This window comes from Notamacropus eugenii, chromosome 1 (assembly GCF_028372415.1).
Source record: "Notamacropus eugenii isolate mMacEug1 chromosome 1, mMacEug1.pri_v2, whole genome shotgun sequence".
NCBI lineage: Eukaryota > Metazoa > Chordata > Mammalia > Diprotodontia > Macropodidae > Notamacropus > Notamacropus eugenii.
Window position 1 is genome coordinate 223,306,318 of NC_092872.1, and position 72,089 is coordinate 223,378,406.

The 72,089-nt window shown below is 35.9% G+C and overlaps 1 pseudogene; it reads right to left on the minus strand.

Moving 5' to 3' along the window:
• Positions 1-25,923: 25,923 nt before the first annotated feature.
• Positions 25,924-38,600, minus strand: LOC140512823 (uncharacterized protein C3orf38 homolog; annotated as a pseudogene).
• Between the last annotated feature and the right edge of the window lie 33,489 nt (positions 38,601-72,089).

Here is a 72,089-nt window from a genome sequence, read left to right on the forward strand (position 1 = left end):
GTTGAATTCTTGTTTGTAATCCAAACTGCAATTCACTTCTGTTTTGTGGATATATGTTTATGTATATAGACATGTACCCAGGAAGCCCACCTGACCCTCCACAGCCTTCAAGCACTACTGTATCTTTCCTCCCTGGAACTGTGACCCAGAACAGTGAAGAACTAATGAAATTGCCAAATAATGCCAGATCATACACCCAGTGCCAGCAAAAGTTCACCCTGTAATCTCTTTATGACCAGTTTTCTAACCCCCTTGACATTTTCTTTTTGACTGAGGGCTCTGGAAGCTGCTGCTGCTGCCTCCAAGAACCACTGCTGATGGTGCTGCCATGTGAGCTCCAGGACAGGACCCATCCTCATGTAACAGACCCCTTTCTTTTTAACCTCCTAAGTTGTCTTAGACTGTAAAACATCTCATCTTTACATTGGTTTTGCCACTTGAGAATTTGATTTGAAGTGTTATTTTAAAGATGTTTAGTAGAGATTGATGGGAGAGTTCAACTGGTTGCTGTCTCTACTATCTTGACTCCAAATAGTACTTATCTTCAAGAACTTTGCATTCTACTTGGGGAGATTGTGGGAAATAAAACACATATAAACATTAGAGTTGATCTTTTTCATTATGATCTGTCTGAGTCTTCAGTATTAAAGCAATTCTATAGAACTTTTATGTGTTTTGTTACTGAATTTAGAAATAATTCTTAATCTAAAAAAGTGAGACACCAAGTGGTACCATGGAGTGTTGAAACTGGAACCAGGGAGATCTGAGTTCAAATGTGGCTTTTGACGTTTACTGGGTCTGTTACTCTGGACAAGTCACTTAACATTTGTTTATCTTTTTTTTTTTTTTTTTATAATTTGATTTGATTTGATTTGATTTTTTTTATTTTATTTTTTTATTTTTATTTTTTAATGTTTAACAATCACTGCCATACAATTGCGATTTTATCCCCCCCCACCTACTCCCCACTACCCCCCTCCCTCCCCACGACTGCATACAATTCTGTATAGATTCTACATATACTTTCCTATTGAGTATATTTTCACTATAGTCATGCTATGTAGTCAGACTAAGATAAATGAAAGAAATCGTATAACAAATCAGAACATGATACACAAACACATACACATACACAAACATGATCTGCTACATTATGTGAGTGACTTCCATATTTCTCTCTCTGAGTGTGGAAGGCATTTTGCCTTGAGATCCACCATTGGGATTTTTTTTTTTTGTAAGAAGTTCTTGTGTTATTACAAAAATCTAAGTCTACCAGAAAAAACTCTCACACACTGTGGTCGTTGCTGTGCACAAAGTTCTCCTGGTTCTGCTCCTTTCGCTCAGCATCAGATCATATAAATCCTTCCAGGCCTCTCTGAAGTCTTCTTGTTCATCATTTCTTATGGCACAATAGTACTCCATTACATTCATATACCATAATTTATTCAGCCATTCCCCAATTGATGGACATCCCCAACATTTGTTTATCTTAATTTCCTCACATGTAAAATGAAAATAAAAATAGCACTTATTGGGTTGTTGTGAGGATCAAATAAGATAATATGTGTAGGGTGCTTAGCACATCAGAATAAATACTTATCTCCTCCACTCCACTTATATTCTAAAGAAGAAAAGGAAAGATAATTAAAAAACAGTTATTGTTCTCTAGGATCTTACTTTCTACTAAGGGTAAACATTTACACACACATATATGTATATATATATATATGTATATGTATGTACACATATATATGCACACACACACACACACACACACACACACACATATATATATATATATATATATATATATATATATATATATATGTATTTCTTAGTGAGTGATGATAACAATCAGAGAAAGTTCTTTGGAAACATTTGATCCTCCTGTAGCTAAGATGGTTAGAAAAAGGCTCATGGAGGAGATGGTACTTCCTCTGAGCCTAGGAAATGGGGAACAAGAAAAGTTGAGGAAGGAGTATGTTCCAGAAAAGGCATGGGGGAGATAAGGGAAGATAGTATGACTTGTACAAATGTGCTTCTTTCATCTAAGAAGTAGGTACTGATTTTGATTCCCTCTAGAATCAAATAAAAACTCCTCTCTTTAGACTTTAAAAACTTTTTATAACCCTGACCCCAACCTATATTTCCAGCTTCATTCGATATAACTCCCCTTTTACTTTTGAAGAATCAGTCAATTTTGCCTTCTCTTTTTTGCTCAAATAAATGCTTCCATCTTCCTTCTCTTTAGCTTTATACTAGCTGTCTCACATGCTTAGAATGCACAATTGTTTCTTTGAGATGCAGCTTGTGCACCCCTTTATACAGAAAACCTTTCTTGATCCCTTCAATTTTTAAAGGATTACATCTCAAAAAAAGTTATACTTAGCAAATTCATATTTACTTATATTTATTTTCTTTATGTTCTAAAACTCCTTGTTAAAACATAATCTCTTTACAAAAAGTGTTTTTTCATTCAATGTACCTGTTTCCCCAATATATAGCATAGAAGCTGACATAGTACATAGTGAGTACTTTATAAATACACATTGGTTATTTTGTTGATTTCCTATAGATGATATGTACTAAAATTTAAGAAATTTTGTGGTGCAGTAAAAATTCAGTGTTTAATTTTTGGAATAACTAAAGTTTAATTTCAGTATCCTTCACTGAGTATCATATCTGTTGAAAAATTACTCTTCAATCTCTTACCACTTTTTATTTTAGCAATTACCTCCCACGGGAGAAGAAAAAAGAAGTGCAGGCACTCTTAGAAGTGACTTTCAAAGAAGATGGGTAGAAGTTGTATTTTCTCTGGAAATTATTTAATGTCAAGTTTAGAAAATACAGTACAGTTGAAATTTGATATTAGTTATCAGACAACTGACAATTTTCTTCCTTATCTGTCAGTCAAATGTTCCAAAAGGTTTGAACTACATTGTATTCCTGAGCATATTGGCAAATTTTGGTCCTGGTTGATGGAAACAAAAAGAAGAGAGATTATTTATTTCTGTTTGACTTCTTTCGACTTTTAAGATGAAAAATCTCTAAAGCAGTTTCCTATTTTGTTGTGAAATAAACATCAAGGCAGGCTCATAAATTCCATTTCAGTCTGTGCTGCTTTTAGGAAGAAAAGGCAAAGGTAAAAACTTAGAATTTTCATTCCACACCAGCTCGCATGAAAAGGAAATTTGCCTTCATCAGAAGAGCATCTTCTACATTGTGGGTAGAATGTCTCCAAATATAGCGTATGGGAGGGTCAGCCTTCATGCTGCTGACATAGCAATTGGAGATACTTTTATTAGCATTTTGCCTTTTGTATTTCTTCTTTTGCCAGCTCACCTCTGTAGTGGAACTTCAAGGATGTGAATAGTGTTATTTTTGGACATATTGTGTTTTTGGTATATTTTAGCATTTATACTTTGATTCTGAATTATTCAAAGGGAACATAGCATACTGAAATGAAAATAGTGGATTTAGGATCAAGAAGAGCTGTGTTATAGTTGTGGTTTGGACACTCTCTATGAACACAGGGAAGTAATTTAGTTTCTCTGTATCTTGGTTTCATCCTATGAAAAATGGGAATGATAATAACATTGGGCAAGTAACAAACCCTCGAAGTTTTAGCTTCTCCATGTAAAACAAGAATCATCATCATCATCATCAACTGTATCACAAAGTTATTGAGGGTCAAATAAGATAATGCATATAAAGCATTTTGCAAACTTGAATGCCCTTTATAAATATTAGTTATCATCAACATTTAACTCCATTCAAGAAAGGATTCTGGGAAGATGGTGAAGTAGATCAGAAAATTACCAGCTTTCAAGATTCTTCTCTCAAAAAGAAAGAGATGAAACAGTGCCTCAGAATGAATATGGCATGCTAAAAATAATTAAGAGTAGGGAAAGGGCAGTAGTTCTTCTGGGACAATGGGAGTTCTGAAGAAAAGTTCCAGGATGAAGTTGGGTCTTTGAGAAGAGTAAACATCTCCAGGCTAGGTCTTAGGTCCTCTTAAACAACAAGTCACAAGCCTTGGGGCTAACTGGGTTGGAAGGCTGCCTCAGCTCTAGCCACAGGGACTTTAAATGCCAGACCTAGCTGTACTGAAGAGAAATGAGAAGCTGCAGGGATGAGGAGGAACCAGCACATGTCCAGTGAGTGATGAAGCAGTGAGGCAAAAATACCCCTGACTGTGGTCACTTACAGTAGGCTAGAGGCCTTGGTTCCAGTTCCAGGCCAGAGGAAAGAACTGAAGGAGTATCTGAGGCCATCCCCTATACCCCAGAAATAGAGGTGATTATAAAAACTAAACTACTGTAAATAAAAAATAAAAGCAGAGGCAAAGTAGAAAGAATCCAACCAGAGAGTTACTATGGGAATACAGAAGACCAGAGTTCATCTTCAGAGGAAGATACTAAAGTAAAGTAACCCTCTTCTACCCTAAAGAGTAATGCCAATGGTCTTCTTCTCAAAAAGAACTCATAGAAGAACTTTAAAAAAGTTTAAAAAGCAAATGATAGAGATTTCCCCCTTTTAAAAATTTATTTAGTTATTTTTAGTTTTCAACATTCATTTTCACAAGATTTTGAGTTCCAAATTTTCTCCCTATCTCTCCCCTTCCCCCCCCCAAATAGCATGCATTCTGATTATTTCTTCCCCCAGTCTGCCCTCCCTTTTATCATCTCCCTTCTTATCCCATTCCACTTTATTTTCTTGGAGGATAAAATAGCACATGAGAGAGAGATTGAGGAAAAACTAAAAAAAAAAAAGAATAATCCAAGAAAAGCAAGATTATGAAAAGAAAACTAACCAATCAGAAAAGGAGATCCAGAAGCTTAAAGAAGAAAATGACTCCTTGAAAATTAAGAGTTGAGTAAGGGGAAGCCAGCAAAGTTATAAGAGATCAATAATATTAAAATAAAATACAAAGAATGAAAAAAAGAAGAGAATGTGAAACATTTCACAAGGAAAACAATTGATCTAGAGAACAGATCAAGAAGAGAAATATATAAGCATAATCAGACTACCTGAAACTTATGTTTAAAAAAAATCTTGATGCAATAAGACAAGAAATAATTAAAGAAAATTGTCCTGAAGCATTAGAACAAAAGAGGAAAGCAGAAATGGAAAAAAAAAATTACTCATCACCACCTGAAAGAGATTCTAAGAGGAAAACCCATAGAGATTTTATAGTCAAATTCTGAAACCCCCAGCACAAGGATATAATGTTATGAGCCACAATGGAAAAAAACAATTTACATATGGCAGTGCCACAATTATAATTACACAAGACATGAATGACACTAAAAGGCTGCAGGTCTGGGAACACCATATATTGAACAGTAAAAGAACTGAGGTTCTCATACCCAGAAAAGCTAAGCATAATCCTGAATGAAAAAATACAGAAATGGACATGTAATGAACTGTTAGACTTTGAGTATGAACTTACTAGAAGATTTGACATATAAGAGCCAAGAGAAATATTAGGTATATACCAAAGAATTCCCAGGGACTCAGTAAGGATAGATTGTTTACGTTTTATGTATGTCAAATGTAAAACTTATATCTAAGATTGTTATTAGTAATTGGATAGTTCATAAGAAAGACTAGGGTAGAACTGATTATGATATGATTTTGAAGAGTAAAACTATTTAGGAACAGCTAAAAAAACTATTATTTTATACAAATGAAGTGTGGGATGAAGAATCAATACAAGAGACAATAGATTGGGAAGGAGGGCTATTAGTTCTGGAAACCTGCTTTCACTATAAATGAACTCAAGAGGGAAAAAATACATATATATTTAGAAAAATATGTCTTCAAAATTCAAAAAGAAATAAAATCCTAAAGGGATAGGGAGGGGGGAAAGGATAAGGAAGAGATCTCTAGGGGGATGAGGAGGGAATAGATTAAAGGGAGGGAGTAGAAGTGTGTTTAGATTTATGGGAATGGGAGAATATCCTAAGGGATCCTTAGGAGGGCCAGGGAGAGGGTAGAAGTAAAGCAGAGGAGTTAGGAGGGATAGGAAATAAGAGATATGCACAAACAAAAAACAAAGATCAGAAGTATAATTTGTTAGGGAAAGTATGTTTCTATATATGTCTGTATGTATATATTTATACGTGTATCTATATATAAATATATCCATACTTAATTGTAGCCTGGGGCGAGTGGGGAGGAAGAGGAAAAAATGAACAAAGTAAAAAGAATACAGCAGAGAACAAAAGAAAACTACCAAGGAAGAAAAGAAAAGATGCACAGCTCTCAGCACATGTAGTATTTATTATATAGACTTTCTTGAAATGGAAATTTATTGCTATGTACTTTGAATCCTCTCTTAAATTCTACTCTAAATATAACATGCCTTCTTTTCTTTTTCTATTTTGTATTTAAGTTTATATTTCTTTTTATTGTGTATTAGTTTCAGTTGTTAAAATGATAAAAATATTTTTTGAGAAAAGAAGATCATTTAATAAGCATTTTCTCTTCAGTGACACATATTGCAACACAAGCATGCCTTTCCATCCTGGATGACTAGTATCCATATTCTCAGAGGGATCATTCACAAGGGGTTCACCTTTTGGGAAATTTCTCTAGTTCTTTTGGTCTTTTGGGATATGAATGAAACAAATTGCCTGTCCATCAATTATCTTTGACTCTAACTACATTATTCACTTACCTTCTTTTCTATTTATCTACATCACTAGTGATGTCCAATATATCGTGTTTCCTGTGTAGTTCTTGGATGGTGATGCATTGCAATCCACATACCATGTTCCTCTTTACTGCCGTTTGTATTGCCCTCAACTTCAGTTCTTTGGTGACTTTAATATTCTATTACTCACTACCATATTGTGTCACTGGAAGATTATTGGTATTGCAAAGGTGGCCCCATTTGTTTTAGGGAGAATCTGGCATCTTCAAGTATCAGAGGAAAATTCTGAATAAACAAGTCCAATTCTAAAAACCAAACAAAAAGCAACAGCAGTAACAAGAAAAGCCTTTCAATAGAATATTATAAAGTACACACTCCATGCCTGATTCTGTGCTTGGCATTGGGAATGCAAGGACAGGGACAAATAGCTCCTGCCCTTAAGGAGTGTACTTCTTACCAGATAGAAACAGTTTGTTCACAAGGAAATAAGCACAGAATAAGCAACAAATAATGACAGGCAATGCAAATGGGAGGAGGAAGTTATATAAACACCTTGGAGTATCAAAAAAGTCTTCCTGTATGATGTAGTAGTTCACTGACTATTAAAGAAAACAAGGGATTACTAGAGCTAGAAATAAAGAGGGAGAGTATTCCAAGGATGGGGGTGGGACAGGGAAAGTCATCAGTTTATACAAAGACACAGAGGCAGGAGATGGTTGTGTTCATCCTTCCTTTTCGAAGCAGACCATGACATCAGGGAAATGATGACATGACTTGCACTTGACTTTGTTTTGAGTGAGGGAAGGCTGTGGAAGGTCACCAGCCTCACTTCCTCCTCTCAAGCCATCTGGGTCCAGTGACTAGATCTGCAGGACCTGGAATAGTGGGTACAAAGACTGGCTGGAATATAAAGTATGAATCATAAACTGCTACCATACCAAGTTATTAGATAGTTCTGACTAATTCTGAGAAACTTTTAGGACTTCTTTACACAAGAATTTTAATGTCTTTTATTACTTTGTAAGATAGAAGAACTTAAATCATTATGCGTGACTTCCCATGCATGAAACATCTCCTTAATAAAAACCTACATGAAAAATTTTGTTATAAGTATAGCAATGGTCTTGGACATTTTTGTCACTACTACCTGAAGAATTTGACCTCCTGTCTAGGAAAAGGGTAAAATGTACTTTGTAAGTCAATTATTCTGTGTACGGACCACCATATATTTTACAGTAAATTAATAATAAAATTAACAGTGTCTGGTTAAATTTTAGTCCTTTTGGCATCTAATGTGTCATTACAATAATTGTATTCATGTGTTACAAGAATAAGAAAATTTCTCACTAACTGACAGTAAGACAAATGATCTGAGATTTAAGATATCTGTTCTAATTCCTTCATTTTACAAAGAAGAAATTTAGGCCCAGGAAGCTGTGACTTAAGTTTGACGAGGAAACAATATTTGAACCCAAGGCTTCTCACTGTAAAGTTAGTGTTTTCCCCTGCACCACTGTTGCTTTTCAAGGTAGAAATATAGAATTGGTTCATTTCAATCTATTTAGGGTCTATATGTTTGTTCTTAAGAGTACTCCTGCAGGCTTGAAAACTTCAGTATGATGAAGTAGGCCTTTTTTGAGAGCTACCATTACCAGAAAATTCATCCATTGTAACAAACTAAGTGAAGAGCCTCTCTGAAAATAGCTAGAGTAGTCCTTAGATAAGAAAGAGACATGCAATCCATTAGTGGCCCTTCTAGTATTTGGAAGACATGTTTCTGGGGATGGAAAAGAAATAAGATCCATAAACTGTTTATATATTTTAATTGCATTACGTTAATGAGCTACTTCATAGAATATTCTAGTGAATGATTTTGACAAGATAAATAATAGCTCTTTCCTGGATTTTTATATATTGAGTTTCCCATGGATGGGACCTACTAGAAATATTTCAAGTTTTCTACATGACAGATCCAGACTTAATTTTCAGAAACATGAAATATCAGGATTTAGTGCCAATATGGAGCATGCAGCAAACTGAAGTTGACATCTTTAGAATAGAAAAAATTAATCTTCATAATCTATTAAAATCAATGTGAAAAGGGAAATGAATAAGTTATTTATTACACAAAGGAAATGAAGAGAATGTGAAGTAAAAATATGAGCATTTAAAATCTCCCTTGGGTAATAATGAATCATAAGAAAATATTTTATTTGCTCTCTTTCCTTATTCTCTTATGGTTTCAATTTATTAATCCATGGAATAGTATTAGAGATATAATAAGTGCTCTAGCTTCTTGATAATTTATAACTAGCACTAACAAAGCAGGAAAAGACTCCAAAGAGGTATCTTCTACCTCTAAATTTTCTACTTTGATTAAAGAAAATATTTGAATACTGAGTACCATTTGACATTTTTTAATGCAAAGTTTTAACGAAATTTTAAAAATTAGGTAATTGAATTACAAATAGTTTAAATCCTCTCAGAAATGGAAAACACACAACTCACCTGAGACTGCCACATATTACAAATGAAATTCCCTGCCTAGTTCTACAAACATTAACAACAGTAACAAAAGTACAGAGTAGAAAGGACCAAGGGAATAATCACTCAAGAGCGTGTATTTGCTAGTTTTCTAAAAAGATGTTTAATTAAAGGAAAATAATAAATATTGCCCTCAAATCTGAGTTTAACATGCAAATCAGAGAAAGTAAACTACTGACAAAAGGAAAGGAAAATAAATGAAGAATTAGCCAAAAGGGGAGAAAATTAGATTTTTATCACAGTATCTCACATAACCAGATGTAGAACTACACATAAACCTTGAAAATGACAATGTCTTCTATGTCCTTCATGATGCTCTCTATGTCCTCACAATCTCATTCGTTATTACTAACTAATCTACAGATGTACACCTATATACCTATATAAGTAAAGGGCATAAAGGCATTATTCACTGGAGAACCAGAATTGTACACATAGTTTGAATATTCATATTCTGCCTGATATTTGGAAATGATATGTCTTTATTTTTTCCCTACATAATAAAAAAGAATTCCTTACATCACAAAATTATCCCTATAATTGATACACAACTATATTATTGTTTATCAGAACATTTTCAGCACCTACTTAATGCAGTGGATAGAGCTCTGGGTCTGGAGCCAGGACCCAGAGTTCAAGTTTGGAGTTCAAGTTTGATCTAAGATACTTACTAGGTGTGTGACTCAGAAAAAGTCAATTGACTTCTGTCTGTCTCAGTTTCCTCAACTATAAAAACAGAGATAATGAAGCCTACATTGCAGGATTGTTTTGAGGCTCAAATGAAATTTTTTTTTACTATTTCAATTTTATTTTTTTCAAATTTTAACATTTATTCTTTAAAAATTCAAATTCCAAAAAATATTAAAAAGTTCAAATTCAAGATTCTCTCTATCCCTCCTTCCCCTTCACCCTCCCAGAGAAGTCAAACAATTTGGCATGGATTACACGTGTGCAGTCATGCAAAACATATGTCTACATTAGCCTTGTCGCAAAAGAAAGCACAGACCTCAAGAAAAATAAAGCCAAAGAGAAAGCACACTGGATCTGCATTCAGACACTGTTAGTTTCTGCTCTAAAGGTGTCTGTCATTTTTTATCATAAATTCTTCAAAACTGGATCATTGTTTTGCTAAGAATAGCGAAGTCATTCACAATTGGTCATCACACAATATTGCTGTTACCACATACAGTGTTCTCTTCTGGTTCTAGTCACTTGACTTTGTATCAGTTCATATAAATCTTTTCAGGTTTTTCTGAAATCCTCTTTCTCAAAATGAGACCATATTTGTAAAGCACTTAGCACAGTGCTTGGTACATACTAGGCAGCTTTTAAATGCTTATTCTCTCCTCCTTATCTTCCTTCTTGAAGATATTCCCACAAATAGCTGCCACTTTCTCTTTTTTAGTAATACTTATGAAATAAGGACTTTGAAAAGTTGTCACAAGGAAAAGCCTGTAATTGTCATCTCCTGAGCTTATTTTGAATTGTAGGAAATTTATTCTGTTTGGCCCCAGAAGATGAACCAGGAGCAGGGAGCACAAATTTCAGAGGACAGCTTTGTCATAATGTCAAGAAAGAAGACAAGACCATAACAACAAAAAAAATCTTGCTAATACCTAGAGCTTTCCAAAAATGGAATTAGATGCCTGGGGATCTGATGGGTGCTCCTTCCTTCCCTTTTAAGCAGAAAGAAGATCAGTTCTTGGAAATGATTTAGTCAGAAATCTTTTCTATATAGATTGAACTAGATGCTCACTGAGTCTATTCCCATTCTTAAATTCTGTGATTCTTGTGAAATAAGATCTTTAAAAAGTAATCTTGAAAGTTCCTGATTATAAATTTCACAAAAGTAGAGAAAGTGTAAGAATTAGAGTCAAGATCACCTGAGTTTACACCTTACTAGCTTGGGACCCTCAACAAATCATTTAACATCTGTTTACTGAGTTTTCTCACCTGAAAAATGGATATGATAACATTTACATTACAAGGTTTATTTTTTTTTTATGGTGCCAATTTTAAATAATTTTTATTCTCCAGGAAAAGAATTGCATTTCCACTTGTTTACAGTACTGATAAAGTGCAGTGTTGTTCACTTTTCTCCCTCTGCACACATTCAAGTATTCAGAATGCCCAGATTTACACAATAACTTAAATTTTACTTTTAGACTGCTACTGCCGTGGCTACAAATTTTGAGTCCTTCAATTTTTGGAAAAGCTGGAATGCTCTTTCTTCTGTTGTTTAGGCCACCTCTTCACTGGTGGGTCCAGAAGAAGCACTTCCAGATGGGGCTGCTCCACCCCCTGGGAATCCACCAGGCATGCCTCCTGGCATGCCCCCTGCACTCTGGTACAGCTTGGTAATGATGGGGTTACAGAGTTTCTCCAGCTCTTTCTGCTGATGCTCAAATTCTTCCTTCTCATCAGTCTGGTTCTTATCCAGCCAGCTGATTATTTCATTACATTTGTCAAGGATCTTCTGTTTGTCTTCATCACCAATTTTGCCTTGCAGTTTTTCATCCTCCACTGTAGCCTTCATGTTGAAAGCATAAGATTCAAGAGAATTCTTGGAAGACACCTTGTCTCTCTGCTTCTCATCCTCAGCCTCCTGGACCATACACTCAGTGTCTTCCTTGCTCAGATGTCATTTGTCATTGGTGATGTTGATCTTGTTCTCCTTTCCTGTGCTCTTATCCACAGCAGAAACATTGAGAATGCCTTTTCCATCAATGTCAAATGTTGCTTCAATCTGAGGAACACCTCTGGGTGCTGGGGGGATTCCTGTGAGCTCAAATTTGCCAAGCAGGTTGTTATCCTTTGTCATTGCCCTCACACCTTCATTAACCTGAATAAGCACACCAGGTTGGTTGTCCGAATAGGTGGTAAATGTCTGTGTCTGCTTGGTGGGGATGGTGGCATTACGTTTGATCAGAACAGTCATAACTCCACCAGCAGTTTCAATTCCAAGGGAAAGAGGAGTGACATCCAACAACAACAAGTCCTGCACATTCTGAGATTTATCTCCAGACAAAATGGCAGCCTGGACAGCTGCACCATAAGCAACAGCTTCATCAGGATTGATACTCTTGTTGAGCTCCTTGCCACTGAAGAAGTCTTGCAGAAGTTTCTGAATTTTGGGAATTCAAGTGGAGCCACCCACTAGAATGATGTCATGAATCTGTGGTTTATCTAGCTTGGCATCTCTTAAGGCCTTTTCCACAGGGTCCAGTGTGCCATGGAAGAGGTCAGCATTCAGCTCTTCAAAATGGACTCGAGTGATTGATGTATAGAAGTCGATACCTTCATAGAGGGGAGTCAATCTCAATACTGGCCTGGGTACTAGAAGAGAAGGTGCATTTTGCACATTCACAAGTGGTGTGAAGGCGGTGAACAGCCCTCTTGTTCTCACTGATGTCCTTCTTGTGCTTTCACTTGAACTCCACAATGAAATGGTTGGCCATTCAGTTGTCAAAGTCCTCCCCACCCAAGTGGGTGTCCCTAGCTGTGGACTTGACTTCAAAGATGCCATCTTCAATGATAAGAATGGAGACATCAAAAGTACCACCTCCAAGATCAAAGATCAACACATATCTCTTGGTACCAACCTTTATGTCCATAAGCAATAGCAGCAGCAGTTGGCTCACTGATAATTCAGAGCACATTGAGACCAGTGATGGTTCCAGTATCTTTAGTGGCCTGACATTGGGAATTGTTGAAATAGGCTGGTACTGTAACCGCAGCATTTGTGACGGTCTTTCCAAGGTAAGCTTCAGCAATTTCTTTCATCTTGTTCAAGACCATAGAAGAGACTTCTTCTGGATAGAAACCTTTGGTCTCTCTCCCCTTTGTACTCCACTTGGACCTTAGGCATGCCTGCATCATTCAGCACCATAAAAGGCCAGTGCTCCATGTCTGACTGTACAACTGCATCATCAAATCTGCAACCAATCAGGTGTTTGGCATCAAAAACAGTGTTGGTGGGGTTCATGGCAACTTGATTCTTTGCAACATCACCAATTAAACATTCTATGTTGGTGAAGTCGACGCAGTTGGTGGTGGTCCTGTTTCCTTGGTCATTAGCAATGATCTCCCCTTTCTCATGTTGGAAGACTCCCACACAGGAGTAAGTGGTGCAGAGATCAATGCCAACCGTGGGTCCCTTCGACATGCTTGCTGGGGAGCTGGGGGTCATAGCTGACTGCTGTGGAGAAAGCAGGGCTGTTGTTGCGCTGAGTAGACCCCATTACAAGGTTTTTAAGACAATAAAGTGAGTTTGCATATCAAAAGTGTTTTGAAAACTTTAAAGTAGTATGTGTAAAGCTAGCTATTTTTATTTTTAATTAACATTATATTATTATTAATATTAGCACTTCTAAGTGTGTTATAATGTGTTATTAACAAACATTTATAGTGGCCTAAATATATATCATTTTGGCAGTTATATTTGCTTTAATACAGTTTTGTATAGAAGAGTGATGGTTTAGAAGGGAAGAAAATTCCAATACTTTGTGGTGTACTTTGTGAATGAGGGAGAGTTAGGGTCAACAGAATGTATACATACATAACATCCATTGTTGTGAATTCATTGCTATGAAGTTATGAAATTTTACTCCTTCAGTTCCCAGAACTGAGCACAAGCCTAAAGATGTGGTCTGACCAAGCAAGGCAGAGAACAGTAGGATCCTTTTTGTTGTTGATTCTGCACCTTCTACTTCTAGTGTTCTAATAATGTAGCCCAAAGTCACATTAGCTCTTAGGTCCACTTGTTCACACCTTTGAGTCTTGCTGAACTTTTTTTCTACTAAAACTGCAATTTTTATTTCTTATATTATTTATTGTCTTCTTCATCCTTTACTTTCAGTTGATTTTTTTAAAACAAAACACATGTATTGTTTTCTATTTAAACCCTAGTATGTTAAATCTTAATGGTAATAATAATAAAATAATAATAATATTCTATTATTCTGACTTGAAAAAGGTAATTTCAGAAACTAACTTGGGATCCAGCCCAGTATGTATCCCTCCCAGCTTCATGTTAACTAAAATTTTGGTGTTTGTTTTCTATGCCTTTATTAATAAAAATGCGGAATATCATGGGGTGAGGGCAGACAAAAGCTCAAAGTTGTCTACTAGACCCCTTCCTACAGGTTGACATTGATCCATTAAACAGGAGTCTTTGAGACCAGTCATTCAGCCAGTTCTGAAACCACCAAAGAGTTCTTTCCTTCAACCCATATCTCCATCTCTGCCTCTCTGTCCCTCTGTGACCTTTCACAATTGTTTTTCCTCCAATTAAATTGCTGTCATCCAGAATGCTAATGGTTTTACACAGACTAAACCAACTTTCCAATATTGTTTTCACACTTTTCCTTTTTGTCAAGTGTGGCCAAATAATGCTTAGCAGCACCATACAATTAACTCAACAAATGCTAGTGCCTTGCTTCCCTCAGCAAGGTCCATGAGATGCTGTTGAAGTGTCAAAGCATATGCCTTCTCGGAATCTATTACTATAACACCAAGGAGTTCAGAAAAACAGGTCACCTCAGCCCCTTCCCAGCTAGCTCCCAGCTTGCCTCTTTGAAAATTTCAAGCCATCTGCCAGCTTTCCTGGTCACATAAATATCAACCCAATCATATTGGTTAATGTGCACATAAGCCATGTAAGCATCTCTATTTTAGATGTTGGCCATTGAACCAAGCAGATGGTGTGGGGTACAGCTGGAGCTAAAGGCAGCAATGGCACAGTTGGAGGATAACAGTTTCCAAAATAATCCTAACAATGCAGAAATGACATGTGTATGTGTGTATATGTAGAGACAGAGAAACAAAGAAAGAAACAGAGAGACACACAGAAACAGAGACAGATAGAGATAGAGAATAAGAAAGAGAAAAATTGGACTTCTCACCAAAGAATTAAATAATAATAATAACAATATAAATAAAAAATGATTAGTAAAGAATAAAATATTCTTAGTTGTCCTCAGATTCAAGAAGATCTAGTTTCAAATCCTGCCTCTGATGCACAGTGGCTGCTTCACCCTAGAGGAATCTGAACTTTACATCTTAGCACCTCAAGCAACTCATAACACTCATGTAGTTTGTCCCCTCATTTCAGTAATGTCCAACCCTTCATCACCCCATTTTGGGTTTTCTTAGCAAAGACACTGGAATGGTTTATCATTTCCTTCTCTTGCTCATTTTACAGATGGGGAACTGAGGCAAGCAAAATTAAGTGACTTGTCTGGGTTTACACAGCTGGTAAGTATCTAGAGACAGATTTGAACTTTAGAAGATGTCTTCTTGACTCCAGGCCCAGCACTCTATTCACTGAGCCTCCTAACTGCCTTTCTAACTCAGAGAATTAGAACATACCTTGAAGTCCCTTTGTCTAAATCCGAGCTTCTTGTTTACAAAGAAACTAAAACTCAGAGAGATTGGTTCTCGAAACTAATTAGGTGTTAAGAGAGAGGATTTTAATCCAGCTCTCTGACTCTGAGGCTAACAGTCAGTTATAGCATGTTACCTCTCACATCTCTAAGAGTATAAGCGGCAGAGCAGGTGTTGACCTACATTAACTAAAGAATTTTGGTTCCAATAAATCAATAAAATCACAGGTCTGGTCTGTAAGAGTAATGATAACTCATTTTTCTACTCGATCTCTTTAGAGTTTACAAAGTGATTTTATTGCAATACTTATGTGAGGTAGACAAGACAGATATTATTATCCCCATCATATTATCTTTTTGGCAGAAAAAGCTCCTTTAAAAATTTCTCAGAATTGAAGATAGAGAACCTAGCAATGGCCCACAGGGGAAAACTTTGTGAGAAGATCCATATTATGGGAAGAAAAAACAACTTTAATTCCATTTCTGTAGCCACTGGTTCCTGTGAGATGCACTTTCAAGAGTATATTCTAATAATGCATACACAAACATAAACTTTCATGCACATGTACACATACATACAAACATATTATTTTTATATTATCAAGTCACACAGAGTGCATGAATTATGTTCCCTCTTCAGTGTGGAGCAAGTTTGGTTTACAAAAAAAAAAAAAGGAAACAAGTTCATTATTCCTACACAAAAAATTCACACTTAGATTGAGAATTATATAAACCCAGCCAGCCTTCCTGTTAAAATGTGCCATGGTTGAATTCATTAGGCAGTTTTAAAGTTGATCACCTACCTTTCAACTTCTAATTATGAAAAAGAGGCATCATGTAGGAGTAAAGAGAGACTACAGAATTTAGATTTATATTGTGCATTTTATTTCAACAGTTCATAGGATTCACAAAGCAAAACCTTAAGTCCACTGCACAGCTTAGAAGTGCAAGTTGAAACGTAATTTTTTCTCTGAGAGCAGTAGTCCAAGGTTTCCCTCGAGCAAGTAATGAAAAGCAATTTAATTTTCCAGGAAAAACAAATTTATTGCCCACTTCCTTTTGCTTAAAATTTTTAATTCTTCCAAAATACAGTTGCCAATCTCAGCTTCTCATTGCCTTAGCAGCTATCACAGGATCATAGAAATAGAATTGGAAAGGACCTGTAATCAAACCCTTTCATGTTACAGATGAGGAAACTGAGGCATGGGCATTGAATCATGTGTACATCACAGAAAAGCAAATTAAAACAACCTTGAGAGATCGTTTTATGCCTAACAGATTGGCTTAAATGATTGAAAGGGGAAGCAGCAAAGTTTGGAGGGGATGCAGAAAAAATGGGACACTGATTCATTATTGGTGGAATTGTGAATTTATCCAACCATTTTAGAGAACAATCAGGAATTATATCCAAACAGTTATTAAACTGCCTATCTCCTTTGACCCCGCAATAATATTACTAGGTCTATTTCCAAAGAGTGTTAGGGAAAAAAGAAAAGAATCTCCATCTTCTAAAATATTTATAGTAGCTGTCTTTGTGGTGGCAAAGAACTGGAGATTGTGGGGATGTGTGCCATCTGCAGAATGGTGGAACAAGTTGCAGTACATGATTGTGATGGAATACTACTGTGTTATAAGAAATAGTGAGCTCAATGATCTTCGAAAAAAACATGAATTGTCTTATGTGAAATAACGAAGAGCAAAATGGACAAAACCAAGATAACACTGTATACGGTAACAACAGAAATATTGTTTTAAGAACAACTTTGAGTGACTAAGCCATTTCAGCTATTATAAATACTTAAATTAACTACAAAGGACATATGAAGGAAGAAACAATCTGTACCCAGAGAAAAAACTGATAAGTAGAAATGTGTATAGAATAATTTTACACACACAGACACACATGGATTTGTGTCTAATGGTATCCATATCTAGAATGGAGGGAAGAAGAAAAAAGAAAAGAAAAGAAAAGAAATTTACAAGATAACTTCATTATATATTTAAAAGGAATAGCAAGTTGTATATAATAGATTTGCAGTTTCATGTGGAATCATCTTTTTTTTTTTCCTACTATGTTATGGAAATGCTTGCTTTATTCCACAAATTAAAAATATAACAAGTATTTTTTAAAAGATGTGTCCAGTCACAAGGAAATTAGGTGTCAGGTCTAGTACTCCAAACTCAGAACTCTTTACATTCTGACATACTCCCTCTTAGTATTGTACCAGCTGACTTCAGAAACATGTTCAAGAGACTGAAAATATTGGAACTTTTAATACTCTCTCTCTCTAGATGTCCTTGTTTTGTGAGTCTGTGAAAGTTCATCCTCCTGATATCTTTCACTGAGGACTGTTAATGGGAAAGAGGAAATGACTACAGCTGTCAAAGGGGATACTAACCTACCGGCTGCACCTGTGGTTATTTTAATCAATCAGATGGAGAATAGAGGAGTGTCAAGTGTTAGAATTCCCCCTCCTTCTCTCAAAGAGTGGGAATCATTAGCAGTAGGTAGACTCTGGTGCCATGTGGTAGAGATGAATTGCTCCATTGGAAAGGATAGCCCTGGACATGCTTTATCTTGGGAACATTTTGGGAATCTTGATTTCTTCTGACTATGGCTTGCTCTTGGACGGAGAGTGGTAGAAAGATGCTTTCCATGACATTCTAGACCCATAGTCCTTGGTCCAGGATTTACTCACCCACTATTTGGTTCCCATCTCTGTTTCCAGTCTTATTTTACATATATTACCTTTCTGCACTCAAATCAAACTGGACTACAAAATCCCCTGATTTCAGCCTATGCCTTGCTTCCTCTTGCATGTATACAGCTAAAACATGCCCAATTTTCATGGGAATATGTTGAAATATTTCTTTTCTTTTGAGGTCAAGTTCATGTGGCCTTTCCATAGCGATGCCTTTCCTTTTTCCCACCACCATGACCATTCTTTACTATCAGATGAACTTGATCTTTCCCTCTCCATAATTTCCTAGAAAGCTTTGTTTCTTGTTTCTTACCACATGTGAATGTGTATTATTCATCGGTTATATTTCTGTTATATCTCTCCACTAGTTTGTGAGCTCCTGGAGGACACAAACTGCCTCATGATTTTCTTTGCATCCCAACAATGTAACATTTTGACCTGGAGTTGGATAGTTAGATAGAGATTGGTCCTGAGATTTCACTGGTATGAAAACTCTTTGGTGAGGAACCTCCACACCAATGCACATTATCTGTAGCTTATAATCTCAGAGAGTTGCCTAAGAACTGAGAAGTTAAGTGACCTGTCCAGAATCATACAACCAAGTATATGTCAGAGGTGAGACTGGAACTCAGGATTTTCTGGCTTCAAGACCAGTTCTATTTAATGTACCATGCTGCTTGGAGCATAGTGTACATTTAAGAAATAACCAGGGATTTGGATGGAATGGAAACCAAAGAGCCCCTAGACCCAGGGCTGCTTTATGGAGGGACCGGCACTTGTCATTATCAACATTATTGCTACAATTGTTTAGTGTATTTTGCTACCCTTTGCTTTGGAGTGCTTGTTAAATTGTTTTCTAAAAAAAAAATGAAGGCATTGCCTATGCTCCACAGGGGAATGTGTGCACATTCTCTCAGCCTAATTTATATTGTGTGCGTGTGTGTGTGTGTGTGTGTGTGTATGTGTGTGTGTGTGTATGTGTACATGTGTACTCAGGCATATGGGAGGTAGAGAATTGTGTCAACTTAGAATAGCTCAGCAAACCATCCTTTCTCTGTGCCAGCATAAAGCCAGGATGTGTTTTTGCATTGAGGGTAAGTTTGTTATGACATTCCAAGTAAGAGAAAGAGGAACAGGGAGAAGGAGGGAGAGGGAGAGGGAGAGGAAATGATTTCCTCCTACATGTATTTGGCCAGTTTTTATAATAAGAACATCTCTGAAGCAAAGGTTGTTACATTTAAGTGTGGGGGACCGGGCTTATCAGAAATTGCTAATTTAAGCATATATCTTAATATCTTAAATAACCACATTTAGTTAACACACCACCGCAAAGGTCAAAGCAGACTATAGGTCACATTACCCTGGCCCAGATAAGTGTGAGAGTGAGGTAAGGACCTGGCTTCTGTCATCATAAGACTGGTTCACTGGAATAAACATAGACACATGCAAAAGGCTTGATGGTATTTAAGGGGTACCATTAAACTTTGAATATCACAAAGTCTCTAAAAGTTCACATGGGATATTTCTAATGTCCTTCCTCTTGAAGGTAGTAGCCAGTATTCTAAGCTGTCCAGAGCCTCCAAAGCAGGATTCAGGAAACTTTCACCAAAGTAGCAACATAAACTTGACCACTCTGCATTATTTAATCCCTAAAATGAGGAGCATCTTCTAGCCTTCAAACTTTCAGTTAAGTGCCATACTTTAGAATTACTAGTGACTTTTGATTATCCAAATAAGCCTTTATTCTGAAAAAAAAATGTTAGCCTGGATATCTTAGGAGAAATTTTGTGCCTACCAGAAAACTGACAGTTATTGATACCTATGGATTCACTCAATACGGACTCAATGGAAGTATAGTCCATTAGCTTATTCATAGGGAAACTTTGGGGCTTAAACTTAACTGTCAATGATAAATTTTAAGAGTAAATATATGCATCTTAGTTCCAGGTAACAACCCAATGATATATACCCCATTGAATGCCAAATGTTATAGTACTAGTGGATGAGTTAAACATCCTGGTTAATTAATGGCATCTATGTACAAAGTACGAGGAGGAAGGACTTTGAATTCAGATCTTTTATCCTGTAGAACTCATGGTTCAGGGACCATTTTAGTTCCTGTGGAGATAGTAAAGCCAACCTCTGATTCAGAGGAAATGAGACTTTTGACATAGGAAAGTGTAGTAGACATAGTCTGTGCTTCCTCCAGAAAACACACTATTTTTTCCCCAGAAAATATACTATTAATGGAAGTCAACATGGCCCTGAGTCAATTCTCTACATTGAGATGAAACAGTAATAGCAATCAGTGGGTCAGTTGTGAATTGCTGGCAAGAGTCCTATAACTGGCCAAAATGAAATGATACGTATTATCAACAAACAACAGGGACTCATTCCCAAATTAAACTACTATGATATGACTTATAGAAATCAGAATTTATTAATAGCATGCTATGTTGAATAGTACTAGTCTGTGTATTGCAAAGGAATTCAAATGAACATTTATTAAGCACCTACCACGTATACAGTAGATAGAGTTTGGGGCTTAGAGTTGGGAAGATCTTGTCAAAAAAAATCTTCCTTGCTTATATGATGATAAGCAAGTTACTTAATTTCTATGTTTCTCAGTGCTTAATAGATGATGACTGACTGATGAATGGATTTAGAGAGTAAACAGGACCAATAGGGAAGACCTTCTACCAGGGCAGCCTTCATAATGAGCAATGTAAGTGACTCTCAGAATTTATATTCCTCTTTAGAACTTGTAACTATTCATTAAAAAGCATGTATAAGATCCATGTAGTCACAGAATGAGCCTGTGAACTTTACGCTCAAAGATTTGGAGGCAGGGTGATGACAAATATTGCAGAGGTCATTTTAAAAACAGCAGCAGATAAAAACATAAAATGTGAGACTTGGGAAAATGATACTTAGCTATTGGGAAATGTGCAGAATTCTCCTCCATCCGTTCAGCAGTGATTTCTTCTGGGTATTCTTTTCTGGTATGGAGTGGACTAGCTGATCTCTGAGTGCCTTGCTAATTCTGAAAATTGGTGATTCTGTAACTGACAGAATTAGGACATTTACACTCTGTAGAAAGAAACTTCCTCCCCTTATAATTTGTGAAAGGGAGCAGTGGTATAACTATACTAGTGCAGGAGAGAACAGCTGGGGTCAAGAGGAGAGAATCAACATTCAGTCCACTCTCACAGAGCCTCCTCAAAAGAAAGTGTGAGAAACAAGAAAGTTCTGTTTCTACAGTTGTGAGCTAGCAAGGTCAGAGTAAAGGTCAGAAACTTGTGTGCAGACTTGATGGGCTATTTGAGGGAGAGCCTATCAGAGAGGAGAATATGAAGTCACATGGCTAGTGGATGGTGTGGAACAGAGTCCAAAGTTCAGAACCATATAAATGGCTAACATTGGTTTGAATAAATTGTAGTCTTCTGTAGCTTTACTTGGAAGGAGAAGGCATTCTCTCCTCCTGAACAGGGGTGGAGTCAGCTTTGGCCAAAGTGTTCAATTCCTCTGAGCTCTAATAAATTTCCTTGATACCTTTTTGTGTATCAAGTGTGTCTCTACCAAAGAGACCAGCAGATTCACTGAGTTCTTTCCCATTAACTGGATGCTGATGATCCTTTGGAAGGTTTTACTATGTAGGAGAGGGAAAAATCCCATGATGAATTCCTTACTAGCTCCACATGGGAGATTCTAGGTCTAGGAGGATGAACTGAGTTTTTGGGTTTGGGAATTATTTGCCACAAGTAGGTGAGGGGTTGGGCTTGGGCTTGGTCTGAAGACAGTTCATGGGTTTAGAATTCTGAGTACAAAAAAAATATCTAATTTAAGAGCTGTGTGCAGTAATGTCTTTGTAATGATCTACTTGGAAGTTCTGTAGAGTTTGGACAAGGGGAGGAGTATAAGTGGGATGGAACCTGAATGGTAATGAGAATGAGCAAATCTAGTCTGAAGCCTTAAATGAAACAGATGAGTGTTGCCACCCACAAGGAAAGAAGAGGTAAGAAGAGAGGCTTTCAGCTCTCTAAGCAAGAAAAAGCTTAGCATTTTAATGAATCTTTTCTCCTTAACTTTGTAACTGTTTGCAATTGTGCAGTGTATTGAATGGTAAATGTTTTTTTCTTTGGGCTTCTGAAGTGGGAACTTGAGCCAAGAAAGCAAGAAAAGCGCTCAAATTTCACCTGGGTTCTTTATCTCTTTGGGGAACCTCTGATATAGAAATTACAATAGATCTGGAGTGTTGGAAGGGACATCAGAAATCATCTAAGCCAACTTCTATTAGAAACATTAATCAGCTCTACAACATTTTGAACAAATAGTCATCCAACACAGTTATAGACCACTAATGATGGAAAGCATCGCTATTAACAAGGCAGCTTATTCCCTTTCAGGATCGAATTCAAATGGATTTCAATTCTAATTTAATGCATCTTACTAGTTTGGCACTTCTTCTCTACACTGAGTCTCCCTAAAATAGACCTTTCATCAGCTTCCACCCATTGGGTAGGTAGGTGGTGAGCGTAGAGTGAGAGGTCTGGAGTCAGGAAGATCTATCTTTATGACTTCAAATTTGACCCTGTCAGACACTTAGTAGCTATGTGACCCTAGGCAAGTCACTTAACCCTGTTTGTCACAGTAAAATAATATGGAGCAAACTACTCCAGTATTCTTGTCAAGAAAGTCCCAAAAGGGGTCATGAAGAGTCAGACATTACTGAAAAATGACTGAACAGATCATCAGCTTCTGTTTATTTTTCCTAATTCTAAGATCTCTAGGGCCAAGATAAAGAAGTCAAATCCATCATTCATATGGTAATATGTTACATCATTTATATAATTTATCCTCTTTTGGTAGAAACCAAGATCATAGCAGCACAAATTGGACTTTGTAGAGGAAATTATTTTAACAATTCCACAGGCACCTAAATGCAACTAGGTAATACGGAGAGCTGGGTCTAAATTAAGAAGACTTTGATTCAAACTCAATTTCAGACTTACTATCTGTGTAACACTGGGCAAGTTAGCTAGCATGTTGGCTTCAATTTCCCCTACTGTAAAATAGGGGATCTCTACTGTGAAGATCTAATGAGATAATTGTAAATGCTTAGTGAAATGCCCGATATATTTGCAGCTGAGATATGAATGCTTATTTCTTCCCATCCCCACCACGTCCACAGCAGGGATCACTATCAACCTAAAAGTTAATACAGATCAAGCAATGAAATAAGTCAAATGAACATTTTCCTATACAGTGGATTCTAACTGTTGGTTCTAGTCTAAGGACAATGATCAACACACTCCAGCTCGTCTCATGCTGGTATCAAAGGGAAAACAAAATGCTTCAGTGAAATGAACCAGACACTGTGTCCCACAAAGCCTTCCTCATTGCTGATGCTGATTAGGTATGACCCTGAGCGATTGCAAGACATGCACCACTGCAAACAGTGACATAAACAGCAGGAGGTTTTAATACCTATTTTAACAAAAAAAAGGAAAAACAGAAACAGTCCCATTAAAATGGGAAAATGGCTGTAATCCCTGGAGACAAAATTGATGTTGCAGAAACTGAATGCACACCAGGTGAGAGGAAGCTTCTCTGTCAACAGCAGAACAATAAAAGAACCATTGTACAGCCCATACCTCATTAGCAAGCATCCAGGATATATTAAAAAAAAAAAAAAAAAAGCTAAACAAGGAAGGAAATAAATACTGCAGCTCCCATTGATAAAAAGAAAATAAAAGAAACCAACTTCTTTGCCTAATTCTACCTCCAGAAAAACACATCTCCCCAATACATTTGGAAATAAGGGGCATTGAATATCTTCTGGTAGAGGTAAAGATCAGCTCACCTAATTGTTTGCCAAAAAAAAAATTAAGTTCATTTACTTTCTGATGTTGATCTTATTACCTTTGAGCAAGTGCACAAGAGAACATGACATTTTTTCATTAAGTGGAGTTTCATTGTGCTTAGTCGAAAATACCTTCTGGCAGGAAATGAAATCGCAGCCTCTATATTTACATACAAAATGTCATTTATATAAATCAAATTGTGTATACAAATATCTAGAGATATTGTTTTCTCCCCCAAAGTTCAAAATGATATTTTGCATGTCTCATATTTCCTTCTGCAAAGCAAAAATTAATTAGAGAAAGAAAGCTTTCTTGGTAATGGCAGTTACTGAAGGAGTAGTCAGAAAAAGCAAAAGGAACACAGTGCACCTGTTGGTGTAGTCAGGTTTGTGTGATCTACCTCTTATATTCCAATTTCCTGAAAGGGGGAATCCTCAGAATTAGAAAAAAAAGAAACATCTTAAAGTCTTTTTTAAAAAATTTTTCCCTTTGTTCTTTATGGGAGCTTGAGTATTAAGGATAGTTCCCAAGAGTCTATTGTTTCATAATTTTACTTCCACATAACTGCCAAAGTAAAGTTCCAATTATTTTGGCAGATTTATAACTATGACTTTTTGCCCCATAGCAAGGGCCATAAAGTCTGGACAAGGAATACTAAAGGCTTCCTCATTTAGGGGCAGGGATCTGGATATCATCCCCTGGAGAGAGACAGAGAGGATGTCAGGATGCCATGAGACTGTTTTTAAGAAATCTATTGACACATCCATATGAAGAGGAATCAGGTCATTTGGGATCTTCATGCTGAAACTAATTATTGATAAGCATTGCTAAGCTCAGTTATTTCTTCATTAAAACATAAACTCCTCGAGGGCAAAGAATAGTTTTGCTTTTCCTTTTGGATCCCTAACACTTTTCACAGTGACTAGATTATGCTAGTTGCTAAATGATTGCCAATTGATATGTTCTTCACACTTGTCATTTAAGAAGACTGATTTTTTTGTGGTGGGGAAAGAGAGGAAGATAGTAACCCTTAGTAAGAACTAGTAAGGTAGAGATAGGAGAGATGATGGTGGTTCAGTGTCTGGTTTCTGAAGGTATATTGGAGCAGGGAACATAACTGAAGATGAAGGTTCTAATTCCCTCTTTAAGGATTGAGGAACGATCTGAAAAGTCTACTCTTTCTCTAACTTCTTGTTTGTCTTCAAGATGCTGTTTTACCCCCTTCCTTCTTTGCCCCCCTCTCCTCTCCTCTCTTTTCTCATTCTCTTTCTTTTCTCATTCTCTCACTCTCTCTCTCCTCTCCTTTCTCTCTCTCTCCCTCCCACCCTCTTCTAGCCAAGCTGTTTCCTTTATCTTGATTTTGCTTCACATAAAAACTTCATTGGTCATGAAGGCTTGTATTGAGTGTATGTATATGTCTATGACAAAAACTGAGGGATTAGCTAGAACCTAACAAAATTTTAATTATGACACTGGGATAAACCTCTGTCCAGATGTTACCAATTTTCCTAACTGGAATCAATAAACTTTTTAAAATTATGAAATCTAAAGAGAAATTTATTTGATGAACAGGATCAAGATCTCACAATATTTGCCCAAACCGAAGTGGAAAGAGATAAGCACTGGCATAAAACTTTAGTTTGTAGTCAACAAAAGTATCTCAACTGAAACATGCCAATCCTGCAAGTCTGAAATCATCTAAGCAATACTGGTATAGCATAAAGTGAAGAGGTTCTGAATAAAATGTTTTTCTTTTATTTGACATACAGTGTTCAATGTTTTGGAGGGTTAGGTAATTCCAGTTCATACTTGTTAAGTGACATCTCATTTACATGACAGTGTCTGGTTTCCACTTCCACCATACAAACAGGATTTTCAATAACAATGCTTCACTTCTTCTACATCTTGTTCCATTTCCATTATATAATGATTCTAATTCATTGGATTTTATTGTACCTGAAGGTTTCTCCTATGTCAATGGCTCAGGTTCAATGGAATTCTGTCCAACAATTCTTAGATTAACAAATTTTATTTTCCAAGTGTTTGTTAGAAAAGGGCTGTGGATGAGTCCAAATATTTGTTCAAAGATACCTACACACATACTGCCTTGATAAGCAGTGCCAGCAACTGCAGCTACAACTAATCCATGTGGAGAGGATACATACTTCAGTCCAGTGCAATCTTGGTTGGGATTAAGACATAGAAACTCTTCTTTCACTAGAGGTAGTAAACAAAGGCTCGATAGTTCTAAATCACGATAGTCTATTACATTTTGCTCTGATGTTATTTCATAAAATTTTAGCATGACATTCCAGAAATGCTGTGGTCTCCATTTTTCTTGCAGTGTTCCAAAGAAAGAATTCTGTGAGTTGGGAAGCCAAAAGAACCACTGGCAGAATTCTCCTCCTGGGGGCACTGAACTATTACAATTTTATTATAACTTCCCATCAGTTCTATTTCCGTCTAGGTCTTTACTGGCTTGGAAGACAGAAATTATATAACCATCTGCCCAGTAGCTGGTACAAGATTTTTACAGGGCATATTCCTCTTCACGTTTCCATCCAAGAGGTTTTTCACCCTTTTTCTCATCATATAATGATGAAGTACCAAAAAGATTCTAAAAGACTCCAGAAACTCCACTTTTTAACCATATCACATATACCTTGAAACCAAACCTTGGTATCCAAAACTGGAGAAAGTTTCATCAAACTCACCACTTGCTTGGAGATGATAGCTAGCACTAAGACCAGTGCTCTCTAGATATTTCAGATGGACATTTCCTTCCTCCAGGAAATTTCTACCAACAATTGAATTGACTTAAATTTTCTCTTTACCTTTAAGGACAATGTCTGCACCCTGGTCAACAGTGCTTTCTGTACTTTTACAAACCTGTCAGGAATCATAAAAAAACAACTTTTGCATTATCTGGAAACTTCTACCTTATTTACATGAACAGAAGATATAAATTAAAACCCTAAAACTTCTCCAGATTTCTCAACTCAGGGATCTCATCAAGGGTTCCTATAGCCTCATTTAAGTGCAAATTTTACAAACTTAATCCATCAACTGACAACTCATTTATTAATCATCTGCTATGTGTCAGACACCATGTTAAGCCCTGAGGATATAGAAAAAAGAAAAAAAAAGTCTGTTTCCAAGAACTTCACAGTCTAATGGGTGAGACAACATGAAAACAGCTATGGGCAGTCAAGATGTACACAGAATAAAAATAGGATATAATCTTATTAGGAAGGCACTGGAATTAAGGGCACTGGCATTCAATTCTCTGTAATCATGACCCTTTAGTCTTTTTTTCTTATCCTACAGGTGGACAAGTACATGATAAAGGCCCTCTGATATACTAGGACTAAAAAATAAAACATCAACCAGTTACTCCTATTAATTTCTATTCCAAAGAGCTCTTTATTTGAGCAGCTATTGTGAATGGTTATTACTGAGTAAAGCTAGTATAGCATCGGATGATGGATTCTTGAGTTAAAGCAAAAGGGGTCTTTTCTTCTTCCTTGTCTGTTTGGCATGAGTGACGTTACTTAGACATACAGCTCCATTTTATTTAAGGAGGGATTCATGGATTTCTCTTTGCCCTGTTTTCAAAAACATCTTTCCCCTGTCCTTGTCACTAGGCTCAAAAACAGTGAAGTTGTAGAAGAAACAAAGTAAAAGTTCTAAGGTAAGGCTGAAATGCAGATCAAGCTACCTATAAGGCTAATACAGATGAACCCATTCCTGCTTTTTCTAAGCCTATAAAAGCTTCCTTCAACCTCTGTTGAGGAGGATTATTTTTCTAAGAGAATCCTCTCACAGTTATGTGTGAACAAATGTATATGTTCATCCACAAAGGCTATGATTTTTACCCCAATAGGCTCCTGTTCCTTGAACTCAAATGGTCTTTAAGTTTTGGTATCAAAATTCTTAAATTGTTCCAGTATAGTAACTTAGCAAGATAAGCAGGGGATCTTAGAAATGGAAATGATTTATTCTTCCATATCTTACATCACAAAATCATAATAAATATATTAGGAAAATGGAATCCATGAAGAATAAGTGACTTCTTCACTTTTCCACTACACGAGAGCAAAGAGCAAAACTAAAGTTCTCTATCTGCAAATTCCATGTTCTTGCTATTAAATATTGTTGAGATCAAGACCTTTATTGTATATGTCACCAGTACTTAGAATAGTTCTTTGGACATGATATGACCTTAATAAATCTTTGCCAAATTAAAAATAAGAGGATCTCATTTCCATAGTACTTTATGGCTAGCAAAAAGCTTTCTTTAGAACAACTCTGTAAGTCAGGTAGTGTGAGCATTTTTATCCTCATTTTATAGATGAGAAACATGAAACAGAGAGAGTTTATGACTCACTCAAGTTCATACAATTATGAATAAACTCTACTTTGCCCAGCTTCTAGCTTCCTTTACATCTCAGGTTATGTGTTGCCTGCTACACTGTCATTTCTTAATCCATTTGTTAAGTTCATTTTCTCTTTTACAAGTATTTTATATTCCTTTATAATTAATTGTAGCATGGTATAGAAGAATAAACATAATATTTGTGGTCCAACCCTGAGTTCAAATATCATATCTGTCAAGTACTTGCTATATGATCACAAATAAGTCACTTTATGTGAGTCTCATTTTTGTTATCTATAAAACAGAAATAAAGATGTTGTTTAGTTATTTTTTCAGTCATGTCTGACTCTCTGTGATTGCTTTTTGAAGTTTTCTTGGCAAAGATAATGGAGTGGTTTTCTATTTCCTTCCCCAGCTCATTTTACGAATGAGGAAAATGAGACAAACAGGGTAAAATCACTTGCACAGGGTCACACAGCTAGTAAGTGTCTGAAGTTGGATTTTAATTCAGATCTCACTAACTCCAGGCCCAGTGCTCTATCCGCTGAACTGTCTATCTGTTTTGCGAATAAAAATACTCATATTTACTTAACAGGTTTATTGTGCAAATAAAATAAAATATCTAATACTTTACACTTTCAAAATATTAATGAGATCTTTGCACATTATTATTTCACTTCTTTTTTCTTTCTCACTTTGAGCAAATGTGAGGAGAGGAGGAGCAGAAGGGAGTCAGATTTCTCTTATTCCCCTCTCCCTTCCCATTAAAATCAATAATGACTTGTACTACAAGCACATAACAATAGAAATATGTATGTCTTGTCTGTTTGGATCTTACACTACATCATGAGTCCCTGGCTGCTGCCTTCTGTCTTTCTGTTTCGTTTTATGAGCACAGGTCAAAGACTGGTGAACCTGAGAAAGAGATAGTTCCAAGTCTGGCACTTGCTTGTAGGTCAAGAACTCTTGAGTCTGACATTGTTGGAATTCAAGCAGTAGGGGAGGTTAGGCTTAGGAAGGGAAAATTTCCATACAGCATATTTATTGGAAGAGGATATCCTATAATTTATGGTGTAAAGAACTCCATTCCCTGATTGTTCTGGAAATCTATAACTTGTGAGTTGCTTGGACAGTGCATATCCAAGGCAAATGTGAAATATCTCTTTAGCAATAAAAAAAAGGGTATTTTCCTTTCAGTATAAGTATAATGAATGTAATAGTTTTTTGAAATGTTTTATGTTTTATGTATTTATGCATGTCTTTGTGTCTTATGCGAATTCTTTGAAGGAAGAAATACATGTCTGTCCTAGACTTGAGAAGAAAAAAACTTCAAGAACTATATAAACGTCAGTTACAAATGAAATGTTTGGGAGTTGAGAAACGGGCAAAAAATAAATATAACAAGAGTTATAGTAATGCAAGTATTTATGTACAAGTGTATTTTCTAATGCTGTTGTATGTGACGAAATAGTGTAGGTGATGGGATCAGAAGCCCAGCTTAGCCACTTAGTAGCTGTATGAACATTGCTGTATCTTAACGACTTTCAGTTTCAATTTTCTTGTCTACATGTGAGGCAGAGTGCTGAGTCCCTAATACCCTATAATCAGAGGTGATGAAATATTACATGTGCTGATGAAGTATAATTCATCAATGAGTATTTATTCAACAACCAGACTCTGTGCTGAGTGTTACAAAACTATGTTGCACTATGTTATACTCTTACAAAGAGTAAACACCTTTTTCTAATGAAATTTGAGAGGGAGTGCATTCTTTCTTTCTTTCTTTATTTAATAAATTAAATAGAGCCTTTAATAACTACAACTTATAAGAGACCACTGCAGTTTTCAGTTTGAGAGTTCAAGTAAGTAGAGTGAGGAACCCGCAACAGAGGAAGAATCTGGATCTCAAGAGGCAATTTCTTGAGGGGCATTCAAGTGATGCTACTCAAAACCCTGAGACATGACATCCCCCAAAGAGTGCAGGTCTTCATTTTCCAAACAAGGAACAAAAAAGAGACAGAATTCAAGCAGTTCAATGTTTGGGACTTCTTGCACCAAAGAGAGCCATTTAGTAGCTGAAGAGAGAACCATCCCTGGCAATCCAAAATACAACTAGAAATAGTAGTCTCCCAAGCAGCTCATACAGTAGAGATGCCATGCATGGCAATGAACTTCGTGAAGATTCCACAAGAAAAGAAAAACACTAAGATTCCCTTTTCCCAGAGCTGTAGATTATCATAGTCACATGTGCTTCCCTACCTCTCTGTTCCAAGTTTGTGTCCAAATGCCATAGATCCCATAAATGTACGTATGCATGTATCTATACATGCACGTATATATGTATATATGTATATATATGTGTATTGGTTTGTATGTGTGTTTATGCATATATGTGTTTATATACATGTATAAATGGATATGTGTAGATCTATATCTATATATAGATGAAAGAGTGTGCTGCAGGTTTATGAGGGGAGATATTTTGTAGTTACACTTCATACTGGGTAATCTTAATAAATGCCTTTGATTTGAGCTAATTGTATCTACTATTTGACTAATAAAATGTGTAGATGAAGGATAAGCTATAATTTTAGGAGTGGGTTCCCACAAAAAAGTAGCATTTGCTTTCTAGGGACCCAGCCTTATATGAATATAAGTATGAGCAAATATAAGTATATGTTATCACGATTATATGAACATAGTCATGAGTATAATTATAAGAATATAAATGGTAAGAATAGTCTAGATGGGGAGTCTTACATGAAGGATCACCAAATAAATAAAGATGATGAAGTTTTAATATGTTAATGAAGTGTAATTATGTGTTAGCATCTTTATTATTACATGCTGGCAGGTGAAATCAGTTGGTTACTAATTAACTGTGTCCCCATGTAAAATGGGGTAGTTATTTTTATGTCACCTGCTTCTTATAAAGTACATACTAAAAGCTAGAGTAAATGTGGGTTTTAATTATTATTAATTATTATAAACAGCTTTTAAGTCCCAGTGTCATGGATCATGCATCCTTTTCTGAATATGAGGTTTGCCCAGAAGAGATACTTTTAAATCAATGGAGAAATCTTTCAAGTAGCATTGTTCATGTACTATTTTTCCAGCTCCCTTTTCTTCAGATAACAAATCTGCCTAAACCAATCACTAGTTTTAGCATGAGAGAGATAAAATCACAGAATTAGCAATGCATGAAATGAGAATTCTTGGTCTTTTGCAGAGCAGTGACTGACCACATTGGACTATTCACTATAGGCTGAAACTGTCAGATTTGATATAAATAACAAGTAACCTTTGAAATAGAAAAGAACACATTGAGACATAGTGTATACCTTTGTCTCTTTAATCAGAAGTCTTATAATGATCCTAAGCCAATATTAAGAAAAATAAAGAAAATAACACCTCATGTGTTTTTCTTTTACTGAAATCTAATGAAGATTATCCCCTCAGTTATTTTTGTTTTATCATGGAAAAGGAATCATTGTGGTATGTAATGGTTCCATTTCACTGACTTTAATTCTCATCTTCAGAGTTATTTTTTATTTCCATCTACATATTATCTTCTGTGAGAAAATATTAGATAACAATGTACATCACATGGCAATAAACACAGTAAATCCAGTGAAATGAATATGGTCCAATAAAAAATAGTTGACACTTGCTAGGACAGTTTTCTTAACTGAAAGGAATAATGAAAAAAAGAAGATATGCTTTATTTGAAATAAATACAGCTGACATAAGAGGTAGGGGAAGATCATTATTGTTCACAAAAATACATTTACATAAAATTTTATGAATCTGTGGAGTGGGTACCCAAAGAGGAAAATGTGGATTAGGATAAAAGTAGAAAGGATTAGAAGTGATACATTTTGGGGGGGAGGGGGGTCGGTATACTAAACACGACTCAACTAGATGAAGAAAGCAGATAGTGAGATTTTTGTGCTCAAGGCATCACATTGACTTGGGTAATCTTTTCAGTTATGCAGATTGCCACTCATCTATGCCTGGACAACTTATGTTTATGTCCTCTCAGAAGTTTGGTAGGGTCAGTCTACCTTCAAATTATTATAAATGGTGTTGATGTTTTATTATCATCCCTATTCCTTTTTTGTACATCAAATAGATTTTAAATTGATCGTATTATAATTATTTTAATCTCAAACCACATCTTTCTCATTTTATTATTGCATATAGCTTTGAAATTTTTTATCTTTGCCTTAAGTCAATGATCTGAATTTTCACAGACAACTGTAACAACAAACAAAGGAGGATCTTTTGCTGTTTGAGTTTTAGCCAATCAAGTGCCTTTGATTGAATCTTGCCTTTGATTAACTGGACTGGACTGGAGATGGCCCAGGATACAATGGGAGACCTTGGCCTTTGCTTAATGACTGCCTTAGAGTGATTATCAATAGTAACAGTTTCTGTTCCCTCCCAGGTTGATTTAGTTACTTTTTTTTCTTTTGTTCATTAAAAGGGCCTTTCTGTGACAACTTCTTAAAGAGTCTTTTTCACTCAATGGATGTTACCTCCTTCTAAGTGAGTACCTGAAAAAGCCAGCCCAAGAAGGCCCAGGTCTCCTTTTGCATCCTGGGTCATCTCCAGTCATCCTGATGAATATCTGGTCACTGGATTCAGATGGTTTTGGAGAAAAAGTGAGGCTGGTGACATACACAGCCCACTCTCACTCAAAACAAAGTCAAGTGCAAGTCATGTCATTATTTCTCTGAAGATATGGCCTTCTTCGGCAATGAGGGACAAACACATATACTTGTCTTGGATCATTGTGTTGCTAAGAAGAACTGAGTCATGGGATTAACTTTTTTTAACTGAAATTCTTAAATTGTGTGATTACTTCTCCATTTTCTTTTGTATCTCTTTGGATGGTATAGATATTTATCACCTAATAGCTATTTTGACTATATCTCATGAATTTTGGTATATTTAATCATTGTTATTGTCTTTTATAAAATGTTATGGCATTTAATATTTCTGTGATTTGTTCTTCAGCTAATTCTTTCTTTAGGACTTTATTATTTACTCTACATTTTAGTTTTAATTTTTCTGATTTATCTATGGGTTATACTTTTTTATCACATTGTAGTCTTTAAAGAATTAATAATTTTATGCATTTTGTTTATGATTTATGTATTTCCTAGCTTAAGGTCAATTATTGTAAAAATGCCACATGAACCTGAATAGCATGTGTAATCCTTCCCATTGCGATTAAACAGTTGCTAAAGGTGTATCACATTTAACTGTATCCATTTTTTGTTATAATGCTTAATTTCTTTGTGGTTAATTTTTATGTTTGTTACATCTAAGTCTAAATAGGACCAAAGTAACCAACAATTTTCATTTCCTATGTAATTCTCCTTGTTGTTACGTTAGCATTTTCTTTAGGAACTTAGAAACTGTTATTTAGATAGATAGATAGAAAGACAGACAGATGGATAGATATGATGTGTGACACATATAAGCATAAGTAATCTCCTTCCTTTGTTCTCTCAGTTTTTACTGTTTTACTTTTCTTTCATGATTGCTATCACTGGTTTTTATACTTAGTTTTATCATTATGTATTCTGTTTTAATACATTATTTTAACTATGAATAAATCATTATGTTTTAAATGCACTCCTTATTGAGTTTTGTTTTCTGATGCATTCTGTGATTTTCTTCCATTTTATTGGTAATTCTATTCTACTTTTATTCATGATTATGGTTGTTAAGTTGGTTTTTTCTTTATCATATTGTGTTATAAGGTCACTCTGCCACCATTTTTCTCTTTAAGAAGAAAAATAATATGGAAAGAGGGAAAAAGACTAAATCCAGTACTAGTGAACTTCTGTGCCCTTCCTCATTCAAGTGAAATTCCTTGTTTACTTTATTTTTAGATTTGACTTTCCCCCTTCCCATATAAATGATAAACTTTTGGGTCCCTTGTTGTCCCCTCAAGGGGAACAAGTGTGTCTTCGGAGGACTAGGGGAACCTAGAACTCAGAGCACTGGTAAGACAAACATGAATGCCCTTATGAGGTCTTTTTCACATTGCAGGTCAAAATTCTATGTTCCAAAGGTAAAGTAGTCTTTCCTAATAGAATCAGCATACAAAACAAAGAAAATAAGTTTTGAACTGCACTCTGTCATAACTAGGTCATATTGAGAATATTATAGTCAGTGATAAAAATGTTAAATGTCTGGAAAGCATGATACTGAGGGACCTTGAAATTCCTATAGGATTAATTGAGAGAGTTAATCATATGTAACTGGAGTATAGGGGAAACAGTATAAAGATTATTGCATTCTTCAAATATCCAAAGGGTTTTTACTTAGGAAAGGGGTCATACTTGTCCTGACCATATTAAAAAAAAAAGGCAGCACTAAGATTAATAGGAACAAGTTATATGGATATAGATTTCAACTCAAAATAAATATATTTCTGTCAATTAGAGGTACCCCAAATGATTTAATCAAGCTGAGTCTGGAGAAGCACTTCTTAGGTTTATTACACAAATGATTCACATATGAATAAAGAGATTGAACCAGATCATGTCTAAGATCCATCTTAATGTTAAGATTCTATGATTCTGATACAGACCACTTGAATATTGATACTTTTCTCAGTCTGGTTTCTATTTCCTTCTAAGTTAGCTGATATGGGAGGAGGAGAAGAGAGCTTGGAGGATGGAGAGGGGAAAAAAAAAGAGAATGGAACGGTGAGATGGAGGGAGACAGAACCTGTGTTTCTTCCACTCCAAATATATGTCTTTGCAAGGCATGCTCAGTACAAAAATTGCCTTGCCATACCTGCAACACAGAGGGAATATTCTTATTAAAAATAAATTATCATTATGAAGGTATATTCTATTGCTTTAGGCTAGAACCTTACTCTTTAGATTTTATTAAGTGTCTCTAATAGTCAATCTAATACAGAGTCTTGGAGAATTCATATATTAAGCTAGTAAGACTGGGATATTTTCTCTTGCTCGAAAGAGATGTGATAATGTGTTTTAATTACAACACAATAAGGGACTCATATATCAAATTAATTTTCTGCTATAATATTGGCCCTGTAAAACCTTGACAAATTTATGGAATTTGAGCCTCAGTGAACAAGGTTTGTGAATTGTTTTTCTTTTTTTTTCCTGTTGCTGGCATAAAAAAATTTGGACAGTAACTTAAAAAAAATTCTAATGTATTTTATTTGATAAAAACATTTACCAGCCAGCAAATTTAGCAAATTCCATAAGCCTTAAAATGCTATCATAACAGATTTCTGGGATTTTGATCTAGAAGACTTAGGAAGTAAGTATTTCACAGCATATTCATAAAATTTTTATGTCTACATCATACCCTAAGCTTAATGGACTATTAGTTAAAGGCTTTTTTCAGTCAACAGAATAATATTATACTTACTATGTCAATATTAGTAAATGGTGTCTAAATAAAACACTTATTTCAGGAAAAACTATGTAGTCTTGTTTTAGGAATTGGCATGTTTATTTAGTATTTATATTGGTCAAAATATTTCTAAACAAAAAAGAAAGCTTCTATAGTCATTTAGAAATGTGTTCTTTGAAGGAGTTATTAAGGTAAATATTGTTTCTAACACTGTCATAATTTTTCTTTGTTACTTATAGACAGTAAGCTTTAGGTTTTGGTAGAAGCTTTTAGAAGTTTTAATGGAATTGTCAATTTGCTAAATGACGGGAGGATTGTTTTTAATTAATGTACATGCTTAAAAAAAGTATTGGTTGACTTATGATGTGTTCAGTACATTGCAGCCTGACTCTACAAGAAATGGTATCTGCTATCTTGTGCAAATCACTGTAACCTGAACCACACTTTTCTCCTCAGCAAAATGGCAATGTTGGCATAAATAAGTTCTGATTTCTATTTCAGTATTAAGATTTTTACTCTAGTCTAATTCCTTCCATGGATTAATATTTAAAACATAAAAGAAAGCATCAACCACCATACTACGTTTCGTCCTCTGCTCTGTAGCCACGTTTTCTATATCCTTGCCAACTGCCTTCCCACCATGGTGCAACACCTTCCTTCCTGTTCTAGGACCATGAGCCATGATCAAATCAATCCTATCATTGTTCCTGGATGGGGCATGCAAATCTAGTTTCCTAAGGACCTTTTCACTATCATAGTGATCCTTCCTATCACTTCCCTATTAGAATGTAAGATCTTAAATTGTGGGAGCTGTCTTTGCTATTTGTATTCGTATCGCCAATGCAATATTTTGGCACATAATAAACACTTCAGAAATGTGTTTTCATTCATTTATTTTTTAACTATATGTCACTTTGCCAAGAAATTTAATTCAAATCAACAAACATTTTAAGTGTTTATTTTGTGTCAGGTGAGATTCAAAGTTGAGGGGAAAAAAGGATATGGTTCCTTACGTCAAAGAACTTACAGCATATTAGGAGAGAAATGACACATACACAAACATTTGTGATGTAAAATCATATGTTAGTGAATAAGGGAAGTGCAAGCAAAGCAGTAAGTGAAGTCTTAGTGGGTTTTAGAAAATGTTTCCTGGTGGGGGGATATATTCTTTAGCTATCTCACCTCCTGGAAAAATGCTCTCTAAATGGTTACCTGACCTCTTAAAAAGGCACAACAACTGAGATTTACCCCTTCCCTCCCTCTCAACCCAAAACTAAGAAGGGTCCCAAAGTCCAACTGGACATCTTGCCATCCTCTCTCTAGAGAAGTCAAAAGTCCTCTACCCATTAACATCTTAGCTTAAGGCTAAGGCACAGCTCCCTTGTGTGAAGGCTATGACTATGTGCTATCCATCAGACTCTCTTGCTATTTTATAAATCCCTGATGTCAAAGGAAGCCTAGGTGATGAAGCACTTCCTGTACAGCAGGCCCTCTTGTGTATACTAGGTGCTTGCTGCTACATTATCACTCCTACTTCCTTAGCCCTATTTACCTCATCCCTGCCCATTCTCTCCAGACCTCTCCTTCATCTGTGTCTCTGGAACCCCCATTCTACTATTAACAAATTGTTATTCATGCTATACCTCTTTCACTCATTCATCTTTGATACTTTTTTGTAATTATGTAACTTGAGCTCCGCCAAGGAGACATTGCATCTTTGGTCACCTTCCATACCAGATGAATTTTACCTATGTTCCAGACACATTCAGGTCTTCCTGATTCAATTCTGGCTCTTTATTCATGATATCATTCTATCTTTCAAGATGACTTACAACATGTGAGAGGAAGTATGGTTTCGCACCTAGAGAACTGGCTCCAGATAAAGGAAAGTGGGTTGATTTTCTGCTTCTAATATATACTAGATGTAAGTGTATAAAAATTACAAAGAATATGCTCATCTTTATTGATAGAAGGACTTTTTTCATTTGGGAATTATCTATAGCAACAGAATCAAAGGTATGGTCTCTATCCTCTTTCCTTAAGAGTAGAGTTAGCAGGGTTAATTCTATCAAGAAATAAAGTTAGATATTTCAGGGAAATGAGAGGGAAGGATAAAAGACTAGGTAATGATTTCAAGAAATATTGTGAAGTAATAAAATGAGGGGAGTCATGGGAGCTATTGTCACTTTCTCCAAATTTCCCAAATTTGAAAAATTTAACTCTTCCCTCATCCCTTACATGCAATCAGTTGCCAAGTGATGCCAATTTTAACAATGGGATATTTCTCGAACATGTACTCCTTTTTTCTGTTTCCAATGCCAACCTGGTCCAAAGTATAATTATATCTTTCTTGGATGACTCCAATTGCCTCCTAATTAATCTCCAGATTTCTAAATTCTACCCATTGCAATTTCTCCTCCAATTTCTCCCCCATGCCAAAGTAATCTCAGTAATGCAGAGGACCAAGTGTGTCAGATCCCTTGAACAAAGAATTCCATTAAGGATCTAACATTACCATCCTGTTACCTAGCTAACAAAGTCCTGATGTATCAATGTAAAATTCATTATCTTTGACAATCTAACTGTAACCTGCAATTCAGGCCTTACCTCATAATATTGCTCTTGATATACTCTATGATCCTGGTAAGCTGGACTCTTCACCATTCCACTCTTTCCCAAATCTGCGAAATTACAGACTCTTATTTATTGATTCATATGATAAATGTCACATATTAAATACACACTACTATACATTCAAAATAACTAGAGAGTAAATCTCTAAGTATGATTATCAAAATCAAATTATTTGTATTTTAGTTTACTTCTTCAAAAAAATACTATATGCTTCAACGCATCCCTGCTCAGATCATTGTGGCAACTTTCTCCAATAGTGCAGATCAAGACTTACCTATGATTTTTTATACATTGTGATTCACATCTCTGTCCTCTTTTAAATCACTTTCCCCTAGGTCTTTTTAATATTCCATGTATACCAGTGGTATAATGGAAATATTCATCTATTATCCTTTGTTCTCACTATATGATCAGCCCACCTCATTTCCAGGCTGCACATTTTCCAAATCATGCATTCTTGCATGCAAGTAATCGTTGGTAATATGTCTCTTCATTACCCATTGAGTCACTCTCAATTTTCATTTTTTCAGAGGTCATGTTATTCTATCATCATCATATAGCATACTTACAAGAATACTGGTGTTAAAACAATATTTGGGATTTATGAAGCATCCAAGATTTCTAAAAATACAGTGCAATTTCTAAAATGCAATTCACTTCATACTCAATGTGATTTTATTTTGCACCAGCTCACTATTGGTCCATAGTTTCTCTCCAAGGTATATTCTCTGATGGACTAAACTAAAGAATTGTGTTTCCATTTGCATGTCACATTCTGTACTGTTAGCCAACAAGCATTGTTAAGTATTTGCTATTTGCCAAGCATCATGCTAAGTTCTGAAAACCCAAAGAACAATAATAAATATTCTTCATTCATTTGTTTGTTCTCATGTTTATTGTTAGGATGACCTATTTTGGTTAGTCGCAAATTTCATTAAAGGTTCTCTGTAGTATTTTGGAGTTTGATACAAACTGTGCAATGCCATATTCAAATAAGAGTATTTGGATGATTGTTCTTTCTATAAGTGATGCCTTTTCTTTTTCCCTTTTGTGTGGGACATCTTGTATAACAGTGGCAAACAACTCTGGCCAGCTTGCATGTCCTTTTTAATATGTAACAGTTGATGCTAATGATTAGAAAATGGTTAAACAAAGTTATCTCTGGGTTTGTATCTATCTAGGAAACCTTTAATTTTGTTTCCTCTTCACCTAGGAGGGTGTTGAAAGAGCCTTTAATGGTCATTTTGATGCAATAAGTACTTTTTAATGAACAAACACGCCTTCCCTCCAGTTGAGTGACCAGAGCTTCAGTAAGCCTGCACATTCTGTGTAAGAGCTGGAAGTTAGGAGAGGGATGGCTATGCATATCACCAGTAGCAGACATACCTTCATAGATACCTTACCCACAAACACTGAACTTGATGAAAGAGTAATAAAAAGACATACTTTTTGCTCCTCTCTGCCCACTTCCACTCACATTGTTATTACCATGTTTGTTCATTAAAAAGTACTTATTGGATCAAAAGAACCCTTAAATGCTCTCTTCCAACACCCTCCTAGGTGAAGAGAAAACAAAATGGAAAGTTTCCTAGGTAGATATAAACCCAGAGATAACTTTATTCAACCATTTTCTAATCATTAGCATTATTTGTTACATAACAAATAAAAATAAAAACAAATAAAGCTAACAATTATTGAGTTTCCTATCTGCTGTACACTCTGCTAGATTCTGGAGACACAAAGCCAAAAACAAATCGATTCCTGGTATAAATATTTTTACATCTTTTACAATATGACAGGGATGACATGAGCATTTTGAGGTATATGTAATGTAGATACAATAAAACAGTATTGGGGAAGGAACTAGTAGCAGGAGAATAAAGGAAAGGCTCACACAGAAGGTTGCATTTGAAATGGTCCTCTAGGGAAGCTAGGCAGTCTATGGAGAGGTGAAGAAAGTCAGCATTTCAGGCATGGAGGAGGGGGACAGCCAGTATAGAGGCACAGAGATGGGAGATAAAGTGTTGTCAGTAAAGATCAGTAAATAGTAAATAGCCTTGTATGATTGGACTGTTGAATTTATGGAGAGGAGTATATCAAAAAAGAATGGAGTGATAGAATGGGACCAGTTTATTAAGTTCCTTAAATGCTAAAAGGAGCTAATAGAAAGCTAATGGAGTTTGTTGAATGAAGAATAGGGAGGAATGATATGATCAGATGTATATTTCAGGAAAATAATTTTGTTGACTTTGTGGAAGATGGCTCAATATAGAGAGATCTTGAAAGCTGCAAGGTAAGTTAGGTGTAATTTTCTGTCCATGCATTGTACTATCCACATATCCAATTTGCTACCAAATCTGCTGTTTCTAATTTTGCTATATCTCTGGAATAAATTCCTTTCTCTCCTCTCACATAGCCAACATTTTGGTTGTTATTTAGTTGTTTTTCACTCATGTTTGACTCTTTGTGACCCCCTTTTTTAGAGGGAGGGTCTTGGCAAGGATGGTAGAGTTGTTGACTGTTTCCATCTCTGGAGTCACACAGCTAGTAACTGTCTGAGGCCAAATTTGAACTCAGATCTTCCTGACTCCAAGCCTAGCAGTCTATACATTGCACCATCTAGTTGCTATTCTGGTGCAGGCCTATATTACCTCCCTGCTGAAATATTAAAATAACCTTCTGATTGATTTGTGTTCCTAAAGTCTCTCCCCAGTCCAGCACAGCTGCCAAAATCATCATCCTAAATCTGAGGTCTAGCCATGTGAACTCCCCTATTCCATAAACTCAAGTACTTTATTATCTCTGAATGCTACACAATCTGATTTCAGTCTATTTTCCTAACCATATCTGCTACTATTTCTCTTGGTTACTGTTACTTTCTATCTAAACAGAACAACTTCCTCTTCATTAAAAATAACCTGTGCTTTTCCAATTCCATATAGTTTATTGGATTTTATTCATTTCAAGATGCTAGAAATTTCATGCTTCCTATCACTGTTTTCCAAATCTAGCCACCTATCAAATGTTATCCTGTGTTCTATAAGCCTCTAATAAGTAATTTCTTCATCCTATATTCTTTCAGAGCATGCGGTTCTACGTTTTTGTAGACCTAGGAGGATCATTTTAGAGCTGAGAGATATCATAGAGCTAGGAGGACTAGGAGAAACCGAATTTCTTATAGGACAGATGGATAAAGCAAGTCCCAGAGAAAAGAAGTGATTTGTTCCAAACCATAGTTAGTTAGTGGCAAATTTTGTTTTTTTCCTATAGAATGTGTCATATACTGACATGATTTATCCATAAATGTATACACACATATAACTATATAAAGTAAGTGTGTCATCTTTTTTATCTTTTCATTTTTTGAGAGGATATAGGCACATTTCATATCAATGTTGATTAGAGGAAGTGAGGGTATCTGACCCGTAGAAGCCTCAGGGTAACATGGTGACTATCTTCAAATAGGTGAAGTATTATATTATAGGAGACTAGATCTACTTGACTGAAAAAAGTTATAAACAAAAGGTAGAAGCTGTAGACAGGTAGATTGCACAGGATCACAGCTTCTTAGCATTAGAAAGGATGTCTCAAGACATTTACTGCAGCTTGTTTCTGAAACTCAAAACACTCATCAGTATCTCTGATAAGTTACCATTTTGCCTTTATCTTAAGATATAAGGTAAAGGGAACCCAACTAGGTTCCAATGCAGACTGATCTACAGGTCCATTTTGGAACCAGGTATATTATTTAATTGATGTAGGAAATTTCTAGAAATTTACTTACTTTACCAATTCAGATCAGTTCCTTCACTGCAACTTTGGAGCATTGTTTTTGGGAGCAATAATCAACTAAGTGATATACCCATAGTTACACAACTGGTCAGAGCCTATATTCAGCCAGACCCAAGGTTTGTTATTTGGTTTTTTTTTTAACTCCAAGGCCAGATCTCTCTCCTCCACTCTGCCACTCTGTCTCTTCTACTTGTACATCACTTTAAACACTAGGAAGTTTCTTTACATTAAGGTTAAACTTTCCTCTATATCTATTATTTCTAGTTCTTCCTCTTACATGGAATCCTTTCAAAGACTTGAGGAGAACTATCATGTCCTCTCTTCCATCTCCCTGTAAGATCAATTATCTGCCATCCCTTCAGTAGATCACATAAACTCAGTGCCCTTTATTTTTCTAGTTCTGATCAAGATACTCTCCAGATTCTGCGTCCTCATTAAAATGCGATGCCCAACACAATATCCCAGATTCATCTACTCAGTGTTGGAGAGAGTACTTAACACAACCTAATATCATCTTAGCCTTCTTGCTTTCCATATCTCTTCTTATGTTTTCTGATTTTCAGGTCCATAAAGCATTCCTCTCCCCTTTACTTTGCCTGAGTGGTAGACAGCATAGTAACTTTCATTTCAAGAGCCTAAAAAGTTCCTGAAGTCAAACAAAATCATACCTCTTCTATCTGGCTCAGTTACACTAAGGACAATTTATTACACACATTTTAAATGAATGAATTAAATGACATTTATTGAGCATTCTTTATGTATTGAGTCAAGTGTTAGGTATATAAATACAAGTTGGTAAGGCATTCCTTACCCTCAAGAATCTGGCCTTCTAATAAAGGAATATAACATACACTGAGGAGCTTGGCTTGTAACAAGGGAAAGGGAGTCACAGAGATGGCAAATAACTGGTATGGTGACCCAGTTACAGACAAGATGAAAGCTCTAATGTCTGAGCATAAGATGCCAGGAGTTGAAGTCTGAAACCCAGTGGATATATGTGGAAGACTAAGGCATGGTTTGGAGATGGAGATGGTTAACATAAGCAGAGTATTTCACATAATAAATATTTGTTGTATTGAACTGAGTTATTCTATCTATGGAAATATGTCATAACACACATTTCCAAAGCACGTCATTGCCAACTACAACATTATTGCCAGACATTATTAGTAGGATGAACTTTTCTTTTGATTGACTCATGAATTTTCCTAACAGTTGCTAATGTGATGATCCCTCATTAATTTTTTTTCAAATTGATTTTTTGAGTAAAACAGAAAAGATGTGACATTGGAATTTGAAGATATCTCCCAAAAGGCCTATTTTGCTTACCTTTTCCACACTGAGAGATTTCTTTTAGATTTGTCAGCTTACATCTTTTCTTACTGTCGGGTTGCCTTTATACCAGCTTGCCATTTGTATTACCTATCTCCTTTTTCTAAGACATACTTTTTCCTTATCTTCAACCAGATTTCTTCAAGGCTAAAATCAAGGATTGCCTTCTATGTAAAGAATTTCCTGATCTGCCACCTAACTCCTACACCTACCTGCTAGTACCCTGTTACCTACCAGATTATTGGTATGTGCCTATATACCTACACATACCCACAGACACACAGATACAGACATAGACACACACACACATACACACACACACACACACACACACACACACACGCACTCACATTGTTTCCCAGCTTACCAACAAGTTTCTTAAGGGCAGAGACTTATTTTCTTTTGTCTTTGTACCTTCAATGTTAACCACAGTGTCTTCAGTATAGTAGGCATTTAATAAATGCTAATTGATAGATTGTTGGTGTTGCACAGAGCAGAACTGAGGAAACATTTCAAAAAGAATTAGAAAATGATTGATGAAAGTAGAGTTTTATTAATATTTTGAATTAGTATTAGTATTTTGAGAATTTGGGGTTTATATGGATTCTCAGGTAACATTACTCAGCATGTACTGCCTGACATCCTCTTCAAGATTCAAAATTTTTTTTTATGTGGAGAAAGTATAAATTTTGGAGGATTGGAATGGCTTTTTCTCCTTACTATATTTTTTAAATTAAAAAGCATTTTTCCTTTTTGTTATTATTTCTCAGATACAAATATAATCTTGGTTTCTGACTAAAAAGAAATTGTTACTTACAGTATTGCTCAAAATGTGTAGAGTCATATTTCCAGTTGATGTTTTCAAGTAGTTAGTGATAAAATTGTACTTGGAGGGAATTGGACAAAAGTAATTCCAATTTCAGTAGACGATGTGCCTTTTTAAAGTCAGTCCTAAGGCACTTAGAAAGCATGAGATGAATTCACTCCTTCAAAGATCTATTGATTCGATGAAAACAAAATACATATAGATTACCCTGAAACCTGTCCTGGGGTTTCATAATCATGTTAACTGCTGAGAGTTTAAGAGATATGGCTTAATACATACAAATTGTGTATCCTCCTCCCCCATCACCAACTCTCACACACACACACACATACACACACACACACACACACACACACACACATCTTGGAGGAAAATCTTTACTAGTTGGCTGAATGCTTTCTTTAGGTAATAAAAGGACAATATCCTCGAGCAAAGGCAGATCTTAACTATGACCCTGTACCCACAAGACGGAGCTCATGTATTCAGTGTCAGTAGAATTTGGAACAAACAGGTAAGGAATTGTTATTTCAGAATCACAGAGTCCTTTCAAGTGGGAAAAAAAGGCCTAAAATTCTGGAAGATTACAATTCTTGGTTCCCATTCAGAGTTTCTGATCATAAGCCCTTATTTTTAATTCATTTTTCTTGACCCAAGTCCCATTGAAATGCAGGAATAGTTTAAATGACATTTCATTTACACATTTATATAACATATCTTATATTAGTGTAACACTCTAGTTGATGTAGCAGACATAGCAACAATAGGGAAATGAAATAGGATTCCCCCAAATATTGTAGGCCAAAGGTATGTGGCAGAAAGGCCAAAGCAAGAGTGGCTGGGAGAAAAAAAGACCCATGAAGCAGGAGGGAAGAAAGATTTCTAGGAGAATAGTGGATGCAAGTATTAGAAGTGTCCAGAGCAAATGATATGGACTTTTAAACTTAGCCAGTATCTTTAAGAGACAGAAAATATAGGGCCATGACCTTGTGTTAATGTGGAAATCATATAACAGTATATTCAGTCTATAGCTTCTCCAAATTGTAGTGCAAGCATTTTGAAGTGACTGAAAGGGAAACATTCTGAAAAGGAAATGATGAAAACTGTGCTCACAAGGGAGGAAAATTATAATTATTTCTTCACTGCTTTCATTAAGGAGGCTGACGTATTAGCCTCTTCTCTTTTCATTACTGTCCTGAAAAAATATTCTACTTTTTGTTTATTATTAGAAGTCTCATTGCCTATAGGTGAGCTAACTTAGATGCCATAGAAATGAGACTGTCAGATGCCCCCATGTTTATCTGGATGGAGCAAACATGAGTCATGTAGAGATGTTATTATTAGTCTTTGAGACAGAACAAGATTCATTTGATTTAAATTGGAATACAACTTACATAGTCATTTGTTAGGAATGAAGTCTTTCAGTAATTTAAACTTTTAAATCACCTACTATATTCAAGAAATTATATTTATAGGGACTAGAGATATAGCAACAATTAATAAGCCACTCTTGCCCTCAAAGTATTTAAATTCTTTCTAAAAGAGGGTTAAATACAAAGTAACTTGAAAAGATAATGAGTGTTAATAGCTGAGGGTGGGGAACAGAGAGATGAGGGAAGGCTACATAGAAGTAATGGCACTTGGACTAATACTTGAAATTCTTTGTGTGTATAGATAGGTCACAGAGGTCCTCTGTCACTTTTAAATTCTGTGATTCTGTGAAGATAAGAGTACTACAGGTTGCAATTGAAAAGGAAAATTGGTCCAGACATGGGGAACAATTTCTGTAAATAAACAGAAGGTAAAGATGAAATGCTGTTGTGAAAGTATCAATAAATCGATTAGATTTGGAAGAGAGATTGTGTGTAAAGGGACTTCTTGGGGCAAAGCCAAGATGATGGAGTAGAGAAAGAACTCAGTCAAGCTCTCCTAACATTCCTCTCCAACTAACTTTCCAATAATGCCTCAAATCAAATCCTGGAGTGTCAGAGCCAACCAAAGGTCAGAAGGAAATATTCTTCCAGTTCAAGATAATGGAAAATCTGGTCAGAGAGATCTAGGACATGAAGGTAGAGGCTTGCCCAGAGCCCCATGGATGAAATACCAGTGGACTAGATGGTGGCAACAGAAGTAGCAACAACTTTGGGAACTCTCAAATCAGAGACAGAAAGGTTACATGGTGAATGGTAAAAGGGAGATTACAGGAGAACCTTGTGGTAGCACTAGATGTAGGACTAGATGTTGTTTGGGAACTTCATTGCATATACCCACTTGTGTCATAGTTTGAGAACAGAAAGGAACACTTTCAGTCAAGAAGGAGCTAGAGAACTGAGAAGTAGTATAGCTTTTGGTTCCAAGAGATCAGCGACTCTGAAGAACAGTATCACTTACAATCCAAAGGGATCAGGGACTCTTCCTAGGAAAGGACTGGAATAGAGACAAAAAGGAGCAGTTACTCCAGGTCATACTATCTTGGAAGCACCAAAAATGTCAAACTCCCAGAATTATCTCAGAAGGAAACAGCTTTGTGAAAAAGAATGAGATCTGAGTCAGTGCTCCTCCCCTTCTACACCATTCAAGAACGGATCTCAATTTCAACAGAAGTTCAAAATCAGGAAATAAAGTGAAAAAAATGAGCAAACAATGAAAACATAAAAGCTACTAAGATAATAGGAAGGATGAAGGAACAAATTCTGAAGAAGATAATGAGGTCGAAACAGCTACAATAAAAACTTCAATGAAAAAAAGTTGAATTGGACAAAACCCAATCAGAATTCCCAGAAGAATTCAAAATTATTTTAAAAGTCAAATAAGAATTATGGAGGGGAAAAAATTGGTAAGGAAATGGATATGAAGGAAGAAAATTATGAGAAGATAATAAACAGCCTTGTAAAAGAGGCACAAAAATCTCAATGAAAATTCCTTATAAAAGAACATTGACCAAATGGAAAAAAAAGACTTAAAAATCTCATTAAAGAAAATAATTCCTTAAGAAATAGAATTGGACAAGTGGAAGGTAAATGATTCCATGATACATTAAGAAACAAGTGAAATCAAAAGAATAAAAAAAAATAGTGACATATCTAATTGGAAAAGCACCTCACCTGGAAAACAGATCAAGGAGAGATAAATTAAGACTTACATTATAGCTACCAGATTGGCTAAAATATTTGAAGGGGAAAGTGACAAATATTGGAGGGGATGTGGAAAAAAATGGGACACTAATTCATTGTTGATGAAATTGTAAAGTAATCTATACATAGAAGTATGAATAAAATAATTTTACCCTATATATATATATATACACACATATATATACATACATATGTACATATGTATGTATATATATATATATGTTTGTGTGTATGTGTATTCATTTGTGTTTGACAGTAGTCATCTCTAAGGTAGGAGCAGGAAAGAAAAAAAGGGAAGTGAGAAACAACCATGATAATTTTGATGTATATTTGAAAGCAATATCAAGTTGTGCATAGCAGATTTGCAGTTTCATGTGCAGTCATCTTTTTATTGCACTGTATTATGGAAATGCTTCTTTTATTCCATAAATTAAAAATGAAATAAACTTAAAAAATTCTTATTGGACTACCTGAAATTCATGATCAAAGGAAGATCCTAGCCATTATATCTCAAGAAATTATCCAGGAAAGCTGCCTGTTATTCTAAAACCAGAGAGTAGAAGAGAGAATAAAAAAATCCAACAGTCACCACCTGCAAAAAACTCCAAACTTCTAGAAACATTATAATCCATTAAAAGATCCAAGATCAAAGAGAAAATATTTCAAGGAGCCATAAAGAAATCATTCAAATATTATGAAACCAGTGTCAGGATCATGCAAGATTTAGCTGCTACCATGTATAGCTCTTGGAATTTGACAACCAGAAGGCACAAAAGCTGAGGTTACAATCAGGAATTACCTATCTAATAAAGGTGAGTATAATTCTTCAAGGGAAAGTGAGTATTTAATCAAATAGAGATGTTCAAATTTTCCTGTTGAAAAGACCTAAGTGGAGTAGAAAATTTTACTTTAAAATACAAGACCCAAGAGAAACATAAAATGATAAACATAAAAGAGAAATAATAAGGAATGCTTCAAGGTTAAACTGTTTAACTTTCTGCATGTAAAGAAACTACATATAAGTTCAATGAATGTTATTAAGTCAGTTAGAAGGATTCTACATAGAAAGAGGTCATTGGAGTGAGCTGATTATGTTGAAATGATGTAAAAGAAAATAGATAGTCAAGAAATAGCAATATTATGGTTGAAGAAGGAAGGTAGAGGAAGAATGGAGAAAATTATATCACATAAAAAAGGTGCATAAGGAAGAGTTTTTACAATGGAGAGGTAAATTGCAGGAGGTGCAACGCTTTAATCTCACTCACATTTAAATTGGTTCAAAGATGGGGAAACATATATACTCAATTGGTAATAAAAACCTATCTTACCCAATAGGAAGGTAGTTGGGGAAGAGAATAAGAGAAAGTGGGTTAAGTGAACGGAAAGGCAGATAAAAGAACCTGGTGTTTGGAGTCAAAACAGATTTTAGAAAAGAGACAGGATAAAAAGACAGAAAGATAAACAGAAGGAAATAGGGTAGATGAAAATGTACCTTTAAAAATTATAATTGTGAATGGGAATGGGATGAATTCACTCATAGAACAGAACCAGATAGCAGAACAGACTAGAAACCAAATCCAACAGCACGTTGCTTACAAATAACTTGAATGAAGACTCAAACAGAGTTGAAATAGGGACTGAAGCAGAATCTGTTATGCCTGAAGCTAAAAAAAAAAAAAGGAGTAGCAACCATGATCTCTGAAAAAAACAAAAGCAAAAAAACTCAAACAGACTTAATTAAAAAGGATAAGCAAGAAAATAACATCGTGTGAAAAAGTTCCTTAGACAATGAAGTAATACAAACACTAAACATATATGTACCAAATGACATAGAACCCAAATTTTCAAAAGGAAAATTAAATGAATTATAGAAGAAAATAGGTAATAGAACTATATTAGTGGAAGATCTCAAATTTCCCCTCTCAGAGCTAGATAAATCCTACCACACAATAAATAAGAAAGAAGTTAAAGAGATGAATTGAATTTTAGAAAAGTTAGATCAGATAGATCTCTGGAGAAAGGTGAATGGGAATAAAATGTATATGCCTTTTTCTCAACTATAGATGATGCTTTCACAAAAATTTAACATGTATTAGGACATAAAGACCACATAACTAAATGATAAAAAGCACAAAAATTAAACACACATTTTTCAGACCATAATTCAATAAAAATTATTTTTGAGGGTTGGAGCCAAGATGGGAGAGTAGAAAGACATACATACACTAGCCCTTTCCCTATAGCTCATAAAATACCTATAAAGAATGACTCTGAAAAAATTCTAGAGCAACATAAGCCACAGAGCGATGGAGTGGAGGAGACTACTAGCCCAGGGTGACCTGGAAGGCTGATGGGAAAGGTCTGTCCCATTGGATGTGGAGCAAAGTGAAGCCCAGCTTTGGCTGTGGCACTGGGAGGAGCAAGGCTGGAGTAGGCTTCAGGGGTGGAATCCCCAGCGGCAGGGAAGATCCCTCAACCCACAGGCACCAAAGGTCAGAAAGAGGGCTTTTTCAGCTGGCTAAGAAGGGAGCAGGGTCCCCCAATAGGTCTGGCCCCAGGTGGTGGCAGCAGCTCCCACAGCAGGCAGCAACCTGCATTCATTGTTGGAGGTATCCTCATGAAGCCCCTGGGGGAACTGAGCAGCTGTTCTGAATCTCAGCCTTGAGTGCTGGCTTGGCAGAATTGGACACAAGGTGGTTGTGAAGAGGACATTCTACTATTTACAGATTCTGGCCACAAAAGTTTTCTGGTTGCTCCCAGACCAATATGGAGGCTTGGCTGTGCCACCTTGAAGGAAAAGAGACTTCACAGGGCTCCAGAATATACACTACTCTTGACAAAGAATCAAAAAGTCAAGTAACTGGTTGGGCAAATGCCATAAAAAGGGGAAACAAAATAAGACTATAGAAGGTTACTTTCTTGGTAAACAGGTATCTTATCCCATCCTTTTGGATGAGGAAGAACAATGCTTACCATCAGGGAAAGACATAAAAGTCAAGGCTTCTATATCTCAAACATCCAAAATAAATATGCAATGGTCTCAGGTCATGGAAGACCTCAAAAAGGATTTTGAAAATCAAGTAAGAGAGGTGGAGGAAAAACTGGGAAGAGAAACAACAGAGATGCAAGAAAATCATGAAAAATGATTCAACAGGTTGCTAAAGGAGACTCAAAAAATGATGAAGAAAATAACACCTTTAAAAATAGACTAACTCAATTCGAAAAAGGGGTCCAAAAAGCCAATGAGGAGAACAAGGCCTTAAAAAGCAGAATTAGCCAAATGGAAAAGGAGGTTCAAAAGCTCACTGAACAAAATAGTTCTTTAAAAATTAGAATGGAACACATGAAAGTTAATGACTTTACAAAAAAACAGGAAATCATAAAATAAAATGAAAAGAATGAAAAATGGAAGATAATGTGAAATATCTCATTGAAAAAACAAGCGACCTGGAAAATAGATCCAGGAGAGACAATTTAAAAATTATGGGACTACCTGAAAGCCATGATCAAAAAGACAGCCTAGACATCATCTTTCATGAAATTATCAAGGAAAACTGCCATGACATTCTAGGACTAGAGGGCAAAATAAACATTCAAAGAATCCACTGATCACCTCCTGAAAGAAATCCAAAAAGAGAAACTCCTAGGAACATTGTAGTCAAATTCCGAAATTCCCTGGTCAAGGAGAAAATATTGCAAGCAGTTAGAAAGAAACAATTCAAGTATTGTGGAATACAATCAGAATAACACAAGATCTAGCAGCTTTACATTAAGGGATTGAAGGGCTTGGAATACAATATTCCAGAAGTCAAAGGAACTAGGATTAAAACCAAGAATCACCTACCCAGCAAAACTGAGTATAATACTTCAGGGGAAAAAATGATCATTCAGTGAAATAGAGGACTTTCAAACATGCTTGATGAAAACACCAGAGCTGAAAAGAAAATTTCACTTTCAAACACAAGAATCAAGAGAAGCATGAAAAGATAAACAGGAAAGAGAAATCATAAGGGACTTACTGAAGTTGAATTGTTTACATTCCTACATGGAAAGACACTATTTGTAACTCTTGAAACTTTTCTCAACATTTGGGTAGTTGGAGGGATTTTACACACACACACACACACACACACACACACACACACACACACACACACACACATGCACACACATTTATGGAGAGAGAGAGAGAGAGAAAGAGAGAGACAGAGAGAGACAAACAGAGAGAGAGACAGAGAGAGAGAGAGCACAGGGTGAGTTGAATAGGAAGGGATCATGTCTAAGAAAATAAAATGAAGGGGTGAGAGGGGAATATATTGTTAGGAGAAAAGGAGAAATGGAATGAGGCAAATTATCTCTAATAAAAGATGCAAGAATAAACCTTTTCAATGGAGGGAAAAAGGGGGGAGGGGAGAGGGAAAAAGTTAAGCTTACTTTCATCACATTTAGCTCAAGGAAGGAATAAAATGCACACTCAATTTGGTATGAAAACTTATCTTACAATTCAGGAAAGTAGGGGATAAGGGGGATAAGCAGGGTGGAGGCATGATAGAAGGGAGGGCAAATGGGAGGAGGGAGCAGTTGGAAGTAAACACTCTTGGGGAGGGACAAGGTCATAAGAGAGAATAGAAGAAATGTGGGGCAGGATAGGATAGAGGGAAATGTAGTTAGTCTTACACAACATGATTATTAGGGAAGTCATTTGAAAAACTACAGATATATAGCCTAAATTGAATTACTTACTTTCTCAGTTGGGATGGTTTGGGGAGGGAGGAAGGGAGAGAAGTTAGAACTCAAAGATTTAGGAACAAATGTTGTGTATTATTCTTACATATGACTGGGAAATAAGAAATACAGGTAATGGGGTAAAGAAATTTGTCTTGCCCTACAGAACAAAAGAGATGAGGATAAGGGAAGGTAGGAAAGTTAGAAGGGAGGTCAGATTGGTGGTAGGGGTAATCAGAATATCCTGTGTTTTGTTGTGGGGGGAGGGGAGAGATGGGGAAAGAATTCAGAACTAAAAATTTTGTGGAAATGAATGTTCAAAACTTAAAATAAATAAATTAAAAAAATTATTTTCAATAAAGTATGGAAATATAGATTGAAAAATAATTGAAAACTAGTAGTCTCTTCTTAAAGAATGGATCAAAGAGAAAATTAGAAAAAGAATAAGTAATGTCATTAGAAAATGATGATGAGGGATTGGAGCCAAGATGGCAGAGTAGAAACATGCATTTACTCTTGCGCTTCCCACACAGCCCACAAAATATCTGTTAAAAATGACTCTCAACTAGAGCAGCAGAAGCTACAAAATAACAGATTGAAAGAGATTTCCAGCCAAATGTAACCTAGAAGGCTTACAGGAAAGGTCTATCTCACAGGACACTGAGCACAGTGGAGCCCAGCCCTAGCTGGACTAGAATATTCCAGAAGTCAAAGAAGCTTTGATTAAAACCAAGCATTACCTACCCAGCAAAACTGAGTCTAATACTTCAAGGGAATAAATGGTCATTCAATGATATAGAGGACTTTCAAACATTCATGATGAAAAGACCACAACTGAATAGAAAATTTGACTTTCAAACATAAGAATCAAGAGAAGCATGAAAAGGTAAACAGGAAAGAGAAATCATAAAGGACTTTCTAAAGCTAAAGTGTTTACATTCCTACATGGAAAGATAATATGTGTAACTCTTCAGAATTTTCTCAGTATTTGAGTAGGTGGAGGGATTATACACACACACACACACACACACACACACACACACACACAGTACACGTTGGGTTGAATCAGAAGAGATGATATCCATAAAAAATACAATTAAGGGGTGAGAGAGGAAAATATTAGGAGTATGAAGGGAGAAATTGAATGGAGGGGGTTATCACTCATAAAAGAGGTAAGAAAAATCTTGTTCAATGGTGGAGAAAAGGGAAGAGGTGAGAGGGGGAAAAGTGAAGCTTACTGCCTTCACATATGGCTTAAGGAGGGAATAACATGCTCATTAAATTTGGCATGAAAATCTATCTTATGGAAATCTTTTGCAAACAACACATATGTAGCCTGTACTGAATTTCTTGGCTTTTCAGTGGGGATGGGTAGGGAGGGAGGGAGAGAGAGAAGTTGGAATTCGAAGTATTAGAAATGAATGTTGAGAGTTAGTATTGCATATAAGTGGGAAATAAGAAATACAGGTAATAAGGTATAGAAAATTATCTTGCTCTGCAAGAAAAAAGAGAAGATGGGAATAAAGGAAGGGTGGAGTGTGATAGAAGGGAGGATACATTGATGGATGGGGTAATCAGAATGCAAGGTATTGTGAGGTGGGGGGAGGAGAGAGATGGGGAGAAAAGTTGGAACTCAAAATTTTGTGGAAATGAATGTCGAAACCTAAAAATAAATAAATCAATAAATAGAACTAGGAAAATAAAAGAAAATAAAGGAAAATGATACTGGACAATATTCCAAAATTTGTGCATATAGCCAAAATAGTTCTTAGAGGGAAAATTTATATTCATATACATGTACATCAATAAAAGAAAGAGCAGAAAGATGAAATGAGTATGCCACTAAAAATAGAAATAATTAAAATCTCTAATTAAACACCAATATGAAAATCTCCAAAACCAAAAGAGACACTAACAATACTAATAAGTAAAAATAAATGAAGAAAAAACAAAGTTAGAAGCTTGTTTATGGGAAAAAATACAATAAAAGAAACTATTGGTTAATTTGATTTTTTAAAAGAACAAATTACCAGTCTCAACATTGAAAAGTGTGAGTGCACCACCAATGAGGATGATATTAAAGCAATTATTAGGAGATGTTTTGCTCAATTACTTGTTAGTAAAACTGACAATATAATTGGAATGGATGAATAATTACAAAAATATAAATTACCTCCATTAATAGAACTTAACTAACCCTATGTTAGAAAAAAATGAAAAGAAATGGAAATAATTGTAGACAATATATAAAAAAAAACACTTGAGAGTTTGTCTGCCAAGACACACAGGAACTACATAAACTCAATTACACAATACTTTTCACACAAATAAAGACAGATCTAAGCAAATATAGAAATCATAATAACTTTGGGGCAGGCCAAGTCAGTATAATAAAAATGATTAATTGATCTACATACTCAGTATCACATTAATCAAAGTAACAAAGAATTGTTTTATAGATTGAGAAAAATATTAAAATTTATCTGGATAAACAAAATATCAAGAATATCAAGTGAATCAAAGAAAAAAAATGTGAAAGAAGATGCCCTAGCAGTTCTAGATTTCAAACTGAATTGCAAAGTAGTAATCATCAAAGCAATCTTTTACCATTGAAAACTCAGAATAGTGAATCAGTGGAATATATAGGTACATGGTACACAATAGCAAATGATCATAGTTATCTAGGATTTGATAAACCAAAAGATCCAAACTTTGGGGATTAAAAACTTAAACTTTGATAAATTTGTTGGGAAAATTGGGAAGCAGTTTCACAGAAACAAGGCATAGACCAACATTTAGCATCATATAATATAATAAATTCAAAATAGATAAATGATTTAAAAGTAAAAGGGGTTATCATAAGCAAATTATGAGAACATGGTAGGGGGTAGCTTTTGCTCAAATTAAAGTAACGTGGTCAAAATAAGTAGGAAAACAGGATACTGATTTAAAAATTACAGCACATTTCTCTGATAAAGGCCTCATATTTTTATTTTATTAATTTTATTTATTTTGTGTTCCACAATCACTACCCTATAACTTAGATTTCTTTTTCCCTCCCTCCTGCCTATCTTTCCCCTCCCCTGCTGAGACAACATACAATTTTACATGGGTTCTACACATACATTCCTATTAAATACATTTTCACCACTGTTGTGCTGCACAGAATTGAAATGAATGGGAGAAATCATAACAAACCAAAATGTAATACAAAATAAAATGATCTGCTACATTCTGCAATTGAATTTCATAGTTCGTTCTCTGGAAGGCATTTTGCCTTAAAAAGCCATTGGGACTTTTTTTTTTAGTCCTTGCATTGCAATGAAGTTTCAAGTCTACTGTATACTTGCACATTGTGGTCGTCGCTGTGCACAAAGTTCTCATGGTTCTGCTCCTTTCACTCAGCATCAGATCATATAAGTCTTTCCAGGCCTCTCTGAAGTCTTCCTGTTCATCATTTTTTATAGCACAATAGTATGCCATTACCTTCATATACCGTAACTTATTCAGCCATTCCCCAATTGATGGACATCCCCTTGATTTCCAGTTCTTAGCCACCACAAAGAGTGCTGCTATAAAAATTTTTGTACACGCGGGACCCTTCCCCATTTTTGTGATCTCTTGGGGATACAGTCCTAGAAGTGCTATTGCTAGGTCAGAGGGTATGCATATATTCATAACCCTTTGGGCATAGTTCCAAACTGCCCTGCAGAATGGTTGGACAAGCTCACAACTCCACCAACAATGAATTATTGTGCCAACTCTCCCACATCCTCTCCAAAATTTATCATCCTCCTGTTCTGTCAAGTTTGCCAATCTGACAGGTGTGATGTAGTACATCAGCATTGTTTTGATTTGCATCTCTCTGATTAATAGTGATTTAGAGGATTTTTTCATATGAGTTTAGATATATTTAATTTCTTCCTCTGAAAACTGCCTGTTCATATCCTTTGACCATTTATCAATTGGGGAATGACTTGTATTTTTGTACATTTGACTCAGTTTTTTATATATTCTAGAAATGGAGTAAAGGCTTCATTTTTCAAATACATAAGGAACTGAATACATGCCATTCCCCAGATGGTAAATGTTGATCAAGTAGTTTTCGTAAGCAAACAAAGTTATCAATGATCATATGAAATGATCTAAATTACTGCTGGTTAGAGAAATGTAAATTAAAACAGCTCTGAAATACCACCTCACATGGCCAGATTGAGTAACACTGGAAAAGGAAAATGACAAATGCTAGAGGTGATGTGGAAACCTTGTGAATTATTTGAATCATTCTGTAGAATAACTTAGAACTATGGTAAAAGAGCTATAAAATTTGACTCAGCAACATGACTATTAGGTCTGTATCCCACGAAAGAGCAAATAAGATGGAAAAAAAGACCTATTTGTACAAAAAAATATTTATAGCAACTCTTTGTTTGTGGTGGCGAAGAATTGGAAATCAAGGTGATGTCCACAAATTGGTTAATGACTTCAAGAAGTTGTGGTATATGATTGTGATGGAATACTGCTGTACTACCCGAAATGGTGAATAGAATGGTTTTAGAAAAACCTGGAAAGACTTACTTGAACTGATGCAAAGTTAAGTGAGCAGAATCAGGAAAACATTGTACATAGTAACAGCAACATTGTGTGAATGTTCAGCTATGAGAGACAGCTACTCTGAGCAAGACAGTTATCAAAGAAATTCCAAATGACTCATGATGAAAAATACTTCTAGCTTCTGAGAGAGAGAGAGAGAGGCAGAGAGAGAGAGAGAGAGAGAGAGAGAGAGAGAGAGAGAGAAAGAGAGAGACAGACAGACAGACAGACAGACAGACAGAGACAGACAGAGACAGAGAGAGAATTGATCATTTCTGAATATCCAATGAAACATACTTTTTAATAGCATTTTTTTCATATTTTTTATTTTACACTTAAGTACAAGATGAGAAAAGAAAAGAAAAAATGTTGCCATATATGCAATAGACCGTAAGAAAGAATTTAATATAAAACAAGATTTCATTTAAAAAAACCTATATGATAAATACTACACATTGTTTTCAATGCTACCTGGATTTTCTTTGCTCATTTGTTGGTTTTCCTTTGTTCTTGCTGTGCACTTTTCACTGTATTTATTTCTCCTCCTGTCCCCCCAAGGCTACAATTAAGTATATGTATATATGTATCCATGTACACACACATGTGTGTGCATATATGTATGTATGTATACATACATATATGTGTATATATAAACACATACATTAATATATGTATATATATATACACATTCATATATATGTGTATATATACAAGTAGATACATACAGATATCGATAAAAATTGACATATACATACATACACTCCTACACATATGTGTAAAACTGTATTATGCTTTAATTCCATCGCTGCCTTCTCTGAAGGTACATAACAGCTTCCTTCATAAGTCCAAGGCATTCCATGTTTTTCTAAATCAACCAACTCCTCATTTTCTTTTGTCAAATTAATCAATTATTTCTAGTTTTCAACATTAATTTTTACAAGATTTTGAGTTCCAAATTTTCTCCCCATCTCTCCCCTCCACCTACCTCAAGGCAGCATGCTTTCTGATTATCCCTTCCCTTAACCTGCCTTCCCTTCTATCACATTATTCCCTTCCCTTATCCCCATCTCCTCTATTTTCTTGTGGGGCAAAATAGATTTCTCTACCCTATTACCTGTATTTCTTATTTCCCAGTTGCATGTAAAGACAATTTTTAACATTTGTTTTTAAAACTTTGAGTTCCATCTTCTTTCCCTTCCTCCTTCCTTATCCTCCCTGAGAAAGCAAGCAATTCAATATGTGTTACACATGTGTAATTATGCAAAAAACTTCCATAAAAGTCATATTTTGAAAGACTAACTGTATTTCCCTCCATCCTGCCCTGGCCCCATTTATTCTATTCTTTCTTTTGACCCTATCCCTCCTAAAAAATGTTTACTTTTAATTACCCCCTCCTTCCATTTGCCCTCGCGTCTATCATCCACCACACACTCTACTTATCCCTTTCTCCCCTACTTTCCTGTAGTGTGAGACAGATTTTCATGGCAAATTGAGTGTGTTTGTTATTCCCTCCTTAAACCAAATGTGATGAGAGTAAGGTTCACTTTTTCCCTCTCGCATCCCTCATCTTCTCCTCCATTGCAAAATCTTTTTCTTGCCTCTTGTATGTGAGAGATAATTTGTCCCATTCTATCTCTCCCTTTCTCCTTCCAATATATTCCTCTCTCATCCCTTATTTTTACTTTTTTAGGTAACATCACTTCTTATTCAACTCAACCTGTACCCTCCATTTATACATATATAATTACTCCAACTACCCAAATATTGAGAAAAGTCTCAAGAGTTACAAATATTTTCTTTCATGAAAGAATGTAGACAGTACAACTTTAGTAAGACCCGTATGATTTCTCTTTCCTGTTTATCTTTTCATGCTTCTCTTGATTCTTTGTTTGAAAGTCAAATTTTCTATTCATCTCTGGTCTTTTCATCAAGAATATTTGAAAACCCTCTGTATCATGATCATTTTTCACTTGAAGTATTAAACTCAGCTTTTATGGGTAGGTAATTCTTGGTTTTAATCCTATCTCTGTAAGATATCCAAGCCCTGTCATCCCTTAATGTAAAAGCTGCTAGATCTTTTGTTATCCTGATAGTATTTCTACAATACTAGAATTGTTTCTTTCTGGTTGCTTGCAATATTTTCTCCTTGACCTGGGAGCTCTGGAATTTGACTACAATATTCCTAGGAGTTTTCCTTTGGAGATCTATTTCAGGAGGCAATCTGTGGATTCTTTCAATATTTATTTTACCCTCTGGTTCTAGAATATCGGGACAGTTTTCCTTGATAATTTCTTAAAATATGATGTTTAAGGTCTTTTTTTGATGCTAGCTTTCAGGTAATCCCATATTTTTAAATTGTCTCTCCTGGATCTATTTTTCAGGTCAGTTGTTTTTTTTCCAGTGAGATATTTCATATTGTCTGTTATTTCTTTGGTTTTGTTTTATAATTTCTTGATTTTTCAAAAAGTCATTAGCTTCCATTTGCTACAAGTTAATCTTTAAAAAATTATTTTCTACAGTGAGTTTTTGGAACTCCTCCATCTGGCCAATTCTTCTTTTTAGGGCATTCTTCTCCTCATTGGCTTTTTGAATCTCTTTTGTCATTTGGGTTAGTGTATTTTTTAAAGTATTATTTTCTTCAGTATTTTTTTGTCTCCTTTAGCATGAAGTTGCCTTGTTTTTCATGATTTTCTTGCATCACTCTTATTTCTCATCTTAATTTTTGCTCTACTTCTCTTGATTTTCAGAATCCTTTTTGAGCTCTTCCATGGCTTGAAACCAATCCATATTTTTCTTGAAGGCTTTGAATGGAGGAGCTTTGACTTTGTTGTATTCTGTTTACGTGCTTTTGTCTTCCTTGTTACCAAAGAAAGATTCTATAATTTGATTCTTTTCTGGTTTTTGCTCATTTCCCCAGTCATTTACTTGACTTTTGAGCTCTTTGTCAAGGTAATTCTCTGCTTCCCAGGGAGGTGGGGGGTGTACTGTCAGCCACTTGTTCCCCCCACAATCAGTGGCCCTACATCTGCAGAAACAATGGCTGCAGCTGCCCCTGCCCCTGCCCCTGTCGCTGCTGCTGCTGCTGCTGCTGATGCCTTGGGATCCTCTGCCTCCTTCCCCCTCTGCCACCCTGGAGATGGGGTCCAACCACTCTCTCTCACAATTGTCCCATAAGTTTTTTCCACTGACCTTCCAATTTGTCCTCAGTATTTTGGTCCATGAAGTCTGGAAATGATCACAGGTGCGAGAGATTCACTCCCCCCACAGTCTGCTCAAGTTCACCCTGTGACAGCATGACCTACGCTGGACTGTCCTCTGCTCCCAGTGTGGTATGAAAGACCTTCCTGACTGTCTTGGGCTGGAGCTTTTCTTTCCTGTGGGTTCTGCAGTTCCAGAATTTGTTTAGAGACATTTTTTACTGGTATTTGACTGTGTTTGGGGGAAGTGCTCTAGCAAATCCATGCTTTTACTTCACTGTCTTGACTTCATCTATAGTTTTTCTTCTGTTTTTACCTGTGTTTTTCCATGTGAATATAGCTAGTATTAAAATATAGATTGCATGACTTCATGTATTGTTTTCTTGAAAAGGAGGTAATGGTGGAAGGGAGGAAGCGATTTGGAATTTCAAATTTAACAAAAATGTTTTCTTTACCACTAATTGAGAAATGCTTAACACTATAAGAATATACTTTAAAAGGAGAGTGTGTAAAAAGAAATAAAATAAAATGAGACTGAAAACATAGACTGCCTGCTGATTGGTGAGAATTTTAAGTTCTAGATTGGGAAAATCAGATTTTCATTCAAAGTAAATGATAAACTGAACATTTTAAATCAGGATCTTGACATATCTGTACCTTCAGGAGATGATTTTCATGACCACATGAATGATAAAAAGGATAAAAGAAGACTAGAATCAAGGAAAAAGTCTGGGAGACAATGAAAATAGTCTAGGTGACAAAAAACCTGGATGAGGGTGGTGGCCATGGGAGAACAGAAAAGGAGACAGAAGATAGACAGAGGTGTTGTTTAGGTACAATTTTGGATAACTGATTAGATATGTGCAGGGCTATAAAGGGAGTGGGTGATGGATGACTCATGAATTGAGGTGACAAAGGATGTTAATATTCTAATTTTGAAATGGTTATAGGAGGATGATAATGAATTTCATTTAATAAAAGAGACTGTTCATCACATCTTTCTGCATAATCTCTACTTTCTGGGTTTTTCATAAGACTTAGTTATTGTTAGCAATGCTTTCTAAATTCCTCTGGGCACTATCATTGTATTCAGGTCAATCACTGAGAGTGATTAATAGGTACCCAATTTGACAAAATTTAAATGATCCCATGGAAAATAAAAGAAGACACTGACTTTGTATTTTATGAGCTTGAAAGCTGCACACATCATTAAAGACTAAATGTGCCCATATGGAATAAGTATAGAAAAAATCTTGTGAACAAGTAGTGTGGGGATTTTGAAACCCTGAACCTGGAGTCAGGAGAACTGGATCTAGGTCTGTCTCTGGCACTAATTAGATGTATATTTTAGCTAAGGAACACAACCTTTTTGACCTTTAGTGTCTTCCGTTATAAGATATGAGAATTGCACTTCTTGGATTTCCAATTTTATAGTTCTGAATTAATTATCCAGTGTTCTTTTTTTCTATAAACTAGAACTTCTTGAAGTATTGGGAGAAAACAAATTCTATCTGTTCTTACAGAAGTGAAAAGATGCTTACATATTTAATGTGAGATTTTGGGGAAGCAATTTTATTCAAAATTATATTTTTTTAATAACTCAAAGTACACTAATCTAATTATTAAATTCAATAAACCTTTCCTGGAAGTGATTTCCTCATATGTACCATTCATTACTTTATTTTTAAAAATATAGTTATATTTTACTTTTGTGTCACTTAAATTTCCCTGTGTATCATCCTCTTTTCCCTCCTAACAAAATCCATCTTTCATAATAAAAAAATAAATAGGAGGGGAGAAAAACAATCATTAAAAGTTATCAATACATGATAAAGTCTGACATCTGTAATGTCATTTAAATGAGACATTCATGGTCTCACATCCTTTCAAAGAATGGAGGGAGATGTCTTTTTACACCTCTTCTTATGACTAAACTTAACTCTCTATCAATTTTATATTCATTCAATTTCAATTGTCTCGTTGTGTCTACCATTTTCTTTCCTGTACTCACTGTCTATTATTTTCCTTGTTTTACTTATTTCACTTTTCAACTATACGTCTTCTCATACTTCTCTGTATCCATTATATTTCTCAAAGTAGGTGAATTTTCCATTATTTTTACATTCCACAACTGGTTTAGTCATAGAAGTGATAAGAGAATGTTTCCAGTTCTTTATAATTACAAAAAATGTTTCTGTACACATTTTAATGTGTCTAGGATTTTGCTAGCCTCCTTGGACCACATTGGGGTGCTATTGCTAAGGTTAAAAATCTAAAGCTTAAATTCCCTTTCCAGAGTTTTACTAGGTGCAAGTAGTTTGATGTTACTCCTCTCTCCTCCTTCCCTTCCTCCCTTCCCCATTGATCCCTTTCTTCCTTCTTCTGTCCCTCTGCTTCTTTCTCCTGTTCTCTGCCTTCCTTCCTCCCTCCCTCCTTCCCTCCCTTCTTTTATTCCTTCTTTCCTTCTTTCCTTCCTTCCTTCCTTCCTTCCTCTCTTCTTTACTTTTTTTGCTGGAAGGCAAGAGCTATTCAGGTTGTCTTTGTGATTCCGTAAACTAGCAACAGTGATTTACATAAATTGCGTAATAAATTCTTATTAGAGTTGAATTGTGGAGTTTAAAATAATAAATGAAACCTATATTCAGACACACATAATTGCTTGCCATTGGTTTTCAATTCACATGTCAAGGCAAAATATTAGGAAAATAACAGTAGCTTCCTTCTTATTTGTACAGAGACGCCTGCATTTATGAAGTCAAACACATACTGACAATCAAGCATTAATCTAAGAGTAATCAACATTTAGCAGCAATTAAACACTAATTTAATTGTTAATATTTATAGTGAAAATGGTGCTCACTAAAGGAGTATTTTCCTCCATGATGAGCAAATCTTTTGCAATCAGATAGTTCTTAGTAATTAAAGAAAAAACAAACAAAAAGGAAAACTAGGTGAAGTTTCCAGGCTTCATTTAGAGTTAATATAACTCTTTTTTTAAACTAAACTGACATAATATGTAGAATTCATTAGCCTCTATGAAGAAGACTGCTTTTCATTGTTTTTTATAAAAGTTTTACTTTGTTACCTAGTCTCTAAGCTAGCAATGTGAATCTCTTATCCTATTCATTCTAAATTCAATCCAAAGAAGAATTTCTAAATTTCTTGTTGGGTTCATAGGAGTTAGGGTACTAAACTCATTGCCTGCTATATATCTTTGTGTTTGAGTCAGGATTAATTCTTGGCAACCTGGTCTCTAAAGAGTGAGAGGTTAAATTCTTTATTCTAATACTGTGGCTCATTATACCCTAACCTAGGAGAAAAATTTATGTAATACTTCAATTGTAACTCCTGTCTAGGATTTCTCTCCAAAGGGGAGGAGAGCAAAAATAAAAGTACTCAGTGTACAATATGAATCAGTTGTTGGATAAGTGCACAATTCCTACATACATGAGTAAAGAGCATAGATTAATAGAATTTCTTAAAACAAGAATAAATCATACAATTCATAAATAATATTACAGTCTGCCAGAAGGTTGATTCTTGAAAAATTCAGCAAAACAGAAACTATTCAGTATTGCTAATTCAACAATGTGAATTTCACCCTGGCTCTGCACTGTTCAAACAATTGAACATCACTAGTAAAATGGTCAGGGTCAGCTGGATGGTGCAGTGGATAAAATGTCAGGCCTGGAGTCAGGAAGACTCGTGTTTCTAAATTCAAATATGGCCTCAGACTAGTTGTGCGACCCTGGACAAGTCACTTAATCCTGTTTGCCTCAGTTTTTCTTCATCTGTAAAATAATCCGGAGAAAGTAATGGCAAACAACTATAGTATCCTTGCCAAGAAAACCCCAAATGGGGTTGAGAAGTGTCATATATGACTGGAAAAAAAAAGTATTAAAAAAAGGAAATGCCTTTTGCCAGATTTCATGTCTCTGACCATCCCTTCCAAAAGCATGGAAATGTTTGCCAGTGATTTTTCTCTGTCACCACTTAAATATGATCTAATGGGACCCAACACCTCCGGATCTCTCAGACTTTTAAAGTTTCCTCCAAATAAGGAAATGTCCATTTTGTGATAGACATCTCTGAACATGTTTCTTGGAAAAACTGCTATGGGTCAATTTTAGAAGTAACTTTATTGGCTGTCTTCTAATTCTGTAAGGAAAATGAATTTCTGAGAAAGAACTCTCTGAAATACAATGTGCTCCAAAGAGGTACAATACAGATTATTAGCTCTCATAAACAATCAACTTGCTACCATTTCCCTGTCTTTGACTATAGTAGTTCTTACTTTCTTACCACCAAACCACATCTTTTTTTCCTCTATAAAACCTTGTCCTAGTTTTTGTTCTGTGGGAACCTTATGCACTTGTTTTCATAAGATTCTATTATAACAGTTTAAGAGCTAAGGCAGGGGGAAAGCTAAGAGGTCAGGAAATCTACCTCTCAATTTACAATTCCATGAATAGTCCAGAGAACTCAAATGACTTGTCTAATGTCACATAGATAGAAGGTGGCAGAGTTGGTTATGTTCATGTTGGTAATAGGAATTCTCTTTACACTATGTACATTTGCCCACATTTGTTTGCTGTTTTAAATATATATGTGTGTGTGTATGTATATACACATATATGTACGCATATATGCATGTACATGTGTATGTATATCTAGATATATCTATATATTATAACTATATTATAAGAGTGTTGATGACAGTATTAACCATTTCTCTTTTTTCAATGACTCCAGGCATACAGCAAGTTATAGCTGCCATTATTTACATCAGTTTGTAAAATGCTGTTGCCAAAGTCAGATTACGTAGAGGAGCTCTATCTATGCTTAGGGACACACTCTGGACTATTTATCAAGTCCAAGAGAGCAGTGTGATGGTCTTACTGGGTTCAAATAAAGATGTCAAAGAGAATAGTTGGTTCAAGCTACTTTTTAACTGCTTTGTCTCTCAACAGCCTTTAATATGAGGATGACTTTAAGTTGTTTGGACCTTATGCATTTAATTTGATCCATTTCAGTTTCCTTTAATTAAATCAGCTCAGCAAATGCACATTTAATCCTAGAATGCTCCCAGTGTCAGGCACTGGAGAGAACTAAAAAAAAAAAGTCAAAAAACACCAATTAAATCATGGGCCCCGTGGAATTGAAAAAACATTCTAGGTATAAGAAATGATAAAGTAAAGGCTAAAAGGTTGGACTAGATTCCTGCAATATCCCCTTCCAGTTCCCTATATTTTGTGATTGCCTATTGCATTCTATGAAGTAAATGTGTATTTATCTCAGGAAAAATACATTTAAAATATGTAAATGGACATGGACCCATACACAGAAGTTTTACACTGGTTTTACACTGGTAGTAAGTTCACATGGATAATTACTTTTGGCTCTTTATCTTGGCAAATCATTGGATGACATTCTTTAATATAATTTTATTTGAATTAAATTTAGCTCTTATATAGAAACATAATATATCTTTAAAAAATTGCACCTATGCTTGTTCCTTTAATTCCTTTCCCTTACATTTCTGCCATATTTAGTGACTGTAGAATGATAACAAATAATAGTAGTAATAATTTATTTATATACATGTATATGCACACACACACACATATAACTATTTATAGAAAGGCCTCTAATATTTCTCCATTTCATAAAGAGTTGGCTTTTGGCTTTATATAGATTCTATTTACCATGTTAAAGAAGATATTTTTAAACAAAACAATTATTTTTTAAACAAGAATCATGTCACATTTTGTCAACTCTCTCTCCATACACATACACACACATAATACACACACATACATAAAATCATATAACTTTATTATTCTTGTTTGTTCATACTATGGTCTATTACATTTACATTTATCCTATTTATTTCAAGTTTCCTTTCCCAAAAAATGAAATACATGTCTATGTTTTGAAACTTTAGGTCAATAAAAGTCACATTGAAAACTTGTTGCTATTTCCTGGATGGTTTCTAGTTCTTAGTTGTAATATTAACTGTCAATTTTTCAAAGCAGTATTTTAAAAAGATCATGTATTATCAGAGAACTATGTTCTCTTCTCCCTCCTTATTTCCATTTTTTTAATATATAAATTGTCAATTGTACAGAATGCTCTAATAATTTAGGTTATGCTTTCTCAAAGTCTGTTGTTAGAAAATCCAGAGAAGAGCACTGATGTCAGATCCTCTTTTCTTCAAATATAGTTGTCCAAATATGACACTAGAGGACAACAACACTTTCAGATCAAGCGGATAATTCTGTCCAAGAATCACTAAGAAGGACTTCAATATTGTCTAGAGAACAAGAACATTTCAGCAGTAAAGTCCTAATTTGAAGTAAATGTTCCTGAGAATACCAGACAGTCACCTCTTGAATTCAAATGGCATGTGGTTTTAACTACTACATCACATATGTTCCAGATGCCAACCATATATTACACTAACAAAACAATCAGATATTAAGAGTGGAGTTGTATGATGTTATTTATAAAATACTGACTATCTTGGATGTATTCAGTAGAATTGCTTAAAAACCAGCAACTCTCAAGACTGGAAAAACTGGCAGAGTAGGAGGAAGCAATTTACGGTCAAGCTCTCTTCCACCACTGCCCCAACAAAGCTCTAGGAAGAGGGTCAACTTGAATAATGATCAGGAAATATCAGGAGAAGCCACTATAGGTCATTTTTTTTGTGTAAAATTTTGATATTTGATCTCAAGCAAGTGACAAAGATGTAAACTTGGGAAGAGGAGTGGCTCTATAGCTCCATGGCTCTGACACTGGGGTGGTATTAATGATTATTCCTTCTACATGGGAGTAGGGAAGGCCTACAGTACTATTACTCTGAGAAGGACTTATGACTGAGCAAAATAAGGCAAAATAGGGGTGGGCTTGTAATGGGATCATTGCCTTAATATACAAATGAGTGTTGTGGGTAATGGATGTTGGGGGCTAGAATGAGGAAACTAAAATTCTGTATCTCGGAACCTTCCCAGAATTTCACTTAGATAACAAGAGCTGGGCTGGCAATTGCCTACTGGAGTTCCATACAGGAGCAAGTTTACAGTTGACTTGCCTAAATGCCAGAGGCTGCAAAGCTCTGAGCAGGAAGAATTCAATCAGATAATGCCCTAGGAGTTTTCAGGTTCCTGACTTGAACCACCTTAATATCTTTGGAGAAAACAGCCAGAGAACACAGTGGCAGGACCCCACTTAATACAGTCTGGGATCATATATGTCCACAGAATTCCCTCTAGAAGTTCCAAAATTCAAAATCTTATTTCTGGAAGGCAAGATGGCAGAGTAAGCAGTAAATCACTGCAACTCTCCCATATTCATCCTCCAAACAAACAAAAAATAGATTCCCCAAACAAATCCTGGAACAGCAGAACTGGTAAAAAGATGGGATGAAACAAGTTTCTAGCCTAAGAAACTTGTAGGATCCAGAAAAGAGAGCACAGTGCAGGATGGCAAGTGTCTCACAAAGCAAGCAACAAGCCCCACCTCAGGAAATCAATAGGAGATTCTAAGTCCCAGTGTGGCTGAGCAGGTAAGTACCAATCCCAAGACTTCCCAGCATGTCTTTTCATAGACAAGAAACCAAGAGACTCCAGCTCTGATAACTATCATTTGCTTCAGCAAAGCCCTGGGCAAACAGGTAGATGCCTAACTTTTGGGTGCCTAAGCAATCAGGCTTCAGTGTTGCCTTAGGCAAACAGGCAGCCTCCAGAGGCCTGACTATATGTGCTTCAGTGTAACCCAGGGACTCAGTACATACCAGACACCACCACTAGGATCCCAGCTCAACACCAGTTAAGCTGCCAGTTATGGTCTCCAGCAGTGCCAGCCAACCCCTACCCTACCCTCACAGCATAGCACCAGACATGAGGGTCCCTGTAGGTATAAAGTCAATATCAGGGCACCCCAGGTAAACAGTCAGGGCCTGTAACCACTAGGAGAAGAAGCCTGAGACCATGCCCTTCCACCTTGGGAACAGAGCTCAAAAAAAGAAAAAGGATGAGGAACAATATCAAAACACCTATGGGCAAAACCCCAAAGAAAAAGGAGAAATGGTTTCAAACCCAGAAAAACTTCATGGAAGAGCTCAAAAAAGAATTTAAAATCATATTAAGAGAGATAGAAGAAAAATGGGAAAAGAAATGAGTGATGCAAGAGAAATATTTAATTCAACAGCAAGAGATAGAAAGAGAAATCCCATTTAATGGTAGGGTAGACACTATAAAATATTTGGGGGGGGCGGAGCCAAGAGGGCGGAGTAGAAAGATGCACATACACATAGCTCCGAACCCACAATCCATAGAATATCTGTGTAAAGGAACTCATGGCGAATTCTGGAGCAGTAGAGGCCACAGAACAGTGGAGCAAAGGAGATTTCTGTTCCAGAGGGACCTGCAAACCTCTCGAAAAAGGTCTGTCGCGCTGTGGACGTGGAGCCCAGCCCAGCCCTGCCACGGTACGGAGAGGAGCAGATCTGAGTGGGCTTCAGGGATGGGATCTCCAGTGGCCGCGTGGGTCCCTCCACCCACAGGTAACGGGGGTCGGTGAGAGGGTCTTTTTGGTGGGTCGAGAGGGGAGTGGGGTGCCCCATAACTCAGGCTCCCTCGGGAGGCAGCAGCTGAGGCAGCAGCAGACCAGGGCTCCCCAAGCAGGCAGGAGCCTGGATCCATTGTTGAAGGTCTCTGCATAAACCCCCTGAGGGAACTGAGCCTGAGAGGCGGCCCTACCCTGACCTGAGCACCTGAACTTAATCTCACACTGAATAGCAGACCCACCCCCGCGGATGCCCTGAGGCTGGGAAGCAGCATTTGAATTTCAGACCCCAAGCACTGGCTGGGAGGATCAGGAGGCAAGGTGGGTGTGAGAATATTCAGAGGTCAAGTTACTGGCTGGGAAAATGCCCAGAAAAGGGAAAAGAAATAAGACTACAGAAAGCTACTTTCTTGGTGAACAGGCATTTCCTCCCTTCCTTTCTGATGAGGAAGAACAATGCTTACCATCAGGCAAAGACACAGAAGTCAAGGCCTCTGTATTCCAGCCCACTCAATGGGCTCAGGCCACGGAAGAGCTCAAAAAGAATTTTGAAAATCAAGTTAGAGAGGTGGAGGAAAAGCTGGGAAGAGAAATGAGAGACATGCACTCAAAGCATGAATAGCAGGTCAGCACCCTGCTAAAGGAGACCCAAAAAAATGCTGAAGAAAATAACACCTTGAAAACTAGCCTAACTCAATTGGCAAAAGAGTTTCAAAAAGCCAATGAGGAGAAGAATGCTTTCAAAAGCAGAATTAGCCAAATGGAAAAGGAGATTCAAAAGCTCACTGAAGAAAATAGTTCTTTCAAAATTAGAATGGAACAGATGGAGGCTAATGACTTTATGAGAAACCAAGAAATCACAAAACAAGACCAAAAGAATGAAAAAATGGAAGATAAGGGGAAATATTTCATTGGAAAACAACTGACCTGGAAAATAGATCCAGGAGAGACAATTTAAAAATTATGGGACTACCTGAAAGCCATGATCAAAAAAAGAGCCTAGACATCATCTTTCATGAAATTATCAAGGAAAACTGCCCTGAGATTCTAGAACCAGAGGGCAAAATAAGTATTTAAGGAATCCACAGAACACCACCTGAAAGAGATCCAAAAAGAGAAACTCCTAGGAACATTGTGGCCAAATTCCAGAGTTCCCAGGTCAAGGAGAAAATACTGCAAGCAGCTAGAAAGAAACAATTCAAGTATTGTGGAAATACAATCAGGATAACACAAGATCTAGCAGCTTCTACATTAAGGGATTGAAGGGCATGGAATAGGATATTCCAGAAGTCAAAGGAACTAGGACTAAAACCAAGAATCACCTACCCAGCAAAACTGAGTATAGTACTTCAGGGGAAAAACTGGTCTTTCAATGAAATAGAGGACTTTCAAGCATTCTTGATGAAAAGACCAGAGCTGAAAAGAAAATTTGACTTTCAAACACAAGAATGAAGAGAAGCATGAAAAGGTAAACAGCAAAGAGAAGTCATAAGGGACTTATAAAAGTTGAACTGTTTACATCCCTACATGGAACGACAATATTAGTAACTCTTGAAACTATTCAGTATCTGGGTACTTGGTGGGATCACACACACACACACACACACACACACACACACACACAGAGTGTGCAGAGCGAATTGAATAGGATGGGATCATATCTTAAAAAAAATGAAATCAAGCAGTGAGAGAGAAATATACGGGAGGAGAAAGGGAGAGATGGAATGGGACAAATTATCTCTCATAAAAGAGGCAAGCAAAAGACTTATTAGTGGAGGGATAAAGAGGGGAGGTGAGAGAAAAACATGAAGTTTACTCTCATCACATTCCACTAAAGGAAGGAATAAAATGCACACTCATTTTTGTATGAAAACCTATCTTACAATACAGGAAAGTGGGGGATAAGGGAATAAGCAGGGTGGGGGGGATGATGGAAGGGAGGACATGGAGAGGAGGGAGCAATTTGAGGCCGACACTCATGGGGAGGGATAGGATCAAAAGAGAATAGAAGTAATGGGGGACAGGATAGGATGGAGGGAAATATAGTTAGTCCTATACAACACAACTATTATGGAAGTCATTTGCAAAACTACACAGATTTGGCCTATATTGAATAGCTTGCCTTCCAAAGGGAAAGGGTGGGGAGGGAGGTAAAGAAGTTGGAACTCAAAGTGTTAGGAATGACTGTCGAGTAATGTTCTTGCCACTAGGAAATAAGAAATACAGGTAAAGGGGTATAGAAAGTTATCTGGCCCTACAGGACAAAAGAGAAGATGGAGACAAGGGCAGAGAGGGATGATAGAAGAGAGAGCAGATTGGTCATAGGGGCAATTAGAATGCTTGGTGTTTGGGGGGGGGTAAAAGGGGAGAAAATTTGGAACCCAAAATTTTGTTAAAATGAATGTCAAAGAAAGAAAGAAAGAAAAAAAGAAAGAAAGAAAGAAAGAAAGAGAGAAAGAAAGAAAGAAAGAAAAAAATAATTAAAAATATAAAAATAAAAACAAACACAAAATATATATATATATATATTTGGGAGTTTACCTGCCAAAACAAACCCAGGGACTATAGAAACACAATTACAAGACACTTTTTGCATGAATAAAGTCAGATCTAAGAAAGTGGAAAAACATCAGTTGCATGGGTAGGATGAGCCAGTGTAGTAAAAATGGCAATTCTACCTAAATTAATTTATTTATTTAGTGCCTTACTAATTAAACTATCAGATAATTATTTTGTAGAGCTGGATAAAATAATATCAAAATTCATCTGGAAGAACAAAAGGTCCAGAATATCAAAGGGACGAATGAAAAAAATGCTAGGGAAGGTGGCCTAGCGCTACCAGATCTCAAATTTTAGTATAAAGCAGCAATTATCAAAACCACTTGGTACTGACTAAGAAACAGAAGGGTAGACAAGTCGAATATGCTAAGTACTCAAGACACATGAGGCAATGAATATAGCAATCTCCTGTTTGATAAACCCAAGAACCCCAGCTTCTGGGATAAGAACTCACCGTTTGACAAAAATTGCTGGAAAAACTGGATAGCAGTGTGGTGAAAACTAGGCACTCTACACAAGAATAAAGTCCAAATGGGTACACAATATAGGTATAAAGACTGATATCATGGACAAACTGGAGGAACAAGGGATAGTGTATTTATCAGATTTATGGATAAGAGAAGAGTTTTTGACTAAAGAAGAGATAGAAAGCATTATGAAGTGCAAGATGGATAATTTTGATTACATTAAACTGAAAAGTTTTTGCACAGCCAAACCCAATGCAACCAAAATTCAGAGGGATGCAGTATATTGGGACTGTAGTATATTAGTACTGTAGTATATTCGGACTGTATCC